Here is a 72,089-nt window from a genome sequence, read left to right as displayed (position 1 = left end):
ACCAAATGATTTCAAGTGCCTTTCATGCTTCTGCTGCGACAGAGGCTTTGTAAGTGGATCTGCGAGATTGTCGTCAGTATGCACTTTACTAATCTGCACGTCTTTCCTCTCAACTATCTCTCTGATGAGATGGAATCGTCTGAGTATGTGTCTGGACTTCTGATGAGACCGTGGTTCCCTAGCTTGAGCAATTGCTCCATTGTTGTCACAATAGATGTCTATAGGATCAACAATCGTAGAAACCACACCAAGTTCAATGACGAACTTCTTAATCCAGACTGCCTCCTTGGCCGCATCTGACAATGCAATATACTCAGCCTCCATTGTAGAGTCCGCTACAGTGCTTTGCTTGGAGCTCTTCCAGCTCACTGCACCGCCATTGAGACAAAATACAAACCCTGATTGCGATCGATAATCGTCTTTGTCCGTTTGGAAACTAGCATCACTGTATCCTCTTACAGTGAGCTCATCTTCCCCTCCATAAACCAAGAACATATCCTTAGTCCTCTTCAAGTACTTAAGAATATTCTTGACAGCCATCCAGTGACGCTCACCTGGATCCGATTGATATCTACTACAAGTGCTCAAAGCACATGAGACATCAATCCGAGTACATAGCATGGCATACATGATGGATCCAATTGCTGATGCATATGGGATCCTCTTCATCCTATCTCTCTCATCTTGTGTTTTAGGACACAATTCCTTAGAGAGATAAACACCATGTGACATCGGAAGAAATCCTTTCTTGGATTCTTCCATACTGAATCGTTTCAGTACTTTGTCAATATATGCACTCTGACTTAGGCCAAGCAACCTACGCGATCTATCACGATAGATCTTTATACCAAGGATGTAGGCTGCTTCCCCTAAGTCTTTCATGGAGAAGCACTTGGATAACCAAGTCTTTACCGACTGCAAGTTCGGTATATCATTCCCGATCAGAAGTATGTCATCGACATACAACACTAGGAATGCTACTGCGCTCCCACTCACTTTCTTGTAAACACAGGGCTCATCTTCGTTTTTGATAAAACCGAATTCTTTTACGGCCTCATCAAAACGAATGTTCCAGCTCCTTGAAGCTTGCTTGAGTCCATAAATGGATCTCTGCAACTTGCATACCTTATTAGCTTGACTATCAAGAACGAAACCATCAGGTTGTGTCATATACACATCCTCCTCAAGGTTTCCGTTCAGGAAAGCAGTTTTGACATCCATTTGCCAAATCTCATAGTCATGATATGCAGCAATTGCAAGCATAATCCGGATGGATTTAATCATGGCAACCGGCGAAAAGGTTTCTTCATAGTCAATGCCATGAATTTGTTTGAAACCTTTGGCAACCAGTCGTGCTTTATAAGTATGCATGTTGCCATCCATGTCAGTCTTCTTCTTGAAGACCCATTTACACCCTATGGGTTTTACCCCTTCAGGTGGTTCCACCAGAGACCACACTTGGTTCTGGTACATAGAGTCCATCTCAAATTTCATGGCTGTAAGCCATTTAACGGAATCTGGATCTGATATAGCGTTCGTAGGTTTTGGGTTCATCGTCTTGGTAAACTAGTACGTCACCATGTTGAGTCACAAGATAACCGTATCTCTTGGGCTCATGGCGTACTCTCCCAGATCTACGTAGTTCCTGTGCTACCTGAGGTGGTTCACTTATATCCACAAGTTATGGAGTAACCTCCTCTTGATGCTCAACCACTTCCTGTGGCACATCATCCTATCATTCGTCTAGTATATCTTGTGGTTCTAGAACTTCATCAAGTTCTACTTTTCTCCCACTAGTACTTCTTAGAAAATATTCCTTTTCTAGGAAGACACCAGATCGAGCAACAAAAATTTTGTGCTCTTCTGGATGGTAGAAATAGTATCCTTTGGTCTCCTTTGGATACCCTACAAATATACATTCATAGGATTTTGGGCCCAGCTTGTTCGAAGTCAATTTCTTAACATAAGCTTCGCAATCCCAAATCCTTAGATAGGACAAGTTGGGCTTTCACCCACACCATAGCTCATATAGAGTCTTATCTACAGACTTTGATGGCACACGGTTCAAAATGTGAGTCGCAGTCTCTAGGGCATAACCCCAGAACGATGCAGGTAAATCACTAAAACTCATCATGGACCTAACCATGTCAAGCAAGGTCCTGTTCCTCCGTTCTAACACTCCATTTTGTTAGGGTGTATAAGAAGGGGTAAGTTGTGATACTATCCCACATTCCTTCAGGTACTCTGAAAACCCTGAGCTTAAGTATTCTCCTCCTCAATCCGACCGAAGAGCTTTAATAATTTTGCCCAACATATTATGTACTTCATTCCTGAATTCCTTGAATTTATCAAAGGCTTCAGATTTATGTCTCAATAGGTAGACATAACCATCCACCTTTGGCCTCAACTATTAGTGGATCACATACATCACTATGGACGATGCCTAACAGCTCAGTAGCCCTTTCACCTTGTACTGTGAAAGGAGACTTGGTCATCTTGCCTAACAAGCATGACTCGCTTACCTCAAATGACTCAAAGTCAAAAGGGTCCAAAATTCCATCCCTTTGAAGTTTTGCATTGCGGGTCTTATTAACATGACACAATCTACAGTGCCAGAGATATGTCTTGATGTCTTGTTTTGATTGCTATGTTTAGCTTTCTTGGTTTCAATATTGAGAATATCTTAATTGTTTAAATCAAGAACATATAATCCATTATATAACCTTGCAATTCCAAATAGAATACCATTCAAACTAAAGGACAACAATCCATTAGATATCTCAAAATCATACCCTATATTATCCAAAGCGGATACTGAAATAATATTTCTAGAAATAGAAGGTACGTGATAACAGTTATATAGTCCCAATAACAAGCCCGTAGGCAAAAATAAACAGTAAGTCCCTACAACCAATGCAGCCACATGTGCTTGATGTGTATTTACTACAACATGCATAATTAGCAAGTGCACTAGTCGCACAAAGTAATAAAGTGATGAGTGAGTATCATTCCCATGAGGATTGGTTGCTAAGCACTAAGTTTTCTACTGTTTTCAATTTGGAGTAATCGAATTTGTTTGGATTAATGGGAGAAAATTAAACTTAAAGCTAAAACAAAAATTGCTAAATGCTCAAAGCTAAATTATGAAAGCAAGATTAAAAACAAGGTAACATTAATTTAAAACAAACGGGTAAGGTTTTGACTTCATCAAGACTCTATGGATTAAACCTACAGATTATGCTATTTCCATATTCACATGCATTGATTGTAAATCAAATTCTCTAAATTGTAAAACATACCTTCTCAGTCTATGTTTTCCTACTTTTCCCTGTTAAACTTCTGCACCCAACAATTTGAAGATTAATAGTTCTAAGCTCATTAAGCACATGGAATCCTAGATTGATTTCATTGATTCTTAAATCTATCCCTAGCATTCAATACTACAATGGTGATTATCCAAGAAGCTTAACACGACTCATTTCTCAATCTCATCATGTTCATCAATTAAAAGCAATAAATTAAGAATAACCACACAATCCATGCAATAGCATATGAAAATAATTAAAAATCAATTGCTCAATCCATGAGAATCCAAACTACATAAAAACCCTAACCCAAAATGGGTTAGTTCATAGCTAAATTAATATAATAAGCAAGGAAAACAATAAACACAAAGTTCAACATATTAAAATAAGAGAAAAGACAAGAGATCTCCCCTAATTGAAGAATCCACCAGATTCAATCCCAAATCTTCTCACTTTTCAACTCAAATTCGTCAAATCTAAACTAAGGAAGATGAAAAAGCTGCTCTAGACAAAGAAAAACACGACTCCCCTCAAAATGGCCAAGTTTTTCTTTTATACCTCGCCCAAAAACCTAAGACTTTGCCTAAAAATGAAACTGTGCGTTTTAACGAAACTGAAAAATTGCAGACTTTGCCGCGGCGAAGAAGAAATCTTGCCGCGGCGACAAAGTAAAAGTAACTCTTGTGCATGACTCATTTCGCCGCGGCAAATCCTCATGAAGAATTCTAAAATTACAGAATTGCCCCCCGCTTGCTTCTTTGCTTGAATCTTAGATCTTGATGCTCTCCCATGGGAACAAGCTTCATAGTGCTTTACTCTGCTTCAAAACTTTCCCAACTTCTGAGATCCGCTTCTTCTTAGTTCAGAAACTCCAATTTGCTCCTTATTTGCTCCAAATGTCCATTTTGGCTTGAAACACAAATGTAAAAAATTAAGTAGCAATTCAGGCATAAATGAACTAAGAAGTATCTAAAATCCGGTCTAAAAGCCTAAATAAAACAGTATAATCCTCGGATTATCACATACCCCCAAACTAAAGACATGCTCATCCCCGAGCATCAGGTACAAAACAAAATGAAAGAAAAACAACAAACGCCCAAACAAATGCAAAACAGCAAAATAAACAAGAATTTAAAAAGAAAAACATAAGACTTAACTCAACACAACGAATTGCCTAGAATTTATACAAGTCTCAAAGATTGTTGCAAAATTATTACTAGAAAAATGTTCAACACTCCAAGAAGTTATAAGTTGCATCGACTATCTTTCTCTATTGGTCCCCCTAGTAGGTGATCCCCACTTCAATCCACTTTACGACTTCCTGGATTATTTTATACAGAAATGTAAAGTTTATCAAATGGCAGCATACTCCATAAGCCTAAATATCAAACTACTCTCCACTAATGAGGATTAGACATCGTTAAGAATCAAAAGGTCTTTGCAAGCTTGTAACATTAGGCTCCAAAGGAAAGGAAAGGACAAACAAATAAGAGAACTTGGTTTCCTTAAAGCAAACACTAAGACTTAATCCAACTCCCACTTCCTTTCTCAACCATCACTCAAAATGTCAACCATTTAACAACCTTTAACCATGAACAATTCTTATTGTTGCTATTGTAATGTAATTCTCGAACTAAATATTATAATTTAAATTTTTTTTTTTTTATAAACACAATTGAGGTTAATTACCTCTCTTATTCTTCTTGCCCTTCTCACAACCCCCAAACTATTCTTTTAGTTCATTCACACAACTCCTTTCTTTGTGTTTGCATTGGGTCCAAAATTCTCCTAAAGGGTATGATAAAGTGTTTAGGGTAGTTGGATTGGAAAATTTTCCGTTTGCAAAATAAATAAAAAAAGCAATGATAATCTCATAAGGCTCAAGTGAGTGACTAAGGAACAATTCATTCGTGGGTTGGTTGGAAATGCTCAAACGTTCCGAAAAATGCCTAAATCATTTCCTCAACAATGTCTATTCCTAGAATTTCACCTCAAGCATTTCTCTACTAGGTTCTAGAGTCCACCAACAATATCAAACTTTACCTAACCACATAAAATGAATCTAAGCATGCCGAAATAAATGAAAATGGTGGTTGAACCACTCAACAAACCTCAATCAAAATTCAGTCAATAAACATAAACTTGAAGCAATGCTTAACATTTTTCAACAATAAAATCCCAACAACCCTAATCTCATCATTGATTTATACAATTCATCATTGGCATACACAACAAAAGCACAAAATTAACTAAACAAAAAAAAAAAATTTCTCAAAATTTTCCCACCCCCAAACAAAAGATGACATTGTCTCCAATGTCACATTATGCACAAATTAGGAGTAGAAAAACAAAATCGTCAAAGGTATGAGATAGTTCCCTAAAACAAAATCGACAAAGGTATGAGATAGGTCCCTGATTAATCCGTGAAGTTGAAGTTTCACTCAACAGTGTGCACACCCATTCCTTGACTTTTTCATCCCCAACATCTGTAAAAACAATTGAAAACTGTGGTGTCCATTGTGTTAGAAAAATTCACTAACTAATATGAAAATATTACAGCCTTAATCTCGTCTTTACATCAACTACGAAATTAAAACAAAAATTAAACAACTAAAACAATCCAAAACACAAAGTATCAATTGAGTTCAATGTTCGAAATGAAATACAAAAACAACAAAAACAAAGAAAAATTAAAAACAAAAACAGGTGCTCAAGTGCTCATTCTTCGGCCTCCTCGTCTCCCTCGGTGTCGTCCTCTCCTGAGTTGGAGCCCATCCACTCATCTGAATCCCAGTCAGCCCATTGGAATTTTGCAGTATCAACGTTGAGCTTGTTGAAGCTACTCTTCTGCATGTCATACATCATCTGGGTCTGCTCTGCCAACCAATCCTGACGTTTTGCCATACGTCTCATCTGACCCATCATCTGTTGCATCATTTCCCTCATAGTGGCTGTGGAACTGGATGATGTGGCAGTGCCTTGTGTGGTTCTTTGTCGTTTTGTCCCTACACTTGGTTGCTCATCGTCGGGACGTTCAAGATGCTTGTGATAATAATCTGAGTCGAAGATTGGGGCAGCATGGATAAGTGGCTCATCATCATGTACCTCGATTCCTGCTCGAGTACACAAAGCTGTAATGAGATGTGGGAAAGGGTAACTCCCTCGCCCTGGTTTAGCTGCATGTTGAATGTTGTTCAGGATAATTTGTCCCACATCTATACTCTTTCCTATGGCAATAGAATAGAGCAATAATGCATTCTCATAAGTCACCGTGCTATAGTGCGTTTCCAGCATCATCCTCGCACTAATAAAGTACTGCCACAACTGAGCCATCGGTGTCAAATTAGTTCCCTTGATGCTCTTGTTACCCTTCTTTTGAAACCTCCCAAGTGGTGTTCGGTTTTGTAATGACTAGAAGAATGATATCATCCTCAAATTATGTCTTCCTAAAATCCGCATAATCATTCTGGTCAATGTTAGGCAGGTTATAAACTTCATTGATGACCTTTGCAGTAAATGCCACATCAGTACCCCTAAAAAAAACAGTACCAGATTCACACTTTGGGAGGTTGGCATAAAACTCTCTCACTAGAGGCTCTACATCCGCTTGCGCAGGTGCACTCATAAATAGTTCCCATCGTCTCCCTCGACTCCAATCCATAACCTGGCTCGCTATCAATCCACGCTCAGGAATAAATCCTTTATCTTTCCTTTGGGCTGCCCTTTCATAGCGTGTCCGAGCCTTGTCACATACAAACCGGTTGTCCACTTTCTTTCCTTTACCTTTACCCTTGGACAACACTTTGAGCGGCATTTTTCCAAACTAGTAATCAACTCAACAATTCAACTTAAAAATTCGACCCTAAATGCCCTATGAACAACCACAATCAATCCTGCAGTAAAACAACACTTCCAAAATTTGCACTTAGACCCCCAAACTGCGATTTTTCCAAACTCAACCAAACACTCCAAAATTCAAGACCCACACAGCTCAATATCACACAATGCAAAATCAACACTTCCTCCAACACAATCAACGCATAAAATCACAAAAATTTCACAACTCAATCACAATCAAAATTTTCAGATCCACAACTGTAAACTAAAAAATTTGCGATTAAAAGCTTAGGGAACTTGAAATCTTACCGAAACTAGGGAGTATTTGCCACTAATTTAGTCAAAATCATCTAAGATTGCAAAACCCCAAATTTCTTGAAACCACAAATTTCTTCAATAATCTTTGTTTGATCGAGTTGTTTTGGTGTTTAGAAAGGTTAAGGAGTGAGAAACTTTGCTGGGAAATCACTGGGAAGGATCTAGATTGAAGGTGGAAAATTTTTCTCTCAAATGGGTTTGAAAAGTTTCGTGAAAATGAAAGGTCGCGCAAAGTATTTATAAAAACCAGGTTTCGCCGTGACGAAGTTCTTTATTTCAAAACCCTGAAACTAACCCAGTTGCGAAGAAACTTCTTCGCTGCGACGCAAACTAGACAATTCCATTTTCTGCCTTGATTTGATAATTCACCTGAAACACCCGAAAACACACAAATTAGACTTCATCTAAAATCATAAGAAAACTAAACAATTAAAAATAAACAACAACAAATGAAAACACTTGGGTTGCCTCCCAAGGAGCACTTGTTTATAGCCAGAAAGCTCGACTCTTTCAAGTTCTCATATCAGAATGTCAAGCCGGAGAGGAATTGACTTGTAACTCATCACTCCATCGATGTATGGCTTCAACCTCTGGCCATTGACCTTAAATGTGCCTTTTTCTTCATGTGACACCTCCACCGCTCCGAATGGGTAAACTCTTGTAACTATGAAGGGTCCAGACCATCTAGACCTAAGTTTTCTTGGGAAAAGCCTAAGTCTAGAGTTAAACAACAACACTTTCTGACCCACTTCAAAGTTCTTCTTCCGGATATGCTTGCCATGCCACTTCTTGGTCTTTTCCTTGTACATTCTAGCATTCTCATAAGCTTCTTGACAGAACTCATCGAGTTCATTCAAAGTCAGCATCCTTTCTTCCCCAGCAACTCGTAAATCCATGTTGAGCTGCTTAACTGCCCAATAGGCCTTATGCTCCAATTCTACCAGAAAATGACATGCCTTCCCATAAACCATCTTGAATGGAGACATACCAATCGGAGTCTTAAATGTAGTTCGGTAGGCCCATAATGCATCATCCAATTTCCATGACCAATCTTTCCTAGATGCATTAACTGTCTTTTCTAAAATTCCTTTCAGTTCTCTATTCGACAATTCCACTTTCCCGTTGATCTGTGGATGGTAAGGTGTTGCAACTCTATGTTTCACCCCATACTTTCCGAACAGGACGCGTAACAACTGCTGTAAGCTAATACAATGCATGCATAATAACAATAGAAAATTGGGCCCAAAAAACTTTCTTTTCATTATAAGTCATATGTCTTTTATACACAAAGAGTATTGTTTACAAAAAGTCATTTTAAAAGACAAAACAGGGGAAACAGTGTAGCTATTGCTCCTCGCTTGCCGACGCCCTCCGACTGCATTATCACCTAGATCCTGCATCCACAAAGGAAAAATAACGAGGTGAGCACAAAATAATGCTCAGTAAGTAAAACCCTCTATCTGTCTGTCCCCGTATGTATTACTCTTAATTCTTTCCTTACACTATTTCTGTTTCTATTTCTGTTTCTACTAAACGTCATGGCCTCATCTTACCGGAGGTACGACCGGATGACATTCACACAGTACCATCTCACTCTCCATGACTATCGGGTGGAGTTCACACAGCACCAACCCGTTCTTAGTGACTACCGAGTAGGGATCACGAAGCACCTACCCGGTTTTCGTAACTATCGGGTGGAGACCACCTAGCACCTACCCGTTCCTTATGACTTTCGGGTAACGAGATCACCAAGTATTAACCTGTCTCTAATCACTGTCGGGTGATGATCACAAAGCATCAACCCACTTCTAATAAATGTCGGATGATGATCACAAAGCATCAACCCCTTCTCTAATAACTAACGGGTGGTGGTCACAAAGCATCCACTCGTTTCTAATACTTATCGGGTGATGATCACAAAGCATCAACCCATCTCTAATGGCTATTCGGGTGGTGATCACAAAGCATCAACCCGATTCTCATAACTGTCGGGTGATGATCACAAAGCATCAACCCATTTCTACTACTCTTCTCATTCACTCTATTCTAGCATTTTTCATTCTCTCTACCCTTAGAGTAGTTGCATCCACCAAGTTCTCTACTCATAGAGTAATTGCATACACAAAGTTTCCTACTCTTTCTTAGGTCNCCCCAAAAGATGAATCTTCTAGTCCAAATCTGAATCTTCCCTTCAACAATCCGAAAAACTAAAAGCTTTACTCTAAGAAAAGTGTAAAAAGACGGCTAAACCTAACAGCTCAAGCTCCTTGGCAAAAGGTTAAGTTTTTCTTTTATACTTAGTCCAAAAACCCAGCCAAAAACACGCACAACACGAAACTGTGCGTTTACAAAACTAAATAAGTTGACTGTCGCCCGAAGAAGAATTCTTCGCTGCGGCGAAGAATGAAGAAATTCCACATCGTCTCTATCTTACTTCGCCGCGGCGAAGACAATTTCTTCGTTGGGGCGAAGCTCCTTCAAAAGTTCTGAAATTTACAGAACTGCCACTCTGCTTGCTTCTTCGTTTGATTCTTCGATTTTCGGCTCTCTTCCTTGGAAACAAGCTTCACCGTGCGTTGTCCTGCTTCGGAACTCTCCTATCTTCTGAAATCCGCTCATTTCTGAGTCAAAACTATCCAATTTTGTCTTTATTCGCTCAAAAAGTCCATTTTAACCTGAAACACGAAAAGTAAAGAATTAAACACCAATTCAGGTAAAAATGCATTAGAAAGTACCTGAAATCCGACAAAAAGATCAAACAAAAACTGTATAATTTACGGATTATCAACAAACCAAAAATAGAGAAGTCATCCGTGAAGACTTCTATAAACCGCTCCACCATATCTCCAAAGATCAACATCATGCATCTTTGAAATGTGGCTGGTGCATTACACAAACCAAAGGGCATCCTTCAGTAAGCAAAGGTGCCATAGGGACAATTGAAGGTTGTCTTCTCTTGATCCTCAGGATTGATGGCAATCTGATTGTATCCTAAATAACCATCCAAGAAATAGTAATAAGCATGCCCTGCCAATCTCTCCAACATCCGATCAATGAATAGAAGTGGAAAATGATCTTTCCGTGTCGCTTCATTTAATTTCTGGTAGTCAATGCACACTTTCTAGCCTGTGACCGTCCTAGTTGGTATCAATTCATTGCTCTCATTCTTTACCACTGTGATACCTCCCTTCTTTGGAACCACTTGCACCGGACTCACCCATGGACTATCAGAAATAGGATAAATTATTCCCGCATCTAGAAGTTTCAGCACCTCCTTTCTCACCACTTCCTTCATTGAAGGGTTCAATCTTCGTTGTGGTTGAACTCTAGGCTTGATATCATCCTCCATGAGTATCTTATGCATGCAAAAAGATGGAGAGATGCCTCTAATATCCGAAATAGTCCATCCAATTGTTGATCGATGTTCTCTCAAAACCCAAATCAATCGCTCTTCTTCCAAATTGCTCAACTTTGAACTGATGATTATAGGGAATGTTTCCGATTCCCCAAGATACATGTATTTGAGGTGGGAAGGTAAGGGTTTCAATTCAAGCTTTGGAGGTTCCTTATTTCTTTCCTTTGCCTTCTCTTTCTCAAAATCAAATTCCTCAAATTCAAGATCTTGGTTCTCATCAATCGACTGAAGTGCTTCCAACAATCTAGCACATTCATTCTTTGTCGACTCCTCTACCTCTACTATTCTTGATTGGGCAATACACGCTTCTAGAGGTAGGTGTGGAGTGTTCTCTTCAATGACCTTCGCTACTAGTTTATCCACCATATCAACACTAAAGCACGAATCCGACTCGGATGGAAACTTTATAGCTTCAAATACATTGAATGTTACTGTTTCATCTTGAACTCTTAACATCAACTTTCCTTCTTACACATCAATGAGTGCTCTTCCCATGGCAAAAATGGTCAGCCCAAAATAAGAGGTATTTCCTTATCCTCCGCCATGTCCAATACAACAAAATCTATCGGAAAGATAATCTTGTCCACCTTCACCAACACATCTTCCACTATACCCCTTGGATATTTAATGGACCTATCCGCAAGTTGCAACGACATGGTCGTTGGCTTCACTTCACCAATTCCCAATCTCCTGAAAACAGAAAAAGGCATTAAATTGATGCTAGCACCTAAATCACATAAAACTCGATCAAAAGTAATATCTCCTATAACGCAAGGAATAGTAAAACTCCCTGGATCTTTGAGTTTCGGGGGTAGCTTCTTTTGGAGAATGGCGCTGCACTCCTCCATGAGCATCACTGTTTCCTCATCCTCTAACTTCCTTTTGTTTGATAAAATCTCCTTAAGAAATTTCGCGTAGCTCAGCCTCTGTTGCAATGCATCTGCAAAAGGAATGTTAATATGCAATTTTCTAAATATTTCAATGAATTCGGAAAACTGCTTATCCTGATTCTTTTTCTTCAATCTTTGAGGAAACGGCACAAGAGGAGTGTGATGTGCCAATTCTGGTGGTATCTAGGGGAATTGCAATTTCTCTTTCTTCTGTCTTTGCCTCACTTCCCGTTTCTGTTCTTCTTCCCTAGAACTGGATGGTTTCTCTTCAGCAACTATCTCTTCATCTACTTCCTCATTAGATTCTTCCTTTTCATTTGGTGGCTTTTCTTCTTCTCTTGATTTTTCCACCTCTTCCAAAATTTTCCCACTCCTCAAAATTATTGCATTTGCTTGCTTACGTGGGTTAGTCACTGTCTTGCTTGGTAAAGACACATGTGGTCTCTCATTTAGCTTTTCAGCTAACTGCCCCATCTATACCTCCAAGTTTCGAATTGACGCCCCTTGATTTCTGAAATTCGTCCTCATCTCATTCATAAAACCTATGGTCTCTTGCATAAACTTCCCAAACATGTCCTTCAATTTTGTCACTCTTGGGTCTCCTGGTTGATTATTCACCCCTGTTTGGTTAGTTGGCAATGCTCTTTGGTTCCATTGATTGTTTTGTTGGTTCTGTTGATTCTGATTGCCCCAAGACAGGTTCAGATGATTTCTCCAACCAGGATTATATGTGTTGGAATAGGGATTGTTTGGTTGCCTCTGATTTCTTGCCAAGTAGTTAACCTGCTCCGATGATGACGATGATGAAGCAAACGTGTTCCCCACTTAACAGTCACTGCTCAAGTGATTATCTGCACAAAAATCACAAGTTAGTTGAGGAGTTTGAATAGAGTTTACCCTCATACTTCCCAACTGTTTCTGAAGTGCTGTCAGTTAGGCTGAAATGGCTGTATATGCATCAACTTCATAAAGACCCATAGATTTCTTTGGTTGCACCCTCTCATTAGGTCTTTGATAATTGTTGCTTGCCAGAACCTCAAGCAACTCGTGAGCTTCTTCCGAAGTCTTATTCTGTAGTGCTCCTCCCGAGGTTGCATGCACCATAGTTTGCACATTCACCATCAATCCATTATAAAATGTTTGGACTTGCATCCAAACTGGCAACCCATGATGTGGACACCTTCTAAGTAATTCTTTGTATCTCTCCCAAGCCTCATATAATGATTCTGTGTAGAAACGATGTGATATCATTTCTCAACTATCGATTTTGCTGGAGGAAAGAATTTGGTCAGGAACTTCTGTGCTAAATCATTCCAGATTGTAATCGTTCCTATTGGTAATGCTATTAACCATCCCTTAGCTTTATCCTTTAATGAAAATAGGAATAGTCTCAATCTGATGGCATCATCTGACACTCCGTTTGACTTGAAAGTATCACAAATCTCCAGAAAATTGGCAATGTGTAGATTTGGATCTTCCTTCAAATCTCCCCTGAACTGTACTGACTGTTGGATCATCTGGACGATTGCCGGCTTTATCTCAAAGTTGTTGGCTTGTACTGCTGGTCTAGTGATACTCAACCCACTAGCATCAATTGAGGGTACTGAAAACTCCCTTAGTGTTCTCTTTTCTGCCATCTTTACAACTATGACTTCTGGTTCAACTGTGGCCTCTCTTTCTCTTCTTTCTCTGTTAAGTCTTCGAGTGGTTCTTTCAATCTCAAGATCAACAGGAACCACTGGCTGACGTCTTGCTCTTTGCATAAACTACACAGAAAAATAGAAAGAGTGAGATCACAAACCAAACTAAAAGAATAACAAAAATTAAACACACAACAGTTAAGCAAAAATAAAGCTCCAATCTAGCTAACACAAGAAAATTTTAATGTTAACACAAAACTCAATCCTCGGCAACGGCGCCAAAAACTTGATGCGTATTTACTACAACATGCATAAATAGCAAGGGCACTAGTCGCACAAAGTAATAAAGTGATGAGTGAGTATCGTTCCCATAACGATTGGTTGCTAAGCACTAAGTTTTCTACTGTTTTCAAGTTGGAGCAATCGAACTTGTTTGGATTAATGGGAGAAAATTAAACTTAAAACTAAAATAGAAATTTCTAAATATTCAAAACTAAATTATGAAAGCAAGATTAGAAACAAGGTAATATCAATTTAAACAATGGGTAGGGTTTTGATTTCATTTGGACTATATGGATTAAACCTACATATTATGCTATTTCTATATTCACATGCATTGATTGTAAATCGAATTCTCTAAATTGTAAAACATACCTTCTTAGGCTATGTTTTCCCACTTTTCCCTATTAAACTTCCGCACCCAATAATTTGAAGATTAATAGTTCTAAGTTCATTAAGCACCTAGAATCCTAGATTGATTTCATTGATTCTTAAATCTATCTCTAGCATTCAATACTACAATGGCGATTACCCAAGAAGCTTAACATGACTCATTTCTCAATCTCATCATGTTCATCAAGTAAAAGCAATAAATCTAGAATAACCACACAACCCATGCAATAGCATATGAAAATAATAAAAATCAATTGCTCAATCCATGAGAATCCGAACTACATCAAAACCCTAACCCAAAATGGGTTAGTTCATAGCTAAATCAATACAATAAGCAAGAAAAACAATAAACACAAAGTTCAACATAATAGAATGAGAGAAAAGACAAGAGATCTCCCCTAGTTGAAGAATCCACCAGATTCAGTCCCAAATCTTCTCACTTTTCAACACAAATTCGTCAAATCTAAACTAAGAAGATGAAAAAGCTGCTCCAGACTAAGGAAAACACGATCCCCCCTCAAAATGGTAAAGTTTTGCTTTTATACCTTGCCCAAAAACCTAAGACTTTGCCTAAAATTGAAATTGTGCATTTTAAAGAAACTAAAAATTGCAGACTTCACCATGGCGAAGAAGAAATCTCGCCGCGGTGACGAAGTAAAAGTAACTCTTGTGCGTGACTAATTTTGCCGCGGCGAATCTTCATGAAGAATTCTGAAATACTGAATTGCCCTCCGCTTGCTTCTTTGCTTTAATCATCGATGCTCTCCCATGGAAACAAGCTTCATAATGCTTTACTCTGCTTCAGAACTCTCCCAACTTCTGAGATCCACTTACTTCTGAGTCCAGAAACTCCAATTCACTCATTATTTTCTCAAAATGTCCATTTTGGCCTGAAACACAAAATGTAAAGAATTAAGTAGCAATTCAAGCATAAATGAACTAAAAAGTATCTAAAATCCGGCCTAAAAGCCTAATAAAAACTGTATAATTCTCGGACTATCATTACCGTACAATTCGATCCTTTCATCATCCGTTATCTCGACAAGACCAAGCCAGGAAAATAGTGTCAACCTTCGGTTACTCTCGATATTGTGTATTTAGTTACTGGACCAATGACCTGTATTATAAACTGGATAAAGCAGCAACTCAATCCCACTATGGCCACAGTTTTAGTGTCATTGTCATTTACTGAATTGTGCCGTGAGATAACTTCTCCTGTACCCGGGAGTGATGAATCCTCTATCTATCCACCATAGTCTTGATACACTCCTTGATGTAGCCAATCACCACCGTATTGACATCTCTGAATAGAACTGCGTTAGGCTAGTGTCAAACTGCACCAATTGGTGCACAAGGGTGATCTCAAGTCTAAGGATCACATGCACCACCATTCGTTAGAGGATTTGGTCCATAGACACTGGGTTTACCATCCATATGGAATCCTCTGGTGGGTCAGTCTAGTGAACTTGCTGTGGTGTATTCGCCTACAGGAAGCACCCATGTGTTGCACCAGGTTGTCACCAAACAACCTTGACAAGTGAGATTAGTCACTGCCTTTCGACAGAGTCATTCAACACTATGATAGCCTTACCGTATTATCTGTGCCCTTACTTCAGAATAATACTGGGGCTACGGACGTTTCTAGAATGGCCACCATATGTGCTCATAGGGTTCTCACTATCAAGATTTGAAACACTTGATACCCTCGTCACGGTTCTACCATTCTAAGGACATATATCAATACATATTGCAATAATAATGATTTACGCGATATAGAATAAAATGCCTTTTATTGATTAATGAACATTATTACAAAGAGTCAATTCTACAATAATTGATTGGCTTTAAGGCATCTACTCTAACAATCTCCCACTTGCACTATAGCCAATCATTCATGTATTTAATACCAAACGATCTCAAGTGCCTTTCATGCTTTTGCTGCGACAGAGGCTTTGTCAGTGGATTTGCAAGATTGTCATCAGTATGCACTTTACTGATCTGCACATCTTTCCTCTCAACTATCTCTCTGATGAGATGGAATTGTTTGAGTATGTGTTTGGACTTTTGATGAGACTGTGGTTCCCTGTCTTAAGCAATTGCTCCATTGTTGTCACAATAGATGTCCATAGGATCAACAATCATGGGAACCACACCAAGTTCAGGAACGAACTTCTTAATCCAGACTGCCTCCTTGGCCGCATCTAACAATGCAATATACTTAGTCTCCATTGTAGAATCAGCTACAATGCTTTGCTTGGAGCTCTTCCAACTCACTGTACCCCCATTGAGACAAAATACAAACCCTAATTGCGATCGATAATCATCTTTGCCCGTTTGGAAACTAGCATCACTATATCTTCTTATAGTGAGCTCATCTTCCCCTCTATAAACCAATAACATATCCTTAGTCATCTTTAGGTACTTAAGAATATTCTTGAAAGCCATCAAGTGATGCTCACCTAGATCCGATTGATATCTACTACAAGTGCTCAAAGCACATGAGACATCAATCCGAGTACATAGCATGGCAAACATGATGGATCCAATTGCTGATGCATATGGGATCCTCTTCATCATATCTCTCTCATCTTGTGTTCTAGGACATCATTCCTTAGAGAGATAAACACCATGTGACATCGAAAGAAATCCCTTCTTGGATTCTTCCATACTGAATATTTTCAGTACTTTATCAATATATGCACTCTGACTTAGGCCAAGCAATCTATGTGATCTATCATGATAGATCTTTATTCCAAGGATGTAGGTTGCATCCCCTAAGTCCTTCATGGAGAAGCTCTTGGATAACCAAGTCTTTACCGACTGCAAGTTTGGTATATCATTCCTGATCAGAAGTATGTCATCGACATACAACACTAGGAATACTACTGCGCTCCTACTCATTTTCTTGTAAACATAGGGCTCATCTTCATTCTTGATAAAATGGAATTCTTTTATGGCTTCATCAAAACGAATGTTCCAACTCCTTGAAGCTTGCTTGAGTCCATATATAGATCTTCGCAACTTGCATACCCTATTAGCTCGCCCATCAAGAACGAAACCATCGGGTTGTGTCATATACACATCCTCTTCAAGGTTTCCGTTCAGGAAAGATGTTTTGACATCCATTTGCCAAATCTCATAGTCATGATACGCAGCAATCGCAAGCATAATCCAGATGGATTTAATCATGGCAACCGGCGAAAAGGTTTCTTCATAGTCAACGCCATGAACTTATTTGAAACCTTTGGCAACTAGTCGTTCCTTATAAGTATGCATTTTGCCATCCATGTCAGTCTTCTTCTTGAAGACTCATTTACACCTTATGGGTTTTACCCCTTCAGGTGGTTCCACCAAAGACCATACTTGGTTCTGGTACATGGAGTCCATCTCAGATTTCATGGCTTTAAGCCATTTAACGGAATCTGGGTCCGATATAGCGTCTTCGTAGGTTCTGGGTTCATCGTCTTGGTGGACTAGTACGTCACCATATTGTGTCACGAGATAACCGTATCTCTCGGGCTCATGGCATACTCTTCCATATCTACATAGCTCCTATGCTACCTGAGGTGGTTCACTTTGATCCACTAGTTGTGGACTAACCTCCTCATGATGCTCAACCACTTCCTATGGCACATCATCCGTCCTTCGTCTACTATATCTTATGGTTCTAGAATTTCATCCAGTTCTACTTTTCTCCCACTAGTACTTCTTAGAAAATATTCCTTATCTAGGAAGACACCAAATCGAGCAAAAAAAATTTTGCACTCTTCTGGGTGGTTGAAGTAGTATCCTTTGGTCCCCTTTGGATACCCCACAAATATACATTTACAGGATTTTGGGCCCAGCTTGTTCGAAGTCCATTTCTTAACATAAGCTTCGCAACCCCAAATCCTTAGATAACACAAGTTAGGCTTTTGCCCACTCCATAGCTCATATGGAGTCTTATCCACGAACTTTGACGGCACATGGTTCAAAACGTGAGTCGCAGTCTGTAGGGCATAACCCCAGAACAATGTAGGTAAATCACTAAAACTTATCATGGACCTAACCATGCCAAGTAAGGTCCTGTTCCTTCTTTCTGACACTCCATTGTGTTGGGGTGTATAAGAAGGGGTGAGTTGTGATACTATCCCACATTCCTTCAGGTACTCTGAAAATCCTAAGCTTAAGTATTCACCTCCTAAATCAGACCGAAGAGCTTTAATACTTTTGCCCAACATATTCTGTACTTCATTCCTGAATTCCTTGAATTTATCAAAGGCCTCAGATTTATGTCTCATAAGGTAGACATAACCATATCTACTGAAATCATAAGTAAATGTGATAAAGTATGAATATCCACCTCCGGCCTCAACTGTTAGTGGACCACATACATCACAATGGATGATGCCTAACAGCTCAATAGCCCTTTCACCTTGTCTTGTGAAAGGAGACTTGGTCATCTTGCCTAACAGGCATGACTCGCATACCTCAAATGACTGAAAGTCAAAAGGGTCCAAAACTCGTGTATAAGGAGGGGTGAGTGGTGATACTATCCCACATTCCTTTAGGTACTCTGAAAACCCTGAGCTTAAGTATTCATCTCCTCGATCCGACCGAAGAGCTTTAATACTTTTGCCCAACATCTTCTGTACTTCATTCCTGAATTCCTTGAATTTATCAAAGTCTTCAGATTTATGTCTCATAAGGTACACATAACCATATCTACTGAAATCATCAGTAAATGTGATAAAGTATAAATATCCACCTCTGGCCTCAACTGTTAGTGGACCATATACATCACTATGGATAATGCCTAACAGCTCAGTAACCCTTTCACTTTGTCTTGTGCAAGGAGACTTGGTCATCTTGCCTAACAGGCATGACTCGCATACCTCAAATGACTGAAAGTCAAAAGGGTCCAAAACTCGTGTATGAGGAGGGGTGAGTTTTGATACTATCCCATATTTCCTCAGGTACTCTGAAAATGTTGGGTAAAAGTATTCACCTCTTTGATCCGACCGAAGAGCTTTTATACTTTTGCCCAACATATTCTATACTTCATTCCTAAATTCCTTGAATTTATCAAAGGCTTCAGATTTATGTCTCATAAGGTAGACATAACCATATCTACTTAAATCATCAGTAAATGTGATAAAGTGTGAATATCCACCTCTGGCCTCAACTGTTAATGGACCATATACATCACTATGGATGATGCCTAATAGCTCAGTAGCCCTTTCACCTTGTCTTGTGAAAGGAGACTTGGTCATCTTGCCTAACAGGCATGACTAGCATACCTCAAATGACTGAAAGTCAAAAGGGTCCAAACTCCATCGCTTTGAAGTTTTGCAATGCGGGTCTTATTAACATGACACAATTTACAATGCTAGAGATATGTCTAGTTTTGATTGCTATGTTTAGCTTTCTTGGTTTCAATATTGAGAATATCTTTATTGTTTAAGTCAAGAACATATAATCCATTATATAACCTTGCAATTCCAAATAGAATACCATTCAAACTAAAGGACAACAATCGATTAGATATCTCAAAATGATACCCCATATTATCCAAAGCGGTTACTGAAATAATATTTCTAGAAATAGAAGGTACATGATAACAGTTATGTAGTTCCAACAACAAGCCCATAGGCAAAGATAAACAGTAAGTCCCTACAGCCAATGCAGCCAAATGTGCTCCATTTCCAACTTGTAGGTCCACCTCTCCCTTGGCGAGCACTCTACTCTGCCTTAGTCCCTACACATCAGTGCAAATGTGAGTACCACATCCTGTTTCAATGACCCAAGATGTTGAGGAAGAGAATTCAATCTCAATCATAAACATACCTGAAGTCGTAGCATCTGACTTCTTCTTGCTTGCAAGGAAAGCCTTGCAATGTTTCCTCCAGTAACAGGCTTGCCATAAAAGAAGCAGACTACGTTGCCCTTCCCTATGCCACTCTCAGGCCTAAGAGCAACCTATCCTTTGGGCTTAGGCTTGGGCTTGGGCTTGGGCTTGGGCTTGGGCTTGGGCTTGGGCTTGGGCTTAGGTTTGGGCTTGGCCTTGGGCTTGCCGTTACCCTTTACTTTACTGGCAGCAACCAGTAAAACATGCTTGGACTTTTTCAAGTCCTACTCTACAATCCTCAGCATGTTCAAAAGTTCTGACGAGGTGATAAGTGCTTGAAAATACACTTATACTTAGTGGTTTATAGGTATCATTTGTGGGAAATTAGGATTAATTCGCATGAATTAACTTAATTTTTCATAAACGTACTTTTCGGGATCACGGGTACTTTTGTTGTGTTTTCAGGAAATAAGGCTCAGAAATAATATTCAGATGAGAGATAATGTTGGCGAGAGAATTTTTGACGATTGGAAACAAATGGATCGAGAATCGGAGTTGAATTGAAGAAGTTATGGAAGTTGAAGTAAAAAGAAGATTCTAGATTACATCCCAGCTTGAGAATGTCTTGAACTTTAAAACTTAGATTACGACGATTCTTAGACTGTTGGAAAGCTGATTCAAAGGGCTATATTTCATATGTTTACCACTTTTCCAAATTTCATCGTTATCGAGTTCACAAATCACCATCTCTGAAGAACAGTGGAATGATGCGGGAAGAAGACCAGCAGCTGCTATGCTGCGGCACACTTTTTCCAATAGCTACTGTGCCATAGCACAATGCCGCGGCACAGTCATGACAGCTGGGAACTTTTCCTCCGTTTTTGACTAGGAAAATAGGGTTTTAGGAGTCCTAAACTAACTAGAATTAAGGAAAACAAAACCCTAACCCTTGTGGGATATAAATAGAAGTCTTTTAGCATTATTTTAGGGGAATTATTTTTGAGGTAAAAAAAAGAGAGAACAAAGATATTCAAGAACTGAAGAAAAAGGGAGATTAAAGAAGGCTTGGAGAAGAAGAATTGGAGGAGATCATCATCAACTTCATTAATCCAACCAAGTTTCACTAAGTTTTCCTTCTTCTTTGTTATTATTATTTGTTATGAATAATACAATGATGTTCTCATATTCATTCATGAAGAACTAATTCTTTTGTGATTGAGGGTGTTTTCAAAACCCTAGACATGTCTTGTGATTAATAAAATCTGCATCTATTTATCTTTTGATCCCTTTTGGTTATGTGATTATTTTGTTGGGAATAGGGTTTAGATAAATTGTCTTAATTGTTTAAGTGCGCAATTAAATAGTTAGGATTAATTTATTAATGCCAATTTAGGTTGTTTAGTAGAAAATCACTTTATTAACCTAAATAACTAGTGGTAAAGTGTATGCCTGCATACATGGGGGGTAATCACTCAAGATAACTAAATCGACCATATGAGTTTAGCCTTGATTCAGTAGGTCTCTCGCAACTTAATGCTTTTATTACTTTGAATCTAGAGATCGTATCCTAGGTTATCTAATAAATAGGGAATTGGGTTATGACCGTGTCTAATCCAACGACTCAGTAAGGAGAGATAGAACTTATCAACGTTTGGTATTTTATGAGCTAATGTGATAAAGAGGGTAGAAAGTTAAAGAGTGCTTTTATTATATGTAATTCATGTCTAGTGGTGGCGAATAAACCGTCAATCTAGTTTCTCTTATTTATCTCTTTCATGATTGTTTCATTGTTTTACTTTGTTTAATTTTAGCTTGATAGTTTTTGTTGAGTTTTTATAATTCGTGACAAACCCTATTTGAAGTAGATAATTAATTGAGTTCACAAATCCTCTACGGGAAAGGCCCTTACTTACTCTTTGCTAGTACACGACTTTGCATTAGAATTTAGTGAGGTAAAATTAGGTGTTGCATTTGCACGCATCAATTTTTGGCACCGTGTCGCCGGGGATTTTCATTAACTTAATTATTTGTTTAATTTTTGTTTATTTTTCAATTTTTATTTGTTCTTTGTTTTTTAGTTGTAGGTGTTTATGGTGAATGAGCTCGCGATACAATTTGAGATCGAATTTGCATTCTGATCTAAATCTACCTATTACTCATTCGAAACAACCTTTGCATAGATCAACTCTCGATCAAGCAATCCATACCGATCTTCCACTCACAAGTGATTCTTCTTATTTTTCTGATCAAGAGGAAATGGCTAATCTAACTCTCAAAGAGATGGTTGAACCAACCGTTGACCAATAACCTTTATGCATTCGATACAATGATACGACACGGGGAGCTTTTGAGCTTAAATCTGAGATGATTCATCTTCCACCAATTTTCAGAGGTTTAGTGGGAGAGGATCCAAACAAGCACCTTAAGGAGTTCCATGTGGTGTGCTCGAGTATGAAACCAGATGGAACAACGGAGGAACAAGTGAAGTTAAGGGCGTTCCCATTTTCTTTAGCAGATAGCACTAAGGAATGGCTTTATTACCTACCATCCGGGACCATAACTACTTGGAATGAGATGAAGAGGTTGTTCCTGGAGAAGTATTTTCCAACATCTTGAGCCACACTCATTAGGAAAGAAATTTGTGGGATTCGGTAATACAATGGGGAAAACTTATATGAATATTGGGAAAGGTTTAAGAAATTGTGTGCAAGTTGTCCGCATCATCAAATAAGTGAGCAATTACTTCTCCAATATTTTTATAAGGGATTGATGCCAATGGAGAGGAGCATGATAGATGCAACAAGTGAAGGTGCGTTAGTTGATAAAACTCCTACAGAAGCAAGGAACTTAATTGCAACCGTGGCGGCAAACTCTTAACAATTTGGTACTCGATCCGATCCACCACCAAGGAAGGTAAATGAAGTAGGGATATCCAATAATCTTGAGCAACAATTGAATAATTTGACTGCACTTGTGCAAGAAATTGCAATTGGACAAGTGAAGAATGTGGAATTTGCTCCAATGTGGGACATCCTACCGATATGTGTCCTACCCTTCAAGAGACAAATGCAGAACAAGTAAATGCCATGGGAGGATACCAAGGACAACAAAGGCAAAGGTATGATCCATTCTCCAATACCTATAATCTAGGATGGAGGGATCACCCTAATCTTAGCTATGGAGGAAATCAACAAGCTGCTGTCACTAATAATCCACCTGGTTTTCCTTACCCACGAGCTCCACAACCGTACCAAGCAAGACCCCAAAATGTTTCCCAACCTCAAGGTAAGTCTTTGGAGGACTTGGTAAACTCATTAGCAACTAGCTCTCTTCAATTTCAGTAAGACAATCTCAAGTTCCAACAAGAAACAAAAATGTCAATCAAGAATTTGGAGAGCCAAGTTAGTCTATTGGCTACTACCATTGGAAGACTAGAGGCGCAAGAACCTGTGATCAACTCTAGGGAGAATGTTAGTGCTGTAATAGTGAAAAGTGGGAAGCAACTTGAAGAAGCTCATATGAAACCAATCAACGCTGACGAAACTAAAGATGAGTTTATTCAAGATGGAGCGAAAAAACCCAATAATAAGGGAGATAGGGCTATTGACTCCAAAGAAGCAAAACAATCACTTAGGCAAATGTTCGATCCTAAGAGTGAAGATCCATTGGATGTTGCAATATGGGATGGTTGGGTGGCCGAGGAACCTAGAAAGTCTAAAGAAGACATTGCCATAGGAAAGGAAATAGAAGCGATTATCGCATTGCTTAATTTTCTTCCAAAGAAAAATCCAAGGTATGCTCTTTCTTATATTTCTCTTCCCTTATCTAATGAGAAGCTTCTACCATTCATTGTGCAGGATCCTACTTTGAAGCTTAGACCTGCTCCGCAACACTTTAAATACAAGGGAGAATATGGTTGAGAAAGTGATGACGTCGGGCTAAGGACGTTAAACCAAGCGCTATATGGGAGGCAACCCATTGATTTTTTATCTTATTTTCATTTTCTTTTCCATTTTCATTTTCTTTTTTTTTTTAAGATTTCGTTTAGTTTGTGTTTTGTTACTCTAATTCCTATATTTGACTAGTGATGTGTGTGGCCAATGATGTACACTACGAGTTTCTTTGTTTTGATAGAATTTGATACAGTTGATGGAGCGAAACAAGAGTGGTGATCGTACTTTCACGTGTCTTCACACTTCAATATTAAAAAGGAGGGTAACTTTTCTTTTCCTTCTCTTTTCCTTTTGCTACATTGGGGACAATGTAGATATTAGGTTGGGGGTGAGGGAAGGTTCCTATTCCTATTTAGTTTTGTTAAATTTACGAATTTGGGTGAATTTTTTTATTTTAGTTTTTGCATGATTTTAGGATTAAATTGTTTTGCTTAGTTTTTCGAATTAACTTGTATGTCAATGATATGATTATAATTGTGATAACATGTAATATTTAGAAGATGCTAAATGTTGCTTAGGTTTAAGGGTAATTTTGAATAATTAGTTTCATCTAGTTTGAGACTCTCATGCTATATGGTATGATTTGGTTGGTTAGTCTTAAGGCTTAGTGATGTTTGTTATGTATGAATTTTTATAGACATTTTTGTGATCTCAACAAATTCTAGAACTCACTTGATAACTACTTGATGCGAAATCCTAGAATGCACCTTACTTAGGATATGATTTAGGCTATCTTTGGATCGTTTGAGCCTTTCAAGCCAACCCTTTATTTAAATTATTGCTAGTTACCCCTTTGAGCCATTATTAAACACATTTAGCCTTGATTTTCTATAACGCTCCACTTGAGGTACGTACTTAAGATTTGCTGTTTTGCTTAAATGTTTATTGATTCAGCTTTAATTGAGTTTGTATATTGAGTTGGTTGAGTGTTTGCCTTGAAATTGGTTGAGATTTGAGGAATTTTAGATTTGCAATCTTCGCCGGGGCAAAGAATAGTCTTCGCTGCGGCGACGTTGGCTTTGAGTAAGGCGGTGTCGACTCTGTATTTTTGCGCCGGAGCGACGAAAGTTTCTTCGCCGCGGCGAAGGGCCAGTTGAAAAGTTTAATGAAGTTTCTAGATATTTCTCCATAAGGATTAAATGACTATTCTACCCCTAATTAGCAGGAAAAGTGGGGAGTGAAATGCAAGGAAATTACATGGAGAATAGGTTAGTATGGGGGTATGAGTGTAATGAATCAAAGGATATAGATGGAATTTTCAAGAAAGAGCAAGGGCAAAGTTGGGAAGTGATGATTTTCTCATGAGCTAAAAAGGGTTAAGTGTAATAAACCCTTCATTTCATTCTTCTCCACCGCCATATCCATTCTCTCAATTCTTTCAATTTTTGCTTTCAATTATTCCAAGATTTCTAAGGGATTTAAGAGAGCTTTTGAGTAATTTTGAGTAGAGATTTCATCTAAAGCATCCTAAGGTAAGTATTCTTGCTTTAGATGTGAGTTTTGCTAAGGTTGTATTGAAGTCTTATTTGGTTATTGTTGTTGTTGTTGTTTTGAGTTGTATAGAGAAGACAAGACAACAAGGGAAAGGAAAAGTGCTAGAGAAGTCACTTTTGCACAAGGTAAGTAAATCCAATTTAAGTTGAGGTTTAAGAATTCATTTGAGTAGAGATTGTGTAGGTTTAATGTTGTTGAGATGAGATGAGATAAGATTAGTAATTATTTCTTATTGATTATGTTGGGTATGAGAAGTGTTGAACTTCTATGATGTTGAGTTGGGTTGATAGATGAAGCTGGAGAGAGTTTGTTGTAAACCTATTTGGAAGTGTTTCTTTGATAGGGTTTCTAGTTATTTGAGGGAGTTTTCTCCCAATTTGGATGGCTAGAGAATGTAATAGAGTAGTAATTATAGTTGAGATTTTGCATGCACATGAATTGTTTGATGAAATGTCTAAGAGAAATATGAGCATGAATTTTGAACCTTAATTCTTGCTACATTGCATATTGACATTTCCTAATTTCATTATTGAGCATAAACCATCCATATGCCTTAATTGTGAATTGAGTTATAGCTTGAGAGAAAGTAGAGATTTTGGAGTAAAAGCTACACTATGAGTGTTAGTTTGAGAAAGAGTAGAGAAATTGAGTTTGAACTACTCTAAGAATAGAGAGAAAGAGAGAATGAGCACTAGAGAACAAAGAGAAAGTAGTGCTAAACAAGAGAATAGAGTAGGTTGTGCGATAGGGAACCTATGAGTGAGGGTAGAGTATTCCCGCATGTATGCCGCATTGAGAGAGCGGCATGAGCATAAGAGAGAGAAGTGGTGTGGCTCGTGAGAGTACATGCGGATGAGGGCTATACCCGAGAGTACCTGAGAGAGAGAGTTATTCTCACATGGCCAAAGGTTCCAAATCCATGCATAACCGAGTTCGATTGGCTAGAATGAGTAGAAGTCACGGAGAGCGGGAGCGAGTCCCGGCCGTGCCTCCGGTAAGATAAGGTCGTGACTTACAAAAGAGAGTTAGTAGAAAAGAGTTATGAGAAAGAGAAAATAGAGAGTTTATAAAAGAGAAAGTAAATGAGAATTGTAGTGTGATCATTCTACATTAGTGGAGAGTAGTTTGAAAAGTGAGCCTATGGAATTTGATTCTATACATTATATTATATTTTTTAAATTTTGAGATCAATTCTTTGTTTGTGAAGTTTGTGCATGTGCTCATCCGGGTTTTGAGATTAATGGGTTTTTGGAATGATTGATGTGTGAGAGTTGATAATGAAAATGAAATTGATTTTTGAGTTACCTTTGGGCTTGGGTGATGTAACATCCACTTTAAGGTACATCTTCATGTTCATTTGCTTTTAAATTCTATTTATTGGCCTAAGTTAAATGGACATGTTATTTAAGTTGTTAGAATGGTCTGGATGCCCTGATTTTGGTGAAGTCTTGCAGAATTTTGGGAGTGCAGACTTTGCCTCGGCGAAGAAGAAGCGTCGCACGCTCTGTATTTCTTCACCATGGCGAAGAAAGAAACTTCTCTGGGGCGAAGAACCGGTAGATTTTTCTAGTGAAGTTTCAAGGAAATTTTCAATAAAGGTAAAGTGACCATTCTACCCCTAAAAAGAAAGCAGAGTGGGGAGTAAATTGCAAGAAAATTTCATGGAAAATGTTTTAGAATGGGGGTGAAAGTGTAAAGAATTAAAGGATAAGGATGGAATTTTCAAGGAAGTGGAAGGGTAAAATGGGAAGGAAGGCTTAGTTTATGAGATATTAAGGGATAGTCTTCTAAATCTCTTTCATTTTTCTCATTCCACCGCCTCTTCCATTCTCCATTTCCTCTCAACTCTTCACTCAATCTTCCAAGTATTGTTGAGGGCTTTTAGTTAGATCTTGATAGAGAGTTGTTCCTAAGCATCAAGAGGCAAGGATTCATGCTCTAGTATATATTTAAGTTGAGTACGGGTTGAGTTCTTATTAAGTTTATGCCTAGGAATTAAGAGAAGAAGCAAGTCCAACAAGTTAGAGAGCTTTTGTGGAAGAATTTAAGAAAAAGGTAAGTAAATCCAACCCAAGTTAAGATTTAAGCAATCAAATGACTTGATGTGTATTTATATGACTTGATTTGTATTTATATACTTATAATGGTGAGATTGATTGCTAAGATTGTAATTGTGGATGAGTTGTTGGGTTGATGAAGGGTTGTTTTGAGCCATGAGAAGTAGAGTCAAGGTTGGGATGGCCAATGGAAGTTTGGCTGAATTTGAGAAGAATTTGAGTAGAGAATTTTGAAGTGCCTTTCCTTGACAGGTTTAGAATCATTATGGAGGAGTTTTACTCCATATATGGATGGTCCAAGAAAGAAATAGAACTATAGTTAAAGTAGAGTTTGATTATGCATGCTTATTGTTCGATGAAATGCTTGAGAGAAGCATATGCATGAGTAGAGAACTTATTTTTGTGCAACACTGCATATTTGCGTTACATGATTGCACTAAAGAAAGGAACATAAGCATATACCATCCATATGTATATCTTTGCATATGCATGAGTAAGAAAGAATAAAGAATACTAAGAATAAAGAGAAAGAAAGAAATAGCACTAAAGAATTTAAGAAAGAGAGTGCTAGAGAAAAGAAAAGATTAGGTTGTTGTGATAGGGGAACTCGTGAGTGATAAGAAGAAAGTCCCACATACACGTCAACTTAATTGAGTGGCATAAGAAGAAGAAAGAAATCGTATGATTCGTAAGAGTGTATGTGGATGAGGGTTGTACCAAGAAGAAAGTCCTACATGCACGCGACCTTAATTGAGTGGCTTAAGAATAAGAAAGAATTTGTACAGTTCGTAAGAGTGCATGTAGATGAGGATTGTACTCACTCACATGGCCAGAGTTCCAAATCCACGCATCAACCGAGTCCGATCGGCATAAGAATGAGAATGAGAAAGAATAAGCTAGAATAAGAATAAGAATGAGAATGAGGAAGAATAAGCTAGAATAAGAATAAGAATAAGAATGAGAAAACTCAAGCATACAAGAAAAGAAAAGAAAAGAAAAGAAAAGCTTGAGTAAGAAAAGAAAAGAATAGAAAAGAAAGAAAGAAAATACATTTCTATGCATTATTGTGAGTGCATTGCATTCATGCATATTACCATGATGTTCATCATGGTGAGTAAGAATAGAAAGAATAGAAAGAAAAGAAAGAAAGAATAGAAAGAATAGAAAGAATTAGAAAGAAAGCAAAGAACAGTGAGAACTAGAAACAAAGAAAGAGAAGAAAAAGAACCGAAAGAATGAAGAAGAGTAAGATTAGAGTAAGGAAAGAACCAAGAACAAGTTGCAAGGATAAGTAGTAGAGGATTTACTTACTGAGCCTTTTTGTGCTCACCCCGTTGTTTTTCCATGTTTTGCATGAAATAGGTAAGCGGCGGTCAAATGGACGTCACGAAGCGGAGAGAAAATGCACCACTGTCCCTTGTGTATAAGATTTGTGTATACTACTTTTGTATATGTAAAGAATTATGTTTTATAAATAAAAGAAAAATTTTGGGCCCAACCTTATTTCATATACTATGTATGTATGTGTTTGAGTATATTAGTAAGAAAAAGAGGTGTTACATTTTTGGTATCAGAGCCAAGATTTTGGGATTTAACAGTGTGCCATTCTCGCCGCCATGACGGTCCTTAGCTGACCGTTGTAAGTTATCCTTTCCTTACTCAAGTGTGTTTTGGAATTGATAAATGTGGTTGTCTTGTAGATGCGTAGAACTCGGGCAAGTAGTAAGAAGACAACTGGTACGGGGGAAACCTCTAACCTGCCAGAATCCACGCCCCTTCCCTTGGATGAAGCTAGAGTTCAAGGTATTGTGCAACAAGTTTTAGAAAGTCAAGGGAGAGTTGCATCGGGAAGAGTGGAAACCCCTGTACAAATACCGCCTATTAGAAAAGAAAGAGAAAGGACGGTTCCACCGATAGGGCAGAATCGGATTGAGCCGATTTATGGGCTCTCAAGTTAGCATCAGCCGTCAGAGTTTAAAGGTACTACGGACCTTTTTGTAGCAGAAGAATGGTTTAGGTCCGTTGAGCGAACTACGGCAATGTTTTCCATGACAGACCGGGAGAAGATCTGGTACTCCAGTTTCTTGTTTTGGGGTGATGCCTGAATCTGGTGGGAATTAAGGAAGACTCTCATGATGTTTCTGTGATGCCTTGGGGCGAGTTTAGAGGACTTTTTGAAGGGAAGACCGAGTGCATGAGAAGGTCTAAGAGTTTATCAGTTTACAGCAGGGGTCGAGTACGGTGAAAGAGTATTCAGTGAGATTTAACTCCCTTGCTAGGTTTGCACCCGGGATAGTCAGTACTCCAGGATTGAGAAGAGATAAGTTTGTTCACGGGTTGAAGCCGGAGATAGCTCGTGATATCATGATGGGTGCCGATCCCCCTCAAACCTATAGTGAGGCTTTAAGGCGAGCAATGAGGGCAAAAATTTTCAAGAATAAAATCACCCTAGCAGGACCAAGTGAAGCATTGCCCGCTCCACACAGAGGAAGATCTGAATTTACAAGAAACAGAGAAGTGAGGAATAATAAGAAGAAGTTTCAGCCAAGGAAGAACAGAAAAGATTGGCAGAATAAACGGCCAAGAACAGTAGAGTTTCCCCCATGTCCTAAGTATGGGAGGACTCATCCGGGAGAGTGCCTGAGAGAGTTGGGCCGTAATGTCTGTTATAGATGTCGGCAGCCAGGGCATCTGATGAAGGATTGTAAAGCTTCTCTTCCATCTGTAGCACAAACTTCGAGAGGTCCTAACGCCAGGGTGTTTACCGTGGCGCATGGTGAAGCAAAGGCTAGTCCGTCAGCTGTTACTGGTCAGCTGTTATTTCATGCTGTTCCTCTTTATGCATTAATTGATTCCGGAGGCACTCATTCATTTATATCTTATGGGATGATAGAAAGATTAGGTTTGAAACCTATTAGAGTGGGTCAGCCCATTAAGATAGAGTTGCCTGATGGGGTTAGTGTGTTGACCCATGAGATGCTGTCAAGAGAGTCTGTAATGATCCATGGCCGAGAGTTATCGGTTGACTTAATAGTGTTTGATATGCCTGACTTTGATGTAATTTTGGGCATGGATTTCCTAGGGAGGTATGGAGTAGAAATTCACTGTCGGAAGAAGAAAGTGAGGTTTAATCTCGATAGTGGAGATAAGTTTAGTTTCGGAGAGGGTCATCAGTTGAGCATGTTGATTAGTAGCTTGAAGGCTGGAAAGATGCTAAGAAAAGGGTGCTCTGGGTATATTGCCCATGTGGTGCAAAGTAAAGATGTCCCACAACCAGTGTTACAGAGTGTGCCAGTAGTCTGGGAATTTCTAGATGTGTTTCCGGAAGAGTTACCGGGTTTGCCTCCGAAAAGAGAAGTAGAGTTTAGTATTGAACTAGCACCAGGGACAGCACTGATTTCCAAAGCCCTTTATCGAATGGCCCCAGCTGAGCTTCAGGAATTGAAGAAGCAACTCCAAGAGCTTTTAGATAAAGGCATTATCCGACCAAGTCATTCCCCCTGGGGAGCTCCAATTCTTTTTGTAAAGAAGAAAGAAGGGTCAGTACGGATGTGTATTAACTATAGAGAGTTGAATAAAGTGACAGTAAAGAATAAGTACATGTTGCCTCGAATAGATGATCTTTTTGATCAGTTGAAGGGAGCTTCAGTATTTTCAAAGATTGATTTAAGGTCGGGTTATCATCAGGTAAAAGTGGCAAAGCTAGCTAAGATTGCCTTTCGGACAAGATACGGGCATTATGAGTTTGTGGTGATGCCTTTTGGGTTAACCAATGCCCCAGCAGTGTTTATGGACTTAATGAATCGGGTGTTTCATGATTGTTTGGATCAGTTCCTAGTGGTCTTTATAGACGACATCCTGGTTTACTCTAAGTCGCTAGAAAAGCATGAGGAACATTTAAGAATTGTGCTGCAGCGATTGAGAGAAAAGAAGTTGTATGCCAAGTTTTTGAAGTGTGATTCTGGCTAGATCAAGTGATATTTCTGGGCCATACTGTTTCCAAGGAGGGAATTTCAGTAGATCCTAGTAAAGTGATGGCAATCCTCGAATGGCAAAGGCCAAAGACAGTAAAAGAGGTGAGAAGTTTCTTGGGATTAGTAGGTTACTACCGTCGGTTTGTAGCAGGGTTTGCCCAGTTGGCTAAGCCGTTGACAGCTCTTACCAAACAGAGAACTTCTTTTATATGGTCAGTTGCCTGTGAAGACAGTTTTCAAGATTTGAAGAAAAATTTAACGATAGCTCCCATTTTAGTGTTACCTCAAGAGGGTGTAGATTATGATATTTATACAGATGCCTCATTGCAAGGACTTGGTGTTGTATTGATGCAGTTAGGTAGGGTGATAGCTTATGCTTTTTTATGGGAATGAAAAATGTCATATTTAACCCTCTTAATGTTTAGTCTTTTATACGTATTGTTGCCCAATTGTACTCATTATTACTTTATTTTGATTTAGGAAGCAAATGGAGGTGTTAATTGCAAAACGGAGCTAATTAGGTGAATTCGGATAGTTTCGCCACTGCTTTGTAATCTGGGCATAATTCTCTCATCCGAGCTCCGATTGATATGATTCAAAATGGTGTGGAACCTTAAGAAATATATCTACAACTTTCATGTTTTTAGTTTGGAGAGATTCTCTCTGCATCAAGGTTGTAATCGGGCTTGAAGTTGACGCACCTGTATTGCCGACGTTCTGACTTGTCATGCAAGTCAGTCTATTATTGCACGTTTTGAAGACATACATGCTACACGAAAATTACAGCTGGAAACACCACTTTCCTATTTTATTAGGACTCTATTTTATTTTATTTCCAATTAATCAGATTAGGATAAGNGATTTTCACGTATTGTTATGCTAAATATTAAACTAACTAATGATACCTTGGTGTTCTTGCAGAACTCAAGGTCGCTCCAGCAAGACTCATCAACCACAACATCAGGGCTCCGATTGGGGTCCATGTATACAGCACCAATCGAGGATGTGAACACTACACGCCGGACTTTGGCCTCGGCCGCAGCAACAATCACATTCTTAGTTCCAATCACCGCTGGCTCCACCATTTGTTCCTTGATCATTAAAGAAAACAAATCATATTTCCGTATCAGAAAAGCATAAAGCCAAACCCACTTTATAAACCAAACTATAATCTAAAAATATATATGGCAACATAAAATAAAAGAATAGTGCAATTAAAATTTAACAGACGGCGTAAAGTTAGTGGAATGAGATAAAATTTTAGGTGAACATGGAGAGTTCTCACCAACCGCAATAGGAGAAAAGAGTATCGTGGAACCCACAAGAAAATAAGTGGTTTCGTTTGTCAAAAAAAACAATCATGATAAGAAGTTAATATGTATTTTTTTTTTCAATTTAGGCTAATTACATATTCAATGTGTTTTTTTTTTTTCATTTTCTTGGCAACCAAACAGAAAAAAACAAACAAGTAAGAAAATAAAAAAGAATTAACTCACTGGATCATCTGTCACAGGCGAAGCAGAATGGAAAACTCCATCACACCCATTAATGGCATCTTTAAGACTCTCATAATCAAGAAGATCAGCTTTGCATAAAGTCAATCTTTCTTTTGCTCCTTCAAGCTCCCTCAAATGGCCATTCTTCGGATCATCTATATACATATTCATAACGGCACTCATGAACATAATAACACAATTTCTGAACAAGAAATTCACATACATGAAAATTAAGAAATTAATTACCAGGATTTCGGACTGTTCCTTTAACATTGTACCCTCTTTCGAGGAGAAGCTTAACCATCCATGAAGCTATGAAGCCACCGGCGCCGGTGACACAAATAGTTTGGCCGGAAACTGGAGCACTGTCAACCGGCATATTGGGATTGAGATAGACAAAGAAGAATAAAAGAGAATTTTTGTTGAGAATGGGAAGCCAGTTGAGGTAAGAAAACAAAGATACTAGTGTTGCTATTTATAAGGAAAGAAAAGTTCACCCACTCACCTACCACCGGTAAGAATTTTAAGTAAATATGTGGGTTGGTGTTATTGTATTTAAATTTTGATCAGGATATTATAATTTAATTTTTTTACTTAATTTTTTTTACGTTCATTATTATGATTTGAAAAATATCACATCAACAATTATTTCTCACAAATTTTCTCTCACAACTTTGATGTGACAGCTCACAATTGATCAGTTCACAACAAGTCTCGCATAGATCCTACTAATTAATTGCGAACTGTCACGTCAATGTTGTAAGAAAAAATTTGTGAGAGAGGGTTATTGCCGTAGTATTACTAATTATAGCATTTCAACCTTTTAAATATGAATTCTTATAAAGTAATTAATACATTTATGGTTATATATATATATATATTACGATTTCATCATTTATATTTAAAATTTAAAATTTCATCATTTATATTTAAAATTTAAAATTTCATCATCAATAAGTCTCTCCAAAAGATTTGCAAATTTAAATAAATGATCTAAACATTATATGAAAAAGACTCCTCAATCTTCATTAATTTGAAAAGGGTTTTAATTAATATTCTTTCTTTTAAATGGACCTTAATAGTATAAAATAAAGAAAAAGGGAAATCAGAAGATAAAGTAATTAATTAATGACGAAATCTTAAAGAATACGTATATACATGAGGCCAATACAAAAAACATATGAACTCTTTGGAAGTCGCATTTGAGCCACAACTTTTTTGTAGGACTAGGACCACCCCACTCATGTCTCTTGTTCTTTGACATGTTTCTCATGCTCTCATCATATAATAACAATAATAAATAAATAACTCCTAGATGATCGAGTAATTCAATAGAGACTTCTGAGTGTATTATCCAAAAAGTCATGAGTTCGAATTTTTCTTCAGTTGTTAATAGAGATTACCATTAAAACTTTTATTTGGCCGATGGTTTTAGGATCCTAGAAATTAGTTGAGGTGCACGTAAGCTGGTCCAAACACTCTTAATCATAAAAAAAATAAAAAAAAATTATAGATTAAAAAAAAAAAAATTATGATTATGTTTGAAATCTATATCTTAAATCTTATTAGAATTTAGAAGTTTGAGGAAAGGGTAAAAAAATTGCTTTTATTGCCCGCTAGATAAAATTGTGTAAAATTTTGTTCTAACTTTTAGCTAATTTCTTCAATAGATTAGAAGAAACAGAAAAGGAAATAGTAGATTAAATAAATGGTCTAAAGTCACCGAAAGGGGGGGATAGTGCTCACTGCTCATTGCCATGAAAAATTCATGGAAAATGTGACAAAAATACTTAATTATTATTATGTTAGGAATATATTTGATTATGTGATTATATTATTCGCAAATCACAATATGTACATCTAAAATAAACATAAATTATTTAAATTTAGATACAAATCAAATAAAAAACCTTTCATTATATTTAATTTATCTAATTAATAATTAAGATATAAAATAATAAAAAAGTACATTTTTTAATGTTAATTGTAATTCTTTCTCTCTTAATTCATTCTCTTTCACAAATGTTTTGATTTTTAAAGTTGGCATTTAAATTTAAGAAAATATTATATTTTATGTTTTAAAACGACGCCAGGTTGACGATAATTTTATTGGTTATTTTAATTGATTTACATTATATGATATAAAATGATGACTGATGTCGTCAGATTATTCACACGTAAGGCTTCTTTACTATTTTGCCAATGAACTAATGACACCTTACATGGACGTCCCTCACCTTTTCCACATTTAACTTAAATTCATCCCTATTCTTATTAAGATATGTCTAATCTTTGGTACGAAGGAAAATCTAAAAGAATTTAGAATATATAAATTCGATTTAGGGACTAACTAATGTTAGGATTAGGTAACTTAGTTTATCCTAAAATTAAGAGTAAACAACTTTTTCCCACCCAAGGTTTGCCTTCATGACACTTTCGCACCCAAATTTTTTTCAAAATTGTTCAATTGCCGGCGATTGGCGGGAGCAAGGTTTGAGGGGTTTTGGTGAGTGGTGATTGGTGATTGGGAAAAAGAATGGTGGTGGCATAAGATTGCAAAGATGCCGGAAGCCACAGATTGGTCATAATATAAACTCTGGGTGGGAAAATGGTATTTTGAAACTTTTTGGGTGGGAAAATGTTATTAAGGCAAACCTTGGGTTGGAAAAAGTCGTTTACTCTAAAATTAATGTTAGGATTAGGTAAAGAAGTTTATCCTAAAATTAATCATACTCGTTATTCATGTGCGTTAAACTTAATGAATACTGAAAATAAAATGTTATTTTAATCTAATCACTCATATGAATTTGAGTTTCAGTTAATATTTTATTTATTTATGAAATGTTTCTTATGAACATTTGAGATTAGGGAAATTATTTAACATCAATTAATCAAGAATTAAAGTTCCCACCTTACCTAAATCCAATTTATGCAACTTAATTATTAAACAAAGGCAACTGGTAATGTTACTTGAAGTGTGGTTTTATAACTCTTAGTTGAACTAAAAGCAATTAAATATATCTAATTACACAAACCACGCACGAGTAGAACATAATTAATACATTATAAACTTTAACGAACTATTTATAATTGAAAGTGTAAGCAGATCAATTAAAGTTCATCAAGAGAGAACCGGTAAGGAGGTTTGCCGGCTTGAATTCTCCGGTGCTCAAGTTAGTAAAGGAGTTGATCAACATGCTAGGATTTGGAGAGATATGAGAAAAAGTACACCAAAATTATAGAGAATGTTAAGAATAAGAGTTAATGATATCAATTCACTTGAGGTTTGGATCACAATCATTTCTCGTCCCAAGATAGAAAGTGTTCACTTAAAGAAGTAACCTTTAGGATGTGTTTGGTTCAAAGTATGTTGTATTAATGAGAAGATATATTATCTTGAAGATTACTAGGAATGTTATATTAAATGTATTTGGTTAGATTGGAATAAATTGGTAGGTATGTTATGTTGATATGTTTGGTTGGGAGGAATAAATTGGTGGGTATGTTATATAGATTACTGAATTGCTATTATTTATTATTATTATTATTTAGATTTTTTAAATCCCTACATTTGAGATTTTGCTAAAACACCACAATCACAATAAAAGTTTAAATTTTAACAAAAACACCTTCATCCACCTAAGCCATTGCTGGCCGTTGGCCACCACCTACGATCGTAGCCTGCTGTGACCTGAATGATGCATGACCAGCCAGATATGGCCAGTCGTGCGTCGATATGGCCATTAACGACCATCGATCTGGTCGGAAATGGCCAGATCCATGGTCATCTGGTCATTTTCAGCCATAAATCTAATAGAAAACGGCCATATCAGATTGGTCGTACGTCATTTCGGCAACGTTGAACAGTAGTGGCTGCTAGCGATGGTGGCCAAATCCGGCCATCTGTCTTGGGTAATTTGGTTTAAGTTCAAGGGTAATAATGTCCTAAAAATCTTATGTATAAAGATAAAATAGTCCATGAATATTCTTGTAAATTGTGTTAAGAACAAAGGCATTACTGTTAAAAAATTAACAGTTAGGGGTAAAATTGTAACAAAATTAAGATTCTAAGTAATCTTAGAATACCTAAGAAAATGATGGTATTCAGATTACCACCCATAATATAACCAACAGTAATTACTATTTGTTTTGGAAGATTACTGGAATTTTTTATTACTTGACAACCAAACATGGTAATGTAAGTAATATAAGATAATATTGCTAGAGTAATGTCAAATACCCTTGACCCAAATGTACCCTTAAGGTTATTAGTTATGGACTTGGATTAGAATAAAGTTGTGTGTTTCCTTTTAGACGAAACTCATCATAATTAATTGTATAGCCTACAATAGGGCGAGGCTCAAGTAGGCTAAAAGGAATAATTGGAAGGCATCAACGTAACCGGACAACTGAGTGTAAGAGAGAACCATATGGTGAAGTTTTTGGATGAGTATCCAACCATTGGGCGATCTCATGGTGTCCTTAATCATAACGTTGAGCAATTTTGTAGAGAATAGGATTGATAGGAGTGTTCCTTGACCTTTTAACCTAGGGGGAGCACCTAGGGGTGTAAGCCGAGCCGAGCCAAGCCACTTGTGAGCTTCAGCGAGCTCGACTCAATAGGGGCTATATGTAATTAAAATATGAAAAGACAAACCCATTAACATTTCTCTAACATGCACTTTCTTCTAATCTAAATTCTAACCCACTAAGAGCATCTCCAATGGTACTCTTTATTGTAAAGAGCATATTTCATATAAATAAAGAGTATTTTCATTAATTTGTAAATATAAAGAACTTAATTTGTATTCAAATCCAATGGACTCTTTAAATTAGACTTAATAAATAAGAGAGACACTTAATAGGAGAGAAAATTAATAATAAAATGCATAGAAACTTGTAATTTTTTAAATAAAATTGGGATAGAGAGTGAAATTTGACTCTCTAGATGTAGAGAGTTAAACTCACTCTTTAATGTATATTTAAGGAATAAAGAGTCTATTGAACTCTTGTTTTTATAGACAAACTCTTTATAATAAAGAGTTTGGGTTATATAAGGAGTCATTTGGAGATGCTCTAAAACAAACCCTCTAGAATTTCACTTTCGTCCCCTTCTATCTCCTTCATCTTCCATTTCTTCATCGATTTCAAAGATCCAACACCAAACCAAAACTAAAACCAATCCTCCTCTTTAACCTTTAATCTTTACCCTACAAAACAAAACAAAACAAAACAAAAAGAAAATGTTTTTCTTTTCCCCCTTTACCTAATAGTCAAGGAAATTGTTAAATAGGTCTATCGATGGAGTTGGAGACATTATGTGAGTTGAGAGAAAGCTTGAAGGACTTGGCATCAAACTACCCTCCAGGAAATTCTTGTTGCTATGAAGCATTGGACTCAAATCATGGAAGAAATTACCAAATGATAGAGGTGGTAAGCGGATCCATTGCGTTAATGACGATATCAGAGAAAGAACCGAAATTGAAACATCCCATTTGGAAGAGAATGGAAATCTGAGAATGGTACTGTCGTTACTAGTTTAAGGTTGGTTTGGTTTACTGGAAGAGAATGGAGATTTGAGAAGGCATTGTTTGTAGAAAAGTTGGCTCTGTGAATTGTAGGCGGTGATGTTGGGTTCAAGTCGTTCAACCTTGGTGGATCGAATAGATGTTGCTCGAGGTTTGTTCGAGCTCGAACCAGCTCGCTTTTTCTGTGTTGAGCTCGAGCTCGAACTCAATATCTCAAACTCGGTCGAGCTCGAGTTCAAGCCCGAGCTTGACACTATAGTAGCCGAGCCGAGCTCGAACAACCAAATTCTTAGCTTAACTTTTTTACACCCTAGGAGCACCCGTAAAGGTGTTCCCCTTTTAGCTATATGTGACCATGCACAAGAGGGTTCTCCCTTTAGCTATAGGCGACCACCCATAAACATGGTCGGGCCCATTTAGTGCCAAATGAGGGTTGGTGACCTTACTAAAAAAAAGTTTCATTAATTTTTCTTTTTATTTTGATTAGGTTGTATTAGTAATAATATTTTTATATTTGATCAAGTCATTTACTTTTTCCATATATGAGTTACAATACTATTGACTTTGTTTTTATCATGAAAATTTATATTATTTTAGTTTGAACTTGCCTCCTTAAAGTTGTTTAATTCATGGGTTCGTCCTTGCTTATGAGAGGATTCTCGCTTGAGCTATGGGTCTTAAGGTGTATTAGGTGATAGGGTTGGACTTCCCTTTGGCAATGGTGATCACCTCTTTGGATGATGGGCGATCACTTCCTTTGGGTGACCTACGGTATCTATGGATCTCTCCTTGGGTCTCCCTTGGATGAAGAAGATTAGGACGCATGCCCTTTAAAAAGAACCTTATCAACACACATTTTAATCCTAATATTATGTAGCAGTTAACATGGGAGATCTTTATAATCAATCATACAATTGAGTGCAAGTTTACAGAAATATTACATATTAATATTATGGTAACAACATACACAAATATAACCTCGTGTGTACAAAGTTTGTGTATAAAAAAATGTGACATTATATTCTTTTATTGTTCAATTTTAAATTGATTTTTTTATACTAATATATATAGTAGTGTTATATACAAATTATTATTGTTGATCCATATTTATTGAACATTTATTATGCTAACTTTTTATTTATACACATCCACTCATTGAATCACTATAGTCTATAATTTTGTATGCAAAATATTATATAAAAAGTTTATACATATAATATTATTCTTAGGGTGTGTTTGGTTTGGAGAATGTTTTATTGTTGAAAGGGGCTGTTTGTATTATATAACAGGGGTAATATATTTTAAATTGGGTAGATAACAATATTTTGTTGTTTTGTAAAAAAAATTCCCGGAAAAAAAAGTCAAACAGTGCCAAATTGGGGGTAAATCGTCGGGAATAATATTACTTGGGGGGAGGGTGTTATTAAAATATTACTCCGGTAATCCAAATTTCTGTCCAATTTTGCCCCAAAACAGTGGACAATGGGGACAAAAATATCCTTGGCTTTATTAATAATGACAAAACACCCAATTTGCACAAGAAAACAGGTTTGTCCTTAGTTTTTTAATTTTTCGGACAAAATTGCCTTGCTTATTATCAATATTTTCATAAATGCCACGAAATATTGATGTGCCCATATTATCCTCACAATTTGCATATTGTGACCAATATGCCCTTTGATTTCACTAAAAATACAATATAAAAGAAAAAAAATTCTCAGCCCTAATACACATTTCAACTGAGACTCTGCCTTAAACCTGCATCGTCGCCACTAGTTTTCTTCTTCTTGATCTCGTTCGCGACTTCATCACTCCGATTGCCATTTTCTGAGAAGTCAAATGCCCTTGTTTCCATTGTTTTTTTCATTTTGGGTTTGTTTTGCATTCGTTAGTCTAAGATCTTGCTCTTGCCTTAGTCGTTGGTCGACCATCTTCGCCGCAACACCTTTGGTCTTCGTCTCCATCTGTTTGATCTAGACAGCATTCCATTCGCCATTTTTGGTAAGTCCCTCGCTCTCTTTCCACCGTATTTTTCGTTTTCAGTTTTGTTTGCGTTCGTTAGTCTAACTTCTCCCTCATTCTTTTGTCGTTGGTTGACCATCTTCGCCGCAGCAACCTCGAGTCTTCGTCTCCATCTGTTTTCTCTTGACAATGACTTAACAATAAAATAATTGGCTAAAATATAAGAAAAAGAATTTTTTTAATTGATTATTTCTTTTATTAACCAAACGCATTAATTGTTTATACCTAGTAATCATCTAAAGGGCATTTTTGTAAAATGTAATCAAGACACCTACTCTAACAGCCAACCAAACAGATTAATTAGTAATACAAGTAATCATCCCAAGGGCATTCTAGTAAAAGGGTATTTTAGGACATTTGCTATTATTGTCAACCAAATAGATTAATTATTAATACATCCCAATTGAACCAAGCACAATAATAATTTAAACTTGGTAATCTATAATGTAATCTTTCTTTCTGATAATTTTATTACTAAGATAAAAAAACATTATATGATTCAAACGCCCCCAAAAGATAGGATTACCAATGAGATAGATTATCTTGAAGATTATGGGGGAATGTTATATCAGTTAGATTGGTGGGTATAAATAATTAAAATGTTTGGTTGGGAGGAATAAATATTATTTGCAGAGGCTTTTACTGAAATGCCCTTCCTTTTAAATAATATTATTATATTATTATTACTATTATTATTTTGTTTAGATAGATTACTTTTAACCCCTTACATTTGAGAATTTAGCTAAACACCCCAACAACAAAAGTTTAAATTTTAACAAAATACCCCGAACTACTGCAGACGATTGCTAGTTGGTAGTTACCACCGTGGGCCGCCGCTAAAACAGTGCATGATCGGCTGGATCTGGCAGCCGTGCGTTGATCTGGCTATTACCGGCTAGATCGAAGGTTGAAAACAGCCAAATGAGAGTTGTTACCACATTTTTTAACTTGCATGTATGTAATAACTTGCCAGTATGGTACCTTCTTGTTGAAGCCAAAATATTTCTAGATTCTCAAGCATATTTAAAGCTTTTTGGCATGAAACTATATCTATCTTATTTATCTATACCTTAGATTTGATATACTCCATTAATTAATTATTAATATAATGTATAATTTACCTCTATACCACTTGCACTAAGGATAAATAAATTAAACAATAATTTCTTTTAACTACACCTCTATTAAGTTATAATAAATTTTTTTCTATATATATATATATATATATATATAAAGAGAGAGAGAGAGAGAGAGAGAGAGAGAGAGAGAGAGAGAGAGAGAGAGAGGCAAATAAACAAAGAAAATTAATGGATCTTATTTGAATTTATTAAGCTAATAATAGAGAGTAGGTTTTAGGTGTGAAGATTGATCAAATAAATGATTCATTTTGATGTGTTAAGCTAGTGATGTGGAAAGCTTTTAAGGTGTCAAGATCTTATCCTAATGGCATTCTGGCAATTATAGTGGGTTCCTCCTCGAGAAGATTTGTCTAGGGTTGTGTGTCACATGTGTAATGGGCTAACCCAAATTTGATTTGTGAAATGGATTTGATGGTGAACATGGAATTAATTGTGATCTGCATCATATACAGTGGAAGGGTCAAATCTCGGAGGTTAAACATTCTTATTTCATTTAAAGAAAGGGTCCCATATTTTGACTTTTGATAAATGGAAGGCTCTTCTTCGTTATGATAGAAGCAATTTGTCAATTTCTTTGGAGAAAAATTTATATGTTATAATCTTGTCATTTTACTTCTTTAATGTGGTGAGAGCAGGGTTGTAAAAGCTTTTGGCTTATCGAGTTCGGTTTGTTTACAACAGTGTCGAGCTCGAGCCTGGCGAGCCTCAGAATTGAGACTCGAACAGGCTCGCGAGCTGTGATTCCTAAATTTTAAAAAATGACAAACCCCCCGCCCCCCCCCCCCCCCCCCCCCCCCCAATTTTTTAATCCCTAAAACCAATAAACCACAACACTTTCTCATTTGCGGCAGCACCAACACACCTCCTAGTCGCCATCAACTCTTCGCCGTGAACCACGTCTTCTTCATCGGATTTGCGTCGCAGAGCTATCGCCATCAACTCTTCGCCGTGAACCACGTCTTCTTAATCGGATTTGCATCGTAGATCTATCGCCGTCAGACCCATTGAAGTCTCGCTTGCTTGCTTTGTTTGCGATCTGGGATTTAGGGCAAGTGGGATTGGGAACTGAAGTTGATTTAGGATTTTGGTGTATCGTGTTATAAGAATTTGCACTTTGGGAGGGGGGAACTGTCATTTTTTTAAACTTTTTTTATTGGAAAATATCAGTTTAATACCTAATCGTTTAAAAAATCACCAAAGCACCCTGTGTAAGTGTACAGTGCTTACTCGAGTCGGACCAGGCTCGCGAGCCCACAAGCCGAGCTTCACTGTGTTCGAACTCGACTCGGTTAACAAACTAAGTTCGAGTCGAGTCAACTCGAGCCGAGCTCTAAACGAGCTTTTACCGAGTCAAGACGAGTCGGCTCGGCTCATTTACAGCCCTAGGTGAGAGTGAGATTGTTTAACGACATAATGACGTGTGTTATTATATATCCCACATTTTCTCTTTTATTAACCTGTTACTTTAATTTAAAAAAAAAATCATCCATAACCATTTATCAATAACCACCAATAGAATAGATTGTTTTGAAAATTAACAACATATATCCTATCCTCATTTAACTATCTCTGGATGGTTAAGTAGTTCGATAGAGACTCTTAAGTATATTATTCAAGCGATCTTGATTTCGAGTCCCTCATCGATTGCTAATAGGAGTAGCCACTGGAGCTTTTACTCGACTGATAGTCGTTGAGGTACGAGTAAGTTAATTTGGATACTCTTGGTCAACCAAAAAAAAAAAAAAAAAAAAAAAAAAGACATCCTTGTTTTGCTACAATAGTCAATATCAACAATATGACGTGAAATTGTCTACAATTCATCCAAGTGTTGGGCATTCTCATCAAGCTTCCTATAAATCCAATGGGTTCACATTTTAGGCTTTATCACACATATTGAGCTTAGTGAACTGGGCTACAGTCCTCTTTTTTTTTTTTTTTTTTTTTTAATCACAACAGCCGTATTTAATATTAACAAATTTTAAGCTTCACTTATAAAATATTCATGTCTTTTTGAAATTTTACATCATTTATATTTAAACAATTAGAATCAATACAATGACCTGGGAGAAAAAGTGGATTTGATTCAACTTTGGTTGAGTAAATTAAACAATCAGTTCTAATGTAACCTAATCATTTGTGCCTCTTTCTTTGACTTGTAGTCAATGAAATTTAATTTCTTGGTTTTGTATTTTGACTTTTACTTTATAGGGCTTATGCTTTTCTTTGAAATGGTAATATTAATTGGGTTTGCTGTCTATTACCCACTACAAATTTGTATTCTAAATTCATTTAGATTTTGCCCACCTACTTGATGTTGAAATATAATCCGACATCGCTTGATACAATTTTTTTTTTTTTTTTTGTATGATCTGGGGTGTTCAGATCAGCTTACGTATACTTCAAATAATTCTCTGGGGTCCTAGAACTACATATCGAGTAAGAGCTTCGATGGCTACCCCTAATAGCAACCGAAGAGGGACTCGAACTCATGACCTCTTGAGTAATATACTCAAAAGTCTATATCGAACCACTCAATCACCCAAGATACAATTATTATTGTTTTTTATTTTTATTTTTATTTTTTTAAATGAAACATTATTAAACAGTTAGTAATATAAGTTAGAAACTCTGAAAACCATTAAAAAAAAAAATTATCATGCTTTTATGAGATTGTATGTATTTAAATTAGTATCTAGAACTTTAAATATATCCTAATCAATGATGTTACATTAGCTTGTGCAGGGTGCACTCGTCTTTTAATTAATTGGTTGTATGATATATTATTACGTCCCGATTTGTTCAAATTTTATACATCATTTGAGAATGAAACTTCAACTGTCTGATGCCTATGGAAGTAGTACAACCAAAAGCATGGTCTTCCAAAGCAATTGTTCAAGCAGTATAGCAAAAATAATAATAAAAACTCTTTGATAGATTGAATATTTCAAATTATCTATCATATTTCAATCTTTATTATAACTATATTGAAATTCTTAATGTACAAATCAAAGATGAATATTGATCACTAATTTTATAAACTCTAAAATTCAAAGCCAGTTTGTACACACCTCAATTAATTCCTTGGAACTTTGAAACTATCGATCGGATAAGAGTTTCAGTGATCACCCTTATTAACAGTCGAGATGAATTAAATTTCAATGATTTAATTCATTGTAGTGGCTAAATAATTGTGGGTGGTATTATATAAATAGTGAGGGGCATTTCTGTCCAAAAAAATAATTTATGAGGTTATAGAAGTCATTTTGCATAGTTGGGCTAATTGTTATTTGGTAGAAATATGAGGGCATTTGTGTCCAAAGTATTTTTTAATTAAGGGTAAAATTGGCATAAATAGTGAATTACTTTGTAATCTTTTAATAACACCTGTTGAAAAGGTAACATGATTACCTATAATATTTTATTACTTGACAACCAAACAACTTAATGCCCGTAATAAAAGATATATTACAGGATTAATCTTCCTAGACCCCTAACCGAATACACCCTTATATTAATGTATTCATACTGTGTTGCTTTATAAGTAAAACTTTGTATTTGTATGTATAGTATCATTCAAAATGTACTGGATATATAACTTTCATAGATTTCAAATTTTTGGATAAAAATATTACTATGAAAAAAGCGTTATTTATCTTATAAATTCCTTCAAAGTAACTACTTAAAAAAAAAAAAAAAAAAAAATGTCGGTTGGTAGTTTAGGGTTTATTCACCAACTATTGAAGTTGTGGCACATACGTACACATATCTTATGTTATATTAAAAGTTTAAGATGAAATAAAATATTTATTTAAAATTGTTTGGGATAATGATTTACGGTTTAAAATTGTTACTACATCTTTGAACTTACACGTATGTAATAATTTGCTAGTATGGTATATTCTTGTTGAAAGCTAAAATATTTTTAGGTTTTCAAACATATTTAAAGCTTTTTGGCATGAAACTATGTCTATCTCATTTATCAATATCTATACCTTAGATTTGACATGCTTTATTAATTAATTATTAATATAGTGTATAATTTATCTCTATATTACTTACACTAAGGATAAGTAAATCAAACAATAATTTTTTTAACTGCACCTTATTAAGTTATAAGAAAATTAATGATTGTTATTTGAATTTATTAAGCTAATAATGGAAAGTAGGTTTTAGGTGTGAAGATCGATCTTATCCTAATCGCATTCCTTTTTTGGCATTTATAGAATGGTACCCGTTGATGTTTAAGTCAAATAAATGATTCATTTTAATGTGTTAAGCTAGTGATGTGGAAAGCTTTTAAAGTGTCAAGATCTATCCTAATGGCATTCTGGCCATTAGAGTGGGTTCCTCCTTGAGAAGATTTGTCTAGGGTTGTGTGTCACATGTGTAATGGGCTAACCCAAATTTGATTTGTGCCATGGATTTGACGCCACGATGGTGAACATGGAATTAATTGAGCTCTGCATCATATATAGTGCAAGGGTCAAATCTTGGAGGTTAAACAGTCTTTTTTCATTTAAAGAAAGGGTCCAATGTTTTGACAAGTGGAAGGCTCATCTTCGTTATGATAGAAGCAATTTGTCAATTTCTTTGGAGAAAAATTTACGTTCCGTTTTGTTTATTATTTTATACCCTATCCTTTATCCTATTTATAAAGTATTTATTTGTTTAATTATTTAAGAAATACTATTTTATTTTTTTAATTACTTTTAGATATCTTAAGTTTATTAATTTAATTAAATACCCTAAAAAAGTTTAAAAATTAACAAAAATAATGTCACCCATTCATAGTGTCAAATTCTGACAACCACCCTATCACAACTGCATAGAAACAACTAAAACTAGCCGTTAATTCACTGATATGACCTTTTCCGATCAGATCCATAATGGATCTGACAAAAAAAAGCTAGATCTGGCCGTCAACAATGGCCAAAGAAATAATTATCGTTGATGGTCAACGACGGCTAAATCTAGCCTTTTGCGGCCGTCGATGGCCAGATCTGGCCTCTACAGGCCAGATCCGTGATGGATCTGATCGAAAAATGTCATATCGATGCCTTACCTGTCAGATTCGACTGATTTGTGTCGTAACTCCATTTTTCGGCCCGATGGGGGGGTGGGGGTGTTTTTGTCATTTTATAAAATTTTTATATATTGGGTGTTTAGTTAAATTAGTAAACCTATGGGGTTTTTTATGCTAATTTTTAAATTTTACCTCATAATACTTACCTTATTCAACTGCCTAATATTGTTCCTAAAATCCTATCCAAAATAACAAAACAAACACACCCTTATATGTTATAATCTTGTCGTTTCACTTCTTTAGTGTGGTGAGAGTGAGATTGTTTAACGACATAATAACACATGTTATTATATATCCCACATTTTCTCTTTTATTAACCTGTTACTTTAATTTTAAAAAAATCATCCATAACCATTCATCAATAACCACCAGTAGAATAGATTGTTTTAAAAATTAACAATATATATCCTCATTTAACTATCTCTGGGTGGTTGAGCAGTTTGATAGAGACTCTTAAGTATATTACTCAAGAGGTCTTGATTTCGAGGCTCTCATCGGTTGCTAATAAGGGTAGCTATTGGAGCTCTTACTCGATCGAAAGTCTCAAGATCTTAGAAGATTAGTTAAGATAAGTTAACTCGAACACTCCTAGTCAACCCAAAAAAAAAAAAAAAAAAAAACAGACATCCTCATTTTGCTACAATGTCAACAAAATGACGTGAAATTGTCTACAATTCATCCAAGTGTTGGGCATTCTCATCAAGCTTCCTATAAATCCAATGGGTTCACATTTTAGGCTTTATCACGCATATTGAGCTTAGTGAACTGGGCTCGAGTCATTTTTTATTTTTTTTAATCACAACAGTCGTATTTAATATTAACAAATTTTAAGTTTCACTTATAAAATATTCATGTCTTCTTGAAATTTTACATCATTTATATTTAAACAATTAGAATCAATACAATGACCTGGGAGAAAAAGTGGAATTGATTCAACTTTGGTTGAGTAAATTAAACAATCAGTTCTAATGTAACCTAATCATTTGTGCCTCTTTCTTTGACTTGTAGTCAATGAAATTTACTTTCTTCGTTTTGTATTTTGACTTTTGCTTTATAGGGTTTATGCTTTTCTTTGAAATGGTAATATTAATTGGGTTTGCTGTCTATTACCCACTACAAATTTGTATTCTAAATTCATTTAGATTTTGCCCACCTACTTGATGTTGAAATATAATCTGACATCGCTTGATACGATTTTTTTTTTTTTTTTTTTGTGTGATCTGGAGTGTTCAGACTAGTTTACGTATACTTCAATTAATTCTCCAGGATCCTAGAACTACATATCGAGTAAGAGCTCCGATGATTATCCATAATAGCAACTGAAGAGGAACTCGAACTCATAACCTCTTGAATAATACATCCAAGAGTCCATATCGAACCACTAAGCCACCTAAGATACAATTATTATTGTTTTTTTTTTTTTTTTTTTTTTAAATCAAACATTATTAAACAGTTAGTAAAATGAGTTAGAAACTCTGAAAACCATAAAAAAAAATTATCATGCTTTTATGAGATTGTATCTAGAACTTTAAATATATCCTAATCAATGATGTTACATTAGCGTGTGCAGTGTGCACTCGCCTTGTAATTAATTGGTTGTATGATATATTGTTACCTCCCGATTTGTTCAAATTTTATACATCATTTGAGAATGAAACTTCAACTGTCTGATGCCTATGAAAGTAGTACAACCAAAAGCATGGTCTTCCTAAGCAATTGTTCAAGCAGTATAGCAAAAATAATAAAAAAGACTCTTTGATAGATTGAATATTTCAAATCATCTATCATATTTCAATCTTTAATATAAATATATTGAAATTCTTAATGTGCGAATCAAAGGTGAGTATTGATCACTAATTTTATAAACTCTAAAATTCAAAATCAGTTTGTGCGCACCTCAACTAATTTCTTAGGACTTTGAAACTATCGATCGGATAAGAGCTTCAGTAATCACCCTTATCAACAGTCGAGATGAATTAAATTTATAATATTTTAAATAATACATATAATAGTCTTAGTTAACCACTGGCTATCCAGTGATTTTATTTTTCTTGCCGATTTTGCATATTCCAGTTGGTAGAGAAGGAAGTCAGATGAATGAATAAAACACTTACAAATGGCTAGGGTTTATGGATGGTTGGTAAGATATCGCTTTATCAAACTTTTTCTAAAATCTCTTTATCCAATTTGATTGGGAAATAGTGCTCCAGTCTAATAAAAATATTGAGTATTCTCCAAGTTTTTAATTTCACTGGGCCACAAGCCATCAGAAGGTTGTTGCACCATCGATGCTCAAGTCATATACACATAAGCCTTCCATCATCCTTCTTCAACTTCTCTAATAATATTTTTAGTGACGAGGCTTTTTCTGCATATCACTTTTGCTGAAATTTCTCACAAATCCATCTTACGTACTTGTTTGTCAACTTTATTTTATGCAATATTTCTGGTTTTGTATGAGGTTTTGTAACCTAACACGTTGAAGATTTTGTCTCCACCAAATCCAATCTTTCTTACGAAAAGATTCTTTTCACTTAATTAAGAACTAGCAAAAAATTTGTTGGTTGTTGGGATTGAGACTTGAAGGAAGTAATATATATTTTTTTTTTTGGCACTCCATAAATGTCTGAACCAGTTTATACGTACCTCAATTAATCTCTTAAGACCTTAAAGTTAATAGCCCGAGTAATCATTCATTGACCCTTTTTATTAGTAATCAAGGAAAATCAAATTCAGGATTTTTTGAGTAATATACCAAAGAGCTCTTTTAATATAACTATTATTATTAGAACTATATTACAATTGAGAAAAGGGTTTTTTGTTTTCGCTTTGTTTCAAGTAATTGTCCCTTTCTCTTTTATCAAAGTAAACAAAAATTGAAGAAGAATTGACTCTATAGGGTTGAAACAGAGGGACCTTATATTAATTGGACGCCCAAGAACAGGAACAAAATTCAACAACTAAATTCTTTTGTGTCCCCCAAGATCTGTACATGAATTAATATTTTATATTTTAATTTTTTGAAATTTAATAGATGAAATTAATGGGATATTGGGTGACAAGTAGCGAATCAATTCAATATCTGATATTGTCTGTGGCAACAAGTTTAATGAATTAAAGGATTTGTTTGGCACCAAATTTCTCTATTTTTATATAAGAAGAAAGTGAATTTTCTAGAAACAAATTTTTAAAACTTTATAAGAGCAAAATGAATAAGTCATATTCCTCGTTATTTAGTGGAAAAAGTTAATTTTTTTTTTTTTTTTTTTAACCGAAGACTAAAGACTTATTTACAGTGTTTCTAATCAGATTTTAAAAATTACATACAAACATATCATATTTTTTTTTTTTTTCAGTTTTATTCATTCGACATTATTTAATTGTCAATACTATATAATTATTAGACAAGTTACCAAATATCACCTTTTTCTTAAAACTGCATTGTGATTGCAAAATTTATTTTAGCAGTTCCGAAGACTATTTCTACAAATTAAAATATTGGGAAAATTGTAAAAAGAAAGGTTGAAATTCTTAAATTCATTCAACAAAATAAAGATTTATTAATTATATTTATTCAATGTTTTTATACCTGGACCGAGCCTTGACCCGGTCATATGGCCGGTCCTCAGGTTTTTAATTTAGTACAATCCCTGCAAACAATGTTTTTATTGGTCTTAAACTAGGTAAAAGAATGAAATATGTCCATCGAAAATCTTGCTTAATTACTGTTGATAAAGGTACTCTTTGAAAATAAGGATAGGGAACATAGATGTTTAAACATCATAGAGATATATATACTAATGCAACAATGTTTTAAGGATTAGTGCGCTTTTAACTGTTCTATGTCGACAATAGTAACACCATGAATACTTCCCAGAGTGGAAGGCTTTTTCAGCTATATATTTGTTAAGCAATTTATTTTAAAATTTAAATTGGGAAAGAAATTAAAGATCATGGTCACTGGCTACTCTCTAATTTTGTTCTTTATGTATTTTAATGTTGCGCATTCGTATGGATTACATATGTGCTGATTTGCGGTTTATTGATCGAATAAAAGTTTTTCCTTTTAATATTCGAATGGTATTAGTTTGACAAGAATGGATGTATTTTCCTAGGGTTGGTGCTTTTCCTTTTCATTTTCATAGGGTTAGTTCCATAAAGTTGTGTTTTCCCTCTGCACTTTCAGATGGTTAGCCATACAACATTGACTATCTATTAATATTAATTTTTTCTTTTTTGCTGGGAGTTTCCACACCAGAAAGCCATTTGTCGTGGCCAAGTCATAACCGGAGTTGAGACGTCTTCCTCCTTACGTCAACATCGCTATAGCCGTCGTGGGTTCGCATATGATCTTGGATAGGATAAAATAATTGATCGAAACAACAAATATTTAGTATATTGTTAAATTTACTGAGGCACAAAATTTATAAAACACACTTCACTACTTCAAAATTCAAAGCAGAATTAACTTAGTATGCTTCGAAATTACATTCAATCTTTTTATAGGCTTTGTGCTTGCGTTAAGAACTTGACGGCTAACGGTAATGAATCAAATGATTAGACTATAATTTATTAACACAAAAGTAAAACTTTTCCAACTTCACATTCTTGAAGATTAATTTCAAAATTAAAGACATATTCTATTTTCCAATATGGAAGTATAAACCATTAATTTAATACTTTTATGTTAATGCTGATTTCTTGAATCCTTTTTAGTTATTTTATAGTTGATGATTGTCCATTTCAGAATCCTTTTCTAATCTCTTGGAGGGATAGGCAGGTGACCCTTCTCTTGGAGGCTCTTAACGGCGTCGAATAGGCATTGTTTCGCCGGGTAAACTCCAATCCTAAATCCTTCAGCTTTTTGTTTGAGAACTTGTAGGGCTTTACTCTTGGGTTCTTCTCATCTGAACATCTGCAATATTTCACAAGGAAAATGTATTTTCATTAGTAAATTGAAATGAAATTTAAAGTGACAAAAATTATTAAAAGATTTTACAAAAATAATGGAACCTCACTTGGTGGGGGTGGGATATTCAGGGAAGAACTTGGCCGAATCTCCACCACTTCGCCGCGGTGGAGGTGCTTTCCGCACAGAGGTATCGGCCAGAGGCGGCCGGAGTCTCGTAAACAAGATGTTGGGCAAGTGCCACATCCTTACGTGAACATATGCCTGAACAGAATTAGCATAAGTCTTTGCGGAGCCAGTTAATACTGAGAATGTGAATAATGCTAGCATTGATTGTTGGTTGCAACAGCGGTCCAGCACCAGAGATGGATTCACCACCACTAAATCCACCCCTCTCTTCTTAGTTCCTCCCACGCCACTGCTCTGCCACAGTTTTTCCATAGCATACCAGTTTGTAAAAATAAAAAATATGTATATCAGTATAAAAGTAGGACTGAAATCTTCAAGCATATTACGTATAAAGAGATTAAAAAAAAAAAAAAAAAATTCAAACTTTAACTACAACTTTTTTTTTTTTTTTTTTTTCAGTGTTATTAAATGTGTTTTGAGGACACACATTAAAACAACTTTTAATTATGTATAATATATAAATATGTATTTACCTTAGTGCCTTGCAATAGTCAAGATCACTCCAACATGACCATCCACAATGACATCAGGGCTCCGATTGGGGTTCATGTAACAGCACCAATCGTCGACGTAACACCAGGCGCCGGACTTTAGCCTCGGCGGCTGCATAAATCACGTTTTTTGTTCCAACCACCGCCGGCTCCACATTATCCTTCATCATTAAAAATTAACTTAGTCAAAACAACATTTTTGAAAATGAAGTCAATGGATTTACCAATTTTGTCTTTGTCTTTAGTTGGAGGAAGCAGCCACCAATATTTTAAATAACTTTCATTCTGCTGTCCTACTCATTTCAGATTTTTTATTTTTTGTAATGTAGTGTATCGCACTGGTTATATTAAATTTTAAGATAACTTTAAATTCTTAGTATACATTTAGAAAATTTTGTATTCAAAGTGATAATTAGAAAATTCTATGTTACAAGACCTTGTAACATAGAATTTCAAAATGATAATGCATGTTGTGAAAGATGATTTTTTTAGAATATATTATTCGATGAGTTGTGTGTATGCTGTTAAATACAAACTTTTAACCAGTTCTTTCTTGATTTACCTATATTTCTAACACCTTCCCGCCAACGAAACAGCAACGAGAAACAAGAAAATTGAGCAAAGATAAACGAACTCACCGGAACGTCAGACACGCTCACAGGCGAAGCAGTATGGAAAACACCATCACACCCACGAATGGCTTCTTTAAGACCTTCATAATCAAGAAGATCAGCTCTGCATAGAATCAGTCTTTCTTTTGCTCCTTCAAGCTCCCTCAAATGATCATTCTTCGGGTCATCTATAACATAAACACACATAAAAATAACACAATCTTTCAGAAGTCCCCTGGAAACAACTTCACTAAGAAAATCAAATAATCATGAATTAATACTTGAAAATCAATTAATAAAGTAATAATTACCAGGATTCCTGACAGTCCCTTTGACAGTGTATCCTTTTTCGAGTAGAAGCTTAACAATCCAAGAAGCAATGAAGCCACCGGCGCCGGTAACACAAACAGTTTGGCCGGAAACTGGAGAGCTATTAACGGCAGGCATATTGCTTTTATGTGTTTGTTTGTGCAGTTGAGAAGATGAAGATGAAGCTTAATTTGCTAAGAGTCGAGAGTTTGGAATGAGGCAAGAGAAATGGGTACGTGCATGTTGTATTTATAAGGTTTTCAAAGGTTAGTAAAGTTATCAAGTTGAATTATAAAATTGTGTTTTGCATTTATATATTTTAATAAGTCAACTATCTTAAAACATTTTATTTAATGCCAAAATAAATATTTGTTTCCTATTCTCAAATTTCAATCATATTCTATTTAACTATTTTTAAACCCCTTAGGTTTACTAATTTAACTAAACACCCCCAACAAAAAAAATTTATAAATTAAAAAAAACACTCCCACCCACCCACCCACATTTGCCAAATTTTGGTCACTACCATCGGGAGGTGGCCAGAATTTGCCGTAATGGCGCACTACTAACTGGATCTAGTTGGTAGTACGTCAATCTAGCATTTTCCAACTAGATCCACTTTAGATTTGGCCAGAAAAGGCTAGATCTACGGTCAAAGATCTGGCCGTTGACGGCTAGATCTTTGGCCACATATGGTCATCAACGATAGCCAAGATAAACCATCAACAACCAGATGTGGCCATATCTAGCTGTCAACGGCCAGATCTGGTTGTAGATCTGACATTTTCCTGTCAGCTCTATGGTGGATTCGGTCGGAAAAGACCATTTTGATGCATAACCGGCTAGATCTACCCAGTCGTACACCATTACGGTAGATTTTGACCATCTTCTAGTGGTGGTGGCCGGAATTTGGCAAATGTGAGTGGATGAGGGTGTTTTTATCAATTCATAAACTTTTTATTGTAGGGGATGTTTAGCTAAATTAACAAACCTAAGGGGTTATGTTATATTAATAACAATTTTTTATATAAATTTTTAGCAATAAATTCTTTAGGATTTAATGGTTTAGGACCAATTATAATTTTCTTATCACATTCGTTGTATTGCATAATATTATTGATAAAAAAAAAAAAAAGAAGAAGTTTTTGTCTAAATTTAAATTTAAATTCTAAGTTATGTTTGCTTGAAATAATTTGCTGGAATTTAATTTTTAATCCTGAACTGAAAATAATTAGACTTATAACTGCGCCCTGAATGATTAGATGGCAATTCTCCTAATAACGTAAGATTTTAAAAGAATAATAGTTACATTCCTTTCTCATTAAAATATGCTCAAATAATTTGGCAATAAAAAAAGAAAAAGCCAAATAATTAAAATTTGTCGGTTTCTGTAGCAACACATGGCTGCATATGGGTATTTGTTTCAGAAAATGAAGTATTATGCATTTGGTTTATTATTTTGGATATGATTTTGGGAATAATATCGGGTAGTTGGATAGAGGAGTATTACGAGGTAAAATTTTAAAATTTATAAAAAAACCTCCTAGGTTTGCTAATTTGATAAACACCCTAATATAATAAAATATTATAAAATAACAAAAACACCCCTACCACCTGCAATACCAGATTCTGGCCACCACCACCGGAATCTGGTCGAAATTTTTTTTAAGGACACATATCGGTCAGATCTGGTGGGTATTCGATCGATATGGCCTTTTCCGGTCAGATCCATCACGAATCTGGCCAGAAAGGACCAGATCTAAGGCCGGATGTGGCCATCGACGGTCGGAAAATTCCATCTTTGGCCGTTAGTGATGGCCAGATCTGGCCGAAAAAAGTCAGATCAGTGAATTATCGACCATTTCCGATGGTGGTGTGACTATTGTGAGAGATTCCAGCTACCCCACTTCGTTCCATTATCGTAAGGAAGAATATCATAAACATCTTTAATGTTTCTGAATTTATCATTTGGATGACAATTTTCACGTATTTTTATCAAATAGATTTTCACGTATTTGTATAAACAATGACTCTAAATTGGAAGCCGTTTCTCTTGGCATTGCATATGGCACATACATATCAATAGTTAATAATTAAGTCAACATTAATTAATAGAATCATGTAATTAATTAAATTGAAGTATATAAAGATAAGGATTCAAAATCCCAAAGAAAACAGAGAGTGCTGGCAGTTGAGAATGCAGGTGAACAGAGTCATACGCGTATGGAATAAAATTGCTGACTTTTTCAACACTGGAACTTGAAATAACGAAGAAAGAACATCCAGCGGTTGTTGAGAGTAAATTAAAAGTACAGACGCATGTGGAAAACACAGCAGTATAGGAAATTAATAGATTATTTTAATTTATATTATTAATACAAAAGACAAATTGGATTTTGATTATTTGAATGGGGAGAAATTAGAAAATTGAGTGGCAGGTAGAAAACTTTGGCCTCAAAGTCATGAATAGTTAGTAGTACAGAATTGAATTAAATTTAAAAACAAGAGAAAGATGAGTGAAAACCAGAAATTTGTGAGGTCAAAAAGTTAGTGTCCTAATTCATATAAATCGATTTTTTATTGTTAAAATTTTCAAATACACTTTGATTGTATTAGGTGAAAGCAACAAACCTTTCTTCAATTGAGAGTAAAAAATACAAAGTTTTGTAAGTCAAAACTTTTGCAACTATAAGAGTTTGGTTGGTGAGCTAAATTTCCCAAAAATATACCCTAAATTTAGAATTTTATGTACATATATAATAAAAATTATTATATTTAAAATTCTCAACTATCCTTCTATAAAGACCACATATTATTTAAAATATTTGAATAATTAGCTAAAAAATTAATCGTGTTATGTTCAGAAATTTTATTTTAATACAAATGAATTCGAGTGAACATTTTACTAAATAATTAAAATGAATTCTTAAATAATAACTATTATTATAATACAAATGAATACCAAATATTGATATTATTTTAATTAATATGAAATATGTTATCTTTTATTAATTTAAATTTTAAATACATATAAGTAAAAGATTCAAAATCAGTTCAGTTAACCATTTATTATTTAGTAAATTTATTTTTTATTTATTGAATCAAATTAGTTATATATATATATATATAGCTTGATTAATTAATAACCTTGATTAATTAATATTTCTGATCGGTCTCGACTGGGTCAATGTGATAAATTATATATATTATTATATATAATATAATAATATATATATATTATATATATATATATATATAATATATATATATATTAATATATATATATATATATATATATATTATATAGCTTGATTAATTAATACCTTGATAATTAATATTTCTGGTCGGTCTCGACTTGGGATCAATGTGATAAATTGATATATCACTAAATTTATAAGACAATACATTTAAAAAAAAAAAAAAAAAAAAAAACACATAGGTACCACTTGATATATAAACTAATAATTTCCTTATGCATTAAAATCATATATATACATGGCTTAATTAAGAGTTTTTTATAAAATATGACTCCAATGTTATTTGTTTCTTCTTGAAATTGATGTCTTCTTAGACTTGATAATCTCTAAATTTTTTAGTGCATTAAGAAACTCTAGTGTAGTGTTCTTTTATCGCAAGAGAGAATTATGCAATCTGATTATTGTTTTGACTGTATCTTTACGCGAGAAATGTTCTAGTATAGAAATATTTCCAACAACTATTTTCTATACCACATTAATTATACATAATATGTACATGTATTAAGTTCAATATTTTGGAAAAAGAAAATAAAGAATATTTCGATAAATTAATAATTTATTAATTTATACGATTAAATAATTTATCGATAATTAATAAATTTTCATGATTCTAAGGATATTAATTTATCAAGATTTAACTGTATATATATTACACCAAACATTATATTGTAAATTATTTTTCAAGCTAACGAGTGTTTATTTATGGCTAAGCAACAATGAAAGTTCTATATCAATGCTTATGTGATATTTCAATCTTCAAATGTTGATATGACATACAAGTAAGGGCGAAGACGCGAAGTCAAGATTTTGTTGTTGAGGTCAATCGTCAACATATGTTACTATTTCGTGGAGGCCACTCCGCACTAAATACAGACTACACTGTTAGAGTATAAGGATGGGAAAAAATCCAACTCAATGGATTCTCACCCACCCCAATTCATTGGATTGGGTTATAGTCCAATCCAAAATAACATCAGATTGATCCAATTCATTTGACTGCAGGAGGTGGTCATAGTTATACCGCTCCATGGATTAAAACTTTATAATCATTTGGGTGGCCTAGTGGAAAACGCACTAAAAATAGTGTTCCACGATGGTCAACCAAAACTTTGATCATTTCGTGCGGTCAATTGGGATACTTATTTCCAATGGAACTTATACGATACAATTAATAGATCAAAATGTTCGGCTCATTTCTTTATAGGTGGTGTTGTTTGACGTGTATTCTGTTAGAGTCAAAAATCGTCTTGGGCTTGACGAGGCCCAATAACGAAATAAACATGTCATGGCCCAATGCCTCAACCCAATCTCGATTGAGCTTACGCTTAAAATCACTTTGTGAACTACCTACTTTATGAGTTGGGTTATCCTATAAGTTAAGCTAAACTGGGTTTCAGCCCATTAGCCTGCAACAGTCCATAAATAGAAAACCAGAATCCGATTCTATTTCCTTTTCTACTAAGATTCAAAATCTTACTCAAACTATCAAATTTAATCTGATAAAGTCAATAAATTATATCTCTTTCATGATAGGGATTATCTACCAAAATAGGACTTAATGTCCTACTAAGATTCCAAATCTTACTCAAACTATCAAACTTAATCTGAATAAGTCAAGAAATCATATATCTTTTATGATAGGGATTATCTCCCAAAATAGGACTTAGTGTCCTACGAAGATTCCAAATCTTACTCAAACTATCAAACTTAATCTGATAAAGTCAAGAAATTATATCTCTTTCATGATAGAGATTATCTCCCAAAATAGGACTTAGTGTCCTACTAGGATTTCAACCCCTTGGGTTCACTATAAAAATAGAGGCCTGCCCTCTCATTAGGCATGTAATCTCCCATAGTCAATCTACACTACTCAAAACCATCTATTTGCTCCTAAAGTTCTTACTCCCGAAAACCCGACGCCTCCGCTGTAGTCCTAGCTTCCGACAAGACTCCTGGTAATTCTTCATCTCCTTAATTCTTTTCAAATAATCTCTTTCAGCCTTGCTGACTTGAGCGTCGGAGTGCCTACGGCAAACACTACCCTGGTGTTTTCCAGAAGCTTCACGCTTGTCCTTTCATGTGTGCAGGTCTAGCGGATTGTCAGTAGCCTCAACCTCACGGGATCAGACCCCATTTTCATGATGGTAGATTTTTTGCATATATAGTTTGGCGCCCACCGTAGGGACTCTGACAATCGTTATTCCAACGACAACTTGCAACATGAGAGGAGACACGGAACTCCCTTCGACTAATATCGTTAATCTGAAAAGTTCCATCATGATAAGAGAATTTTTTCTTTACTTTTCTTCATTGGTTTATCTGTTCACGTCATATTATATCTATTCGGCATTTCATAATCTGTTTTATGCGTATTACATTTATTCAGCGTGTAATATGATACCTTGAAGCATCAAAACACAAGTCACGCTTCTCATTCTCTGTCTGCATATTCTTCGCATCTTTTCTTCTTCTCCTCTCTCTTTTACTTACTTCAACATCCTCTTCTTATAATCCCACACACCTCAGTCAATCTCCACATCTTCACCCAACCGAGCGTGAGGGACCATCAAATTACCAGTGAAGTTTGGCAGAATATCATGTGACGGAAATCACCCCTCTGAAGCATAAATTGCAATCCATCTTTCCAAGCATCAGCCTTGCTCCCAACGCCAACAAGAGAAAAACCCAACTACATTTACTCCCCTTCAGAAAAACTGAATCAGATTCCCCTCCCAAAACCTTTGTAAACCTTCTCAAAGTCTGCCAAAAGTCAAACATAAAAACCAACAGCCCCTCTCGCCAGTAAGCCTCTCTAAAAACCAAAAAGACTTTCTCACCATCCAAACACTGCTCAAAGGAAAGAAATGCAGAACCTGCATTTTCGGTTCCCACTACCAAAAAATCCTTCAAATCCAACCCAAATTATTTACTGCAGATCCAAAACAAAAAATCATTAAGAAATCCCACGAAACTACCACTGTCCACCCTTCTTCTTCTCCACTTATAAATTCTCCCTTTCCCCCTCTCTCTTCTCACACACTCTCCCTCTTTCTTTTTATACCAACGCCCGTGGTAATTGCTCGGCCGAATTAGCTCTCATTTAGCTCTGCATGCCTCACCTTGAATCTTCTGTGTACGCGAGAAAAGTTAGTTAGTCCCATATGCCTCGGTCAAGCCCAACAACAACTCTCCCCTCAGCTCGGTTCCTAAGACCCCTTCGGTGCAGCTAGAGAACCCATTTTGACTTTCGTTCGGCGTAACAAATTATCACCAAAATGCAGCCAAGTGTGCTAAAGCTATCGCGAGTCAAAACCCGCCTTTTAACTTTTTTTTTCTCCTCTTTATCGTCTACTTAGAGTTTTTTTTTCTTAGATGATTTATGGTTGATTCCGGCAGCGAATATTCAATCGGTCGCCACCATTCGATCCACCGGCCTCCACTAGACCAAACTCCTCTTACCCTGGCTCCTGGTAACTCGCTGAACGCCAGCTGAGAAAGTGAAGTATATTTTGGGTATTAACGGAATATAAATTTTGGTTGGAAAAGTGGTATTTTGAAACTTTTTGGGTGGAAAAGTGTTATTAAGACTGGTAGGAAAAAGTTGTTTACTCGAAAATAAGCTCACCTCCCACGGGTTAGGCAGTATTATTTGAGAAAGAAAGTGTTTTGTAAATCTAAAGATAGTGCAACAAAGTTAGGGCAAAAGTGTATCAGCAATTAAATTTCTAAACTTTGAGAACCTATTTGATAAAAATACGTGAAAATTATCATCCAAGTGTATATATATACCTTGGGATAGTGGAATTGAAGTTTCTATTATACTTCGTTTTCTGAAATAAATGCTTATATGCTGCTAGGGCTGGTTAACGAACCGAGCCGCTCGCGAGCCGGCTCAGCTTGGCTCGAGTTTGGCTCATTAACAGCTTGGTTCGTATGGTTTTGAGCCGGCTCTGCTCAGTTTATGAGAGAGAACGAGCCGAGTTCGAGCCTCCTTTTGCTCGTTAGGCTCGCGAGCTGAGCCTAGCTCGAGTAAGTGGGGTTTTTTTTAGGGTTTTCTGAAGTATGGGGGATTAAACTAAAATCTCAAATACAAAAAGTTCTCAAAAATGACAAAGACCCCCCCTGATTTTAAAATCCCTAAAATTATCGACATAACCTTTTTGCCCCAAAAAAACCAAACCCATACAATTTTCAACTGATTTTCCAATCGTCTTCTGTGTGCTTCGTCGTTGCCGTTGATACCATCTGATTCGCCGGAGTGTTGTCGGCGTCGCATACTCCATCTACCCCTTCAACTCTCGCTGTGAAACACTGAAACCCAATCCACCACCAGGCTGTTGCCATCGCCCAACACCACGCTATCGCTGTCACCTAACACCACGCTATCATCGTCGTTGTCACCCACTGTTGTTGCCTTCTTATTGTTGTCATCGTCGTCTGGTCATTGTTGTCGCCGCCTTATTCTCGCTGTCGCACTCATGTTGGTGTTGCCCATTGTTCTTGTCATCAATCTCATCGTCGATGCCTTTTGATTCCAACCTTTAGTAAGTTTTTTTTTTAATCTAAATGAAAGTTACTGCATGAAACGATTAGGATGGAAGATGTAGCATGTGACTGATGAATCTAGGTCAATTTTGATGGTTGCGAAACATAACTTTGTTTAGTTTTTTATATATTTCTAATGCGAAGTGGATGTATTGCACTTGTGTATATGTACTTGCTGACTCACGAGCCGACTCGAACTCGGCTTGTTAAACTGGCTCGCGAGCCAAGCTCGAAATCTCTTCTCCCTTAACGAGTTCGAGCCAAGCCAAGAAATAGCTGCTCGTCTGGCTCGGCTCGAACTCGAACTCGCCTCCTCCCTTAACGAGCCGAGCTCATTTAGCTGAAAACTCGGCTTGGCTTGGCTCGAAAACAGCCCTATATGCAGCCATGTGTTGCTATAGCAACCGACAAATTTTAATTATTCGAGCATCTTTTAATTAGAAAGGAATCTAACTATTATTCTCTTAAAATCTTATGTTATTAGGAGAATTGCAATTTAATTGTTCAGCAGCGCAATTATAAGTCTAATTATTTTCACTTCAGGTTTAAAAATTAAATTCCAGCAAATTATATCAAGCAAACATAACTTAAATAAAATGTTTTAATGCAATGCCAAGAGAAACGGCTTCCAATTTAGAGTCGTTGTTTATAAAAAAGTTTTAAACAATGACTCTAAATTGTTTAAAATTTGGTGTATTATTGATACTCTTTCAGCCTTTTTTGCTAATTCTATTATGTTGACGTGGGTGTTAGATGGATTAAATGATAACTTTAATGTTATAAGAAAATATTTTGTAAATCTAACAACATTGTAACAAAGCTAGGGCAATAATGTATCTAAACTTTGAGAATCTATTTGATAAAAATACGTGAAAATTGTCATTCAAATGATAAATTCAAAAACATTAATGATATTCTTCCGTGCGATAATGGAACGAAGTTTCTATAATACTTCGTTTTCTGAAACAGATACCCATATAATCGTTTTTTAATTTCTCTTTTCCTCTCAACAACCGCATACTTTACACATGCGTTTGTAGTTTTAATTTCCTATTACTGCTGTGTTTTCCACATGCGTTGGATGTTCTTTCTTCGTTATTTCAAGTTCCAGTGTTGAAAAGTCAGCAATTTTATTCCATACGCGTATGACTCTATTCTCTTTTGTGTTTTCTTTGGGATTTGGAATCTTTATCTTTAGATACTTCAATTTAATTAATTACATTATTATATTAATTACTGTTGACTTAATTATTAATTCTATTATGTTGACGTTGTGGATTATAAGAAAGTGTTTCGTATATCAGTTATAAAAATTTTAAACTTTGAGAATCTATTTGATAAAAATACCCACATGCAGCTACAAATTTTAATTAGAAAGGAATGTAACTATTATTCTCTTAAAATCTTATGTTATTAGGAGAATTGCAAATTGCAATTTAATCAGTCAGCGGTGCAATTATAAGTCTAATTATTTTCAGTTCAGGATTAAAAATTAAATTCCACCAAACATAACTTAGAATTTAAATTTAAATTTAGACACAAACTTTTTCTTTTTTTATCAATAATATTATGCAATACAACGAATGTGATACGAAAATTGTAATTGGTCCTAAACCATTAAATCCTTACGAATTTATTGCTAAAAATTTCTATAAAAAATTGTCATAAATAGAACATAAGCCATTAAATATTAACAGCTTTATTTAGTTGTAATTTTTGAACGTGATACTAATCATGAATTGATAACAAAGTTGGGTAAATTTAAGTTCTTATGTTCATGATACTAATCATGATTAAATAAAATGTTTTAAGATGGCTGACTTATTAAAATATATAGATGGAAAATACAATTTTATAATTCAACTTCATAACTTTACTAACCTTTGAAAACCTTATAAATACAACATGCACGTACCCATTCCAAACAAAATCTCTCTCGACTCTTAGCAAATTAAGCTTCATCTTCATCTTCTCAACTGCACAAACGAACACATAAAAGCAATATGCCTGCCGTTAATAGCTCTCCAGTTTCCGGCCAAACTGTTTGTGTTACCGGCGCCGGTGGCTTCATTGCTTCCTGGATTGTTAAGCTTCTACTCAAAAAAGGATACACTGTCAAAGGGACTGTCAGGAATCCTGGTAATTATTACTTTATTAATTGATTTTCAAGTATTAATTCACGATTGTTTGATTTTCTTGGTGAAGTTGTTTCCAGGGAAATTCTGAAAGATTGTGTTATTGTTATGTGTTTTTATGTTATAGATGACCCGAAGAATGATCATTTGAGGGAGCTTGAAGGAGCAAAAGAAAGATTGATTCTATGCAGAGCTGATCTTCTTGATTATGAAGGTCTTAAGGAAGCCATTCGTGGCTGTGATGGTGTTTTCCATACTGCTTCGCCTGTGAGCGTGTCCGACGTTCCGGTGAGTTCGTTTATCTTAGCTCAATTTTCTTGTTTCTCGTTGCTGTTTGGTTGGCGAGAAAGTGTTAGAAATATTGGTAAATCAAGAAAGAACTTGTTAAAAGTTTGTATTTAACAGCATACACACAAATCATCCAATAATATATTCTAAAAAAAATCATCTTTCACAAGGTCTTGTAACATAGAATTTTCTAATCATTATCACTTCGAATACAAAATTTTCTAAATGATATTTACTAAGAATTTAAAGTTATCCTTAACGTTTAATATAACCAGTGCGATACACTACATTACAAAAAATAAAAAATCTGAAATGAGTAGGACAGCAGAATGAAAGTTATTTAAAATATTGGTGGCTGCTTCCTCCAACTAAAGAACAAAGACAAAATTGGTAAATCCATTGACTTCATTTTCAAAAATGTTGATTTTGACTAAGTTAATTTTTAATGATGAAGGATAATGTGGAGCCGGCGGTGGTTGGAACAAAAAACGTGATTTATGCAGCCGCCGAGGCTAAAGTCCGGCGCCTGGTGTTCACGTCGACGATTGGTGCTGTTTACATGAACCCCAATCGGAGCCCTGATGTCATTGTGGACGAGTCCTGTTGGAGTGATCTTGACTATTGCAAGGACACTAAGGTAAATTACATATTTATATATTATACATAATTAAAAGTTGTTTTAATGTGTGTCCTCAAAACACATTTAATAACACTGAAAAAAAAAAACAACAAAAAAAAAAGTTGTATATTAAAGTTTGAATTTTTTTTTTTTTTTTTTTTTAAATCTCTTTATACGTAATATGCTTGAAGATTTCAGTCCTACTTTTATACTGATATACATATTTTTTATTTTTACAGAACTGGTATTGCTATGGAAAAACTGTGGCAGAGCAGGTGGCGTGGGAGGAAACTAAGAAGAGAGGGGTGGATTTGGTGGTGGTGAATCCATCTCTGGTGCTTGGACCGCTGTTGCAACCAACAATCAATGCTAGCATTATTCACATTCTCAAGTATTTAACTGGCTCCGCAAAGACTTATGCTAATTCTGTTCAGGCATATGTTCACGTTAAGGATGTGGCACTTGCCCACATTCTTGTTTACGAGACTCCGGCCGCCTCTGGCCGATACCTCTGTGCGGAAAGCATCCTCCACCGTGGCGAAGTGGTGGAGATTCTGGCCAAGTTCTTCCCTGAATATCCCACCCCCACCAAGTGAGTTTTCCATTATTTTTGTAAAATCTTTAAAATAATTTTGTTACTTTAAATTTCATTTCAATTTACTAATGAAAATACATTTTCCATTGTGAAATATTGCAGATGTTCAGATGAGAAGAACCCAAGAGTAAAGCCCTACAAGTTCTCAAACAAAAAGCTGAAGGATTTAGGATTGGAGTTTACCCCGGCGAAACAATGCCTATACGACGCCGTTAAGAGCCTCCAAGAGAAGGGTCACCTACCTATCCCTCCAAGAGATTAGAAAAGGATTCTGAAATGGACAATCATCAACTATGAAAATAACTAAAAAGGATTCAAGAAATCAGCATTAACATAAAAGTATTAAATTTAATGGTTTATACTTCCATATTGGAAAATAGAATATGTCTTATAATTTTGAAATTAATCTTCAAGAATGTGAAGTTGGAAAAGTTTTACTTTCGTGTAATAAATTATATGTCTAATCATTTGATTGTACTGAATTAAAAAGCTGGATATTTATTCGTCATTTGGTTTTAACACTTAAGACTAGAAATCGGTTATATTCCTCTTAATGGAAAAAGCTAAATTTTTTGGCTTTTAACTAAAGACTAAAGACTTAGTTATTTGTCTTAGATGACTTCTCAAAATATTCTCTATTCTAAATTTTTAATTCCAATCATATCCCTTAAAACTTTAATCTCAATTAGCATATTTGATTCACATTCTTATTTTACTTTAGCTGTAGCGAATATAAATTATAAAGGATACACGCAATTAAAGAATCAAATTATTAATTTGCAAAATTAAAATATTTTTGTTATATTTATCAAATTCATGATTTGTAATACAAAATATAAATATATATCATACTTAACATTAATAAGGATAATTACATAAAAATACTAGTTTTCAGATATTTAAAATTTGTAAAAACAAATACTTAATAGTTATAATTAGATATGCAAAAATATTTAATTCAGTTTTATTCATAGAGAGTTATTCAATAGTAAATACTATATAGTTATCAAACAAGTTCTATCAATGCTTGTGTGATAATTCAAATGTTGATATGACGTATACTCAAGAGGGAAGTCAATATTTTGATGTTGAGGCCAGTGGTCAAAATATATTACTATTTGGAACTTGAAAGAATTAAAAATATTTACATTTGATTGATTATAACACTTTAGAATTTTGTAGAGTAAAAATCAAATAAAAATCTTATGTAAAAAGGTCCAGGCCTGTTTGTTACATTTTTTTGAAAAATGTTATTATGAAAGTTTTAGGTTGAGTTGATTAAATCAAATCTGAAAATGTGTTTGGTAAAATATTTAAAAAATATATTAGAGTTTGATAAAATGTTGAATAGTTTCTTGGTACATTTTTTTAAAAAGGCTTTTAAGACAAAATAGTTGTTATGTACATTTTCTGAAAATATTTAGACTAATTTTTAACCCCCTATGTTTGTTAATTTAGCTAAACACCCCCACAATAAAAGTTTAAAAATGAACTAAAACACCCCAGCCAGCAAGAGGACAGCCAGTCGTTGCCCACCAGCATCGGACGGTAGCCGACAGTCATTAGAACAACGTACAGTTGGCTAGATCTGACCAGTTATGTGTCAATATGACCGTTTTCGGCCAGATCCATCGTGGATCTGGATCTGGCCAAAAATGGCAAATCTATAGACAGATTCTGGTAGTTGTTAATGGTTAGAGATTTGTTGATTCTATGAAGATCTTCCTTCATCTTGATTTGTTAAGAGTTTTCACACATATCCTCAAATTAAATGAGGTTGAGACAGGTGTACATATAAAATATCCCCTGAGGACGTTGATTGTTGGAGAAGTCTGTTGAGTCTTGATTGGTGAAGATGACATCAGCATATTATTTCGTAATAACAAATATCATTAAAATGTAAACAATAATTGTGTTGTTTAAGCTTTAAAAGTCTAAAAATAAAACTTTATTTTAAATGCAATGCCAAAATAGCTAATTAACCATGATTGATTAATTGACCAACCCATTGGATCAGAATAAGGATGGAAAAAAACATAACCGATTGGGGATATTATTCAACTCATCTTGTCAAAGTAAATTAGTCAAAGCACAAATGACACCCACTTTAATGATAATAAAAATGTAAAAAGCATTTTATCCCATTGCTTATTATGTATTGTAGCACACACCAAGCTGTATCTTTTAGTCATTTCAAAAAACTGTTAGGGGTGTAATTGTAATTTTAGAAGGGTTTTTTGTCATTTTTTGAAAAAAAGGGGGATAATTGATATTTGCCCAGGTACTCAGAACTGAAACCTACAACATAAGTTCTGGTTCCAGGTTTTTAGTAACCAAAACAAATGGTTTCGGTTCCAAATCAAGGGAACCAGCCTGTTCCGATTACGGATCTAGTTCTTTTGATTTTGGGCGGGTACCCGGACCCGTCCACCTCTAGCGGGTATACCCAATCCACCCGCAAAATAAATAAGTCGGGTCAGGTGCGAGTTAGATGAAAACAGGTCAAAATATGAACTCGTACCCCTTTTTTAAATGGGTACCCACGGTTATAGACCCCTTTTGCCGGGTCTAGATGTGAGATAATAAAGGCAAGTGAAGTGCTTAGGGGGTTCATCTCCTGCCATTTGAGTGGCATAATTGGGGGAACATGTTTGGTAAAAATTGTTTTGGAGAGTATGTTACTTTTGGCAAATCTGAGGGGAGATTGTTTTTAACTCCGTTTAAGAATCTGTATAGAGGTTTAAGACTTTTAAATATTTTCACATTTCTTCCCATTCTAGAGGAGCTAGATAAATATACATTACACTGCTATCAATTTTGCAGGTACTGATAAATTTATTAAAAAAAAAAAAAAAGAATTCTAGAAGAGTCATTTTCTTTTGATATAAAAACGGAATGTGGTGCCAAACAAATCCTTAATTTATTATAAACTTCTTGTGACGGACATTATCAGATATCGAACTGATTTGCTATTTATCACCTAATCCCATTAATTTCATGAATTAAATTTCAAAAATTTTAAATATAAAATATTTATTCATGTAGAGCTATTGCGGGACACAAAATGAAATTTAGGTGTTGAATTTTTTACGTGTTCCTTCGCCGTCCAAAGGACATAAGCTGTTTCTGTTCAAACTTTATAGAGTCAATTCTTCTTCGATTTTTGTCTACTTTGAGAGGGGAAATTAATGGCGAGAGCAATATGATATAATTTATCAAAGTTTTATATATAATTTTATTTTCATTTATTAAAATGTAAACAATTGTGTTGTTTAAGCATTAAAAGTCTAAAAATAAAACTTCATTTTAAATGCAATGCCAACATAGCTAATTTACCATGATTGATTAAGAGTGAACGACTTTTTCCTACCCAATGTTTGCCTTAATGACATTTTCTCATCCAAAAAATTTCAAAATACTACTTTCCCACCCAAAGTTTATATTCCGTTAATACCCAAAATACACTTCACTTTCTTAGCCAACATTCGACGAGTTACTAAGAGCCATGGTAAAAGGGATTTTGCAGAGTGGAGGTCGGTGGATCTAATGGTGGTGACTAATTGAATATTTGTTATTGAAATCAGTAAAAAATCAACTAAAAATAGAAAACCCTAGTTTTGCGATAGTTGACAATCAACGAGAGATCAAGTGCCAGAGTGAGATGAGTTTTGTAGAGAGAATACCGCAAGTTCAAATGGTGGCGATGGAAAGAATTTTTGCCGCCGGAATCAGTTTTGGGTACTAACTAAATATTAAGTTTACGTGGGAAAGTGGTATTTTGAAACTTTTTAGGTAGAAAAGTGTCATTAAGGCAAACTTTGTGTGGGAAAAAGTGGTTTATTCATTGATTAATTGACCAACTCATTGGGTCAAAGTAAGGATGAAAAAAAAAAAAAAAATTATAAATGGATAATGATAATATAAATGTAAAATGTATTTTATCCCATTTTTTATTGTGGATTCTACCATACAACACTCTTACAGAGTATACTCCGAAATAATGAAAAGTGTTGAAAATTAAATCAAGTATATCAGTTTTATCAAAAGTATTGTTAATGTTATCTTTATTTAAATTGATCAGTGTTACGAGTTTAAGTTTAAGCGATATTAGGATTTAACTCTTATATAAATCAATGTATTTATTAGTGTGTGTGAGAAGAAAATAATGTGACTCACTTTTGTGTTGTATTAGCTTGATTTCGATAGTATTAATAAAATATAATTGTAGACGTAAAAATCTACCTGTACGGAAGGGGGGGTCAAATCCCGTGAGGTTGAGGCCACTACCAATCCGCTGCACCTGCACACGTAGAGAAACAAGCGTGAAGCGAACGGAAAACACCGAGGTGGTATTTGCTGTAGGCACTCCGACGCTCAAGTCAGCAAGGCTGAAAGATGCTAATATAGTAAGGACTAGGAAGTAGAGAGGTTACCAGAAGTCTAGTCGGGGACTGTGACTACGGCGATGATGTGAAGCTCTCCAATAAGAGCTTCGGGTATGAAGGTGTAATGTGATCTCCTTATGAGAGGGCTGGCCTCTGCCTATATAGTGACTGTCTGGTCTACCAATCCTGGTGGGAATAAGAGTCCTAGTGTGACTCTAATACGAACCCCAGAGGAATTAGGACGGTGGTGAGCTGTCTTACCAGTGTTCGAATAGGAAGGTGATCCCGAATAGGAAGGTGACCTCAAACAGGAAAGTGATCCCGAATAGGAAGGTGATCTCGAAAAGGAAAGTGATATGTGGGTGCCATGGGCTCTGAACTCGCTCATAGGTCCAGGAAGTGAACTGGGATTTGGAGGCCTAGACCCGGATGGTTTGGGCTGACTGTATCTCGTATCAAATGGGCCTAATCCGGATTGGGCCACATCGGAATTGGGCCTGGTCTCTTCCTCATTCAATCCATTTTTCCTATTTGGGCTAAAGACTATTTTTGGCCCTAACAGTTTGCCCCCTACTCTTTGACTTAAGATTTTCTTAAGTCAGAGAGTAGGAAGCGATTGAGGCATGCTCGACCTCCCTTCCCAGACGACCGATTGTCGGCGCAGCTGACCAGTTTGATGTAGGTTATTTGTAGTCAAGGGTCGCTCGGTATCCAAAGCCGATCCAGAATATGCAATCATCCTAAGAGGATGGCCCGATCGGTGTGAAGGGTTGGAGAGACTAAAATAACGAGACTTCTGGGGCTCACGTGCTCGTTCGGTGCGTCCTGCCAACTAGAGAAGTGAACTAAAATCCCATGACAGGGGTATCCGCTCGGCATGCCGGGTCGAATGAGTTGGAGACGATGTTAAATTGAACGTTCGTTCGGTTGGGGTACTCAGGTGATCGAGTGGGATGGAATCGACTCAGTTGGCTTGTTGGACCATAAGACTTGCGCTTGTGTTTCCATGACGCTCTTTACTGGATACCGAAGGGTCATATAATATGCGCAAACTTTTGACCCATGGCTGCCCACTCGTCCACTATAGAAGACCGAATGGGTGAGGCCCCTTGGCTTGATCGCCTTGAGGGTGAACATATGCTAGACTGCTCCTAGCCAGTCGCCCCGATTGGGAGAATCTCCTGGACGTGAAACATGGGAGTGTCGGCTTCGTTGCGGGAGCCGGTGTGTTGCAATGTGCTAGCTCAGTCGGGTAGGAATGGCGATTGAATCTTTAGACATGTTTAGTTTGTGTGTTGATCGGTGGCGTGGGGTAGGGTGAGTGGTGATAGTCGTTAAAGTTTGAAAAGACCGGGTCGGTCGGTCGGTCGGTGGTATAGGGAGAGTGGTGATCCAATACTTGGTTCCTGGGAAGTGAGGATGGTGGAGTTGAGTCGGTCGGTCGGTCGATTGGGTAGAGTGGAGATCCAATACTTGGTTTCTGGGGAGTGAAGATGGTGGAGTTGAGTCGGTCGATCGGTTGGGTAGAGTAGAGATCCAATACTTGGTTCCTGGGGAGTGAGGATGGTGGAGTTGAGTCGGTCGATCGGTTGGGTAGAGTGGATACGCTAAAAAATGTCTGGTTCAGGGTCGAGTGGTTCTAGTGAAGCTGGGGCAGTTGTCGAGAATGAGTACGAGAGTGCCCCGACCATGGTTATGATGCCCCAAGGGGGTGTTCCAGTAAGTATACCGACCAGTGTGAACATGGTTGCCCAATGGACAAACGCTGCTAATCCGAGTGGTTCGGGCAGGCAAGGGGGGAGTGGGGAAGACTACGAAGGAGTTGGTAGTCCATCCTCGTCTAGTAGTGGCTCTGAGGACGAGCTGAGTCAACAGGAAAGTTGGATTCTAAGCAGGGATTATTCGCCCGTGCTTAAAGAAAATGACGTGTGGCGGCTTCAGACAATGCATCACATTCCAGATTCGATCCAGATCAGGGTGCCACGTTCGTACGAACTGGATGACTGGGAGGTAAAAGGCTTCAGACAATGCATCACATTCCAGATTCGATCCAGATCAGGGTGCCACGTTCGTACGAACTGGTTGACTGGGAGGTAAAAGGCTGGGTGAGTGTTGGTGATAGGGTGACCGAGTCGAAAATAGGAGAGATGACTCACACTGATGACACTTAGTTTTATTTTTCTTTTGCTCATGTATCTTGGGGCCTGCGATGCCCTTTCCTGGCGTGTGTGCCTTTTATTGTATTCTGAGCTTAGCCGCTTGAGGCTTCTTCTATGTGGTACTTGTGATTCTGTTTTTGATGCTTTTCCATATGGTGAATGATTTGTTGATTGCTTCCTTGTTCGTAGATGTTCTAGGGGTTGAGCCGTATGCTTGTGTTATGATTTTGGCGCAGCCTAGTGGTTGAGTTGTGTGAACTCTCTGTTGGGTTGGGTCGATGACTTATCGATTTTGAGGTGTAAGAACCCTTCACTCGGTCTGGCCGACTGAATGTGTAGCTTCATGAACTGGGCAAGGCCGATCGAAGGTGTAGATCCATGAATTGGGCAAGGCCGATAGTAGGGTCGATTCAAAGGTGTAAGTACGTGGATCAGGTAAGGCCGATCCGAAGGTGTAAATTCGTGGATCGAATAGGGTCGATCCGAAGGTGTAAATCAGTGGGTCGAGCAGGGTCGACCTGAAGGTGTAAAAAATTCGTGAATCGAGTAGGGTCGATCTGAAGGTGTAAAAAATCTGTAAATCGAGCAAGGTCGATCCGAAGGTGTAAATCCGTGGATCGAGCAGGGTCGATCCTAAGGTGTAACAAACATTTGATCGAGCAGGGTCGATCTGAAGATGTGAATCCATGGATCGACCAGGGTTGATCCGAAGGTGTAATTAACATTTGATCGAGTAGGGTTGATCTGAAGATGCAAATCCATGGATCGAGCAGGGCCGATCCGAAGGTGTAATTACGTGGATCGAGCAGGGTCAATCTGAAGGTATAACAAACGTTTGATCGAACAGGGTTGATCTGAAGATGCAAATCCGTGGATATAGTAGGGTTGATCCGAAGGTGTAATTAACATTTGATCGAGTAGGGTTGATCTGAAGATGCAAATCCATG

The 72,089-nt window shown here is 36.1% G+C and overlaps 2 protein-coding genes, 1 non-coding gene and 1 pseudogene across 3 annotated transcripts; 1 reads left to right on the top strand and 3 right to left on the bottom strand.

Moving 5' to 3' along the window:
- Positions 1-22,525: 22,525 nt before the first annotated feature.
- LOC116132039 lies at positions 22,526-22,633 on the bottom strand. Its single transcript, XR_004128357.1, has one exon. It is a non-coding gene; the product is annotated as a small nucleolar RNA R71 (small nucleolar RNA).
- Positions 22,634-30,016: 7,383 nt separating this feature from the next.
- On the bottom strand, positions 30,017-33,257 carry LOC116132019 (cinnamoyl-CoA reductase 1-like). The gene is made up of 4 exons (XM_031417699.1): positions 33,125-33,257; positions 32,879-33,033; positions 32,288-32,473; positions 30,017-30,130 (listed from the first exon to the last, which is right to left on the bottom strand). Exons 1-4 carry the CDS (start codon positions 33,255-33,257, stop codon positions 30,017-30,019), a joined length of 588 nt encoding a protein of 195 aa, XP_031273559.1.
- Positions 33,258-51,664: 18,407 nt separating this feature from the next.
- Positions 51,665-53,328, bottom strand: LOC116132023 (annotated as a pseudogene).
- Positions 53,329-62,964: 9,636 nt separating this feature from the next.
- LOC116132020 (cinnamoyl-CoA reductase 1-like) lies at positions 62,965-65,065 on the top strand. The gene is made up of 5 exons (XM_031417700.1): positions 62,965-63,100; positions 63,224-63,384; positions 63,839-64,021; positions 64,243-64,595; positions 64,701-65,065. The coding sequence occupies exons 1-5, from the start codon at positions 62,965-62,967 to the stop codon at positions 64,858-64,860; spliced, it is 993 nt and encodes a 330-aa protein (XP_031273560.1). The 3' UTR covers positions 64,861-65,065.
- The last annotated feature ends 7,024 nt before the right edge of the window (positions 65,066-72,089 follow it).

Source organism: Pistacia vera, unplaced genomic scaffold, assembly GCF_008641045.1.
Source record: "Pistacia vera cultivar Batoury unplaced genomic scaffold, PisVer_v2 Contig247, whole genome shotgun sequence".
In the NCBI taxonomy this organism is placed as follows: Eukaryota; Viridiplantae; Streptophyta; class Magnoliopsida; order Sapindales; family Anacardiaceae; genus Pistacia; species Pistacia vera.
This window is presented reverse-complemented; position numbering and strand designations above follow the sequence as displayed.

Excerpts from the sequence above, each read along its gene's own strand:
- LOC116132019 (XM_031417699.1), bottom strand. The coding sequence starts at position 33,257 with ATGCCGGTTGACAGTGCTCCAGTTTCCGGCCAAACTATTTGTGTCACC. Across the intron at positions 32,474-32,878 it reads CGCCTGTGACAGATGATCCA|GAACAAATGGTGGAGCCAGC; the intron begins GTGAGTTAATTC and ends TTAATGATCAAG. Across the intron at positions 30,131-32,287 it reads AGTTCTGCAAGAACACCAAG|ATGGAAGAGAAGCTTTACAA; the intron begins GTATCATTAGTT and ends TTTGTGCTACAG.
- LOC116132020 (XM_031417700.1), top strand. The coding sequence starts at position 62,965 with ATGCCTGCCGTTAATAGCTCTCCAGTTTCCGGCCAAACTGTTTGTGTT. Across the intron at positions 63,101-63,223 it reads AGGGACTGTCAGGAATCCTG|ATGACCCGAAGAATGATCAT; the intron begins GTAATTATTACT and ends TTTATGTTATAG. Across the intron at positions 64,596-64,700 it reads GAATATCCCACCCCCACCAA|ATGTTCAGATGAGAAGAACC; the intron begins GTGAGTTTTCCA and ends GAAATATTGCAG.